The sequence below is a fragment of the Quercus lobata genome, chromosome 7 (genome assembly GCF_001633185.2).
Source record: "Quercus lobata isolate SW786 chromosome 7, ValleyOak3.0 Primary Assembly, whole genome shotgun sequence".
NCBI classification, from domain to species: Eukaryota; Viridiplantae; Streptophyta; class Magnoliopsida; order Fagales; family Fagaceae; genus Quercus; species Quercus lobata.
In genome coordinates, this window is record NC_044910.1 from 43625811 (window position 1) to 43697899 (window position 72089).

Here is a 72089-nt window from a genome sequence, read left to right on the forward strand (position 1 = left end):
TTTGTGATATCCTCCATAGTACTTGTGTTTCCCAGTAACCCCACGAAAAAATTATACCTCCATGTTGCAGGTATATGTAGTGAGACATTTAAGTCACTCAATGAATAAATCACATCGATCTATGAGACATTTGTTGCATACATATGAAACACAAAATACATTTTAATATCTTTTTTTGGGTTCAGGTGGGATAAACTGAAACAATGGTCCGGAACCGGATACAATTTTATGTTAGGTTTGGTAAAAAAAAAAAAAAAGTGCTACGTTGACAACGGCACACATTGTTTCGTTAATTTACAAACCGGTTCTTATTTAGCAAAACGCAACGTTTCGACATCTTCCAGTGAAACCCAAACGCTACGTCATCCCCTGCTCTTAAGAACAAGAAATTAGAAGATAAAAATGAAAGTTTTGGATACCCAGTTGCATTCTTTGAGATTCTTGCTATTCTTCTGTGGTATTTCTTATTTTATTTAATCAATGCCACTTACAGTTACAGTTTCATTTTAATGGGTCAGCTTCTTAATCTAGTACAACCAACTTTCTTCTTAAACAAATTCAGTTTCTACAAAGATAGACCCACAACGTTGTTTCAGCAAAAACAGTGTTCATATGTAGGAAACTGTGCTCTTCAGAAACACCATTACCATGGTCTTCAATTGTCTTTCCCAGGTTATACAACTTAAAAACAACTTCAACATTTGTGTTTTTGTCTTTTTTTTTTTCCTCATGTTAATTTGCTGAGACTGTGGAGCTTAATTTTGACAGGTGAGGTAGTTGGTTGTGTTGAAAGTCTTTTCAAATTTAAGGTACTATAATAATGTCCCACTTCTTTTTTGTGCTTATTCAAAGTTAGTCCTATTTGTGGTAACAATTGTAAACTGTTTAATTCTTATTCTCACTTTATATAGTTAGTTGCCTAGTGCCTATTTGTGAGAATAACTACTTCCATGCTATGTAACATTGGAATGGAAAAGAAGCTTATCTCTTATTTTCTGCTCAGTTTGTTCATCTGATTTTTGTTTGGCGGTTTATCCCAGTTTTCTTTTGTAAAATAATGACCTTTTTTGAAACTAGAGTACAACAGAAGCATACAAAAAGAACCCCCCCTAAGAGATTGCTGTTCAATAATTGATAGTGTGTGTTATACTCAAATATACAAAATTTCATATTGGGAATTTTTAGTGGAAGAAGATTAAGAAATGTGTCCTCCAGTTATTGTAATAGTATTGGCTTCACTGCATCATTTGAGGTCTCTGAAAATTAATGTTGTAGGTCAGCTGTGGCATTACTGTTAAAACTGGGTTTTTCCCTTCGGCTTATCTTTGTAATGGAGGAGAATTGGATGCTATCCCGCACATACAAACTCTTAGAAATTTGCCCAAGGAGAGGCTTGCTTCAAAAGTCGTCATGGTCAGATTTGATTCTACCATATTGCTTCGGGAAGAAATGGACCAGCAGACCCAACCAGTCTCCAATGCGCTTTTCACTATTAAGTATTTATATGAAGCTGGGGCCAAAGTAATTCTAGCGAGTGACTGGAGCGTAACAAGTAACCCAAAACTTGTTCTTGCAGAGTCTGTTGCAGGTAATATCTAAATCACTTCCTGCCTCTGATTTAGTTTTACATTTAGGACCCTTCAATTCTGGTTCATTAATAATAGATGTTTACTGCCTTAACTCAAAATTGAAATTTCTACATCCTTCATTAATTTAAGGAAGTTGCTTTGGAATTAATGCTTGAAGGTCTATATTTCAGATTTCTTGTCATCAATCCTTCAATGCAAAGTTGTTCCAGTAAGCTGCATTTCTTGTAACATACCACCAAAGATGGAAGGCCTTGAAAAAGCAGATATCTTTCTTCTTGAGAATCTTTCTGAATTTAAAGAGGAAGTTGCCAATTGTTCAAAGTTTGCTCAAATGTTATCATCAGGAGTTGATATTTTTGTTAATGACTCTTTTTCCCAGTCTCATAAAATCCTTGCATCAACCGTTGGTGTTACTCGCTTTTGTCATTCCTGTGTAGCTGGTTTTTACCTTGAGGAGAGCTTATGTCAGCTAAAGAAGGTTGCAGAAACCAGCAGAAATCCTTATGTTGCTGTTGTATGTCTCTACTGCTGCTGTTTACAAATTAAATTTTTTTTTTTGCTTAATAGCTAAAATTTTCTGTATATTCTAGAAGCCTTAGATGTTTTCTATATTAATTTCTGTATTAGACTTGGTATGTATGCAATGCAGATTGGAGGGGGTAATTTCTTTGACAAAGCAGCTGCCTTGCATTTTTTGGCTTCTAGATGTGATGGGTTGGTCTTTGTTGGATGGATGTCATTTCAAATAATGCATGCATTGGGAGTATCCGTTCCTTTAAATTTTGTGGAACATGGGGCACTCAGAGAAGCTTTAGATATAGTCTGGTTTGCACAGAATAGAGATATTCAAATCCTCTATCCAAAAGATTTTTGGTGCAAGAATGATTGTCTTCCAGGGAAATTGGAATTGTTTCCTGCTCATAGCATTTTGGATGGTAAGATTGCTTTTAATTCACCCAGGAACATTAACTTTGCATTTACTTTTTAATGATTGGACTTTTTATGAATTAGTAACCCTCATCACAAGTCAATTTGATCAAGCACTTTTGCATAAAAGTGCTGTAAAAAATGTGATGGTTAGGAAACAACAACGCACCCCCCTCCCCCCCCACCCACACACACACACACACACACGTGCGCGCCCGCGTGCTCTTTCAATTATTAAAAGGCTATCTATTTCAAAAAGATAGTCTTTTTAATAATAGAAAAGTTCTAGGGGGTGGGGATTGTCTAAGACCAAAACTTATCTATTTGGTTTAGAAGATAGGAGTTGATTGACATACCTGAACTATCTAGTTTCTTTATTGTCTTAACTCCCATTATTTTTCACTGGTTTTTAGGATTTTGGCTGTGAGGACATAGTACATGAGAAGAATTTTGTTGTTCACTATTTTTTTGCTGATGTGGCCATGTGGGTGTGTAGGGCTTTTAGAGCACTTGACTAATCCCTCAGGTGTTTGTGCAGTCCCTAGTCCCACACACTTGGGTGATTACCGGGAAGAATCCTTGGGTTTGCCTAAGGTGTTGGTTAGGAAACTTGAACCAGGACCTCATGGATCACATGAGGCCAAAGAACCACTAGACCAGCCCTTTGGGTTTCATTGTACACTTGCAAGTTCCTTGTGGTATTCTCCACAAAATCAACATATAGGAAAGATATATCATTTAATGTTGATTTTTCTTGGTTTTCTATATATTTATATAATCATAGTTGTAACAATTAGGAAAATTGTAGTTTAGATGTCCCTGTCTACTTCATCTGTTTGACTAGATTATGCAGATTTTACAATCTTCTTATCTATTAACCCAATGAGTATTAGAGGCCAGTTTAATATGAGCCCATTGATTATTGATAACAAACCATTTGCAGCTATATTTTTCCCAATAACCTCTAGCTCAAATGGCACCTTCTCCCCTTATAAGAGCAAGGTGAAGGGTGATGTTGTGTGTTCAAACCCCATTGTGTTCACGTGTACCTTACCAATCGAAAATAAAAACGGCTGCTATATTTGGTATTGCTATTTGATAGTTTTTTTAAAATGCAAAGGGTGGTTGATTTGAAGTTAGGGTGTGGGTTAAACAACAGTTTATATGTATATCTCTCACTTAATAAACATTTGGTGTGTTGGGTCATGTAATTCTCATGAATGCTGACTAATTAATTAGTGGATTCCCTCTTGCATATGTAGTTACTGAAGAAGTTAAAATTGGTTGTATAACTTGAGACCTGTTAACAATACATAGTTCTCCTTCCCAGTTCCCCTCTCATCTTTTTAGTGATTCATTTCATTATCCATCACCTTTCTCATTGGTGCAATCATTCAAGTTTCACGCATGTCATAACCTATCAGGGCTATCTTAAGTATTACCAAAAATGTGCTGATCTATTTCTTGACAAGTTTCTACCTGGTTTTGGTCAAAATACTTGTGGTCCCATAACCCTTCAAAAGGATAACTCCCTCTCCCGTTAATAATTAATAAGTCTAATTGCAAGTTGTGCACCACCAATCATATAAGAAGTGATCTGAAGGATGCAAGTGAGGATCTAGAATTCATTATATGCCGAGCTAAAAGTCCAATATTTTGTTACCACAGCCTGTGTGGCACTTGGTGCTATTTTGTATCAATGACTAATAGAATGCTAGATAACTACTATCTTTATTTCCTAGATTCACCAAGTACCATGTGTTTTCAATGTGTGAAATTGCAAACTGGCAAAAGAATGAAAGAATATCTCTAATTGGTAGATAGGGTGGGTTTTAACATCATAGTTTTTTGGTGGTTCCAATTTTGTAATTAACATTCCACAAAATGATAATAATTTTTTACTTTTTAATTATTTATCCAAAATTCCTTTTGTTTTAGGTTGGGTACCTGTGGATCTTGGGCCTATGTCATTGGGCGAGATAAACTCCTTGCTTACAGAATGCAAGGTAAAATACGAATAGAACCAAATGAGTCCAAATTTTCATTTGTGAGAATTACATCCACTGTCACCACAAATGGCTATTATGAATTTTTAAAATTTTAATGCATATAAGATACTGTTAAAACACATGGTTATACTTTAATCTCTGTCTATATATAGCATGCTGAACTTAGTCCTGGAGAGAGATATCAAAAATTTCACAAGCTTGATATGATTTAATAGGGGAAGGTCTTGGGTTCATCTGTGGTAGGGAAGGTATTTGGGAAGGAGAAGGCTACCTTCCATTGTGTAGCCTATTATTACTGTTTGATTTAAAAAACAAAAAAAAAGAAAAAAAAAGAAAGAACTCATAAATATTTAATCTTTTTTTTTAATGGATAATAAGCAGCAAATTTCATTCTTAAGTAGATTATTATTTTATTTGATGATGAATTTATGTTGGGAATAATTTGCTGTTGTTGCTGCTTTCATTATGTTCAGACCTACCTGACATCTTTACTCTTTATTGTGTTACAGAAAGTTATATGGATTGGTCCAGTGAAATTCAGCAACTCAAATCAACATACAAATGGAGCATCTAAATTGGCTCAAATGCTTGATCTTCTAAGTCAAAGCAACTGTGATTTAACCGTTGTCGGGAATATGGCATGCAAAGTGATAATGCAGGAATCAAGTTCCATTTCTGAATTTAATATGCTTGAGAATGCTTCAGTTGTATGGGAATTTCTCAAAGGAAGAAAGCTTCCAGGGGTGACGGCCTTAGATAGGGTATGCTCCATTAATTTTTTTTATCAGTTCTGCTGCTGCAAAAAAAAAAAAACTTAAAAGGGCATTTTGTTGAACCAGGATTATAGAATGAAAAAAAAAAAAAATCAATGATTGTCACTTCTGCATGTGTCACTTTTACCCCTCATGGTTGGATTTACCATTTAGTGGGACTTACAATCAAATTCTTAGAAAGGTCATTTCCACTACACAAGGTTCTCACTTCTACAGGGTATGAGAGAGGTGATTAGTAGGCAACCTTACCCTCAATTTTGGAGGTAATTGAATGATGTTTGCCATTTGATGCGGTGAAAAAAAATTTCATCAAACAACATTTATTGTTGGTTAATATTGTTAAGTCATGTCAATACTTGTATTGTAAAATCTGGAATGTTACCCCTTGCTGGTGGGAAGTTATTGAACGCATACCGAAGCTATGTAAAACAGTGGATTGATTAAATCATATTGCCTAGTATGTCTAAACAGTCCCAAAGGGATTTTACAACTCTTTATTGTTTTGTGCCCACACAAAATTGACCTTAGCAGATAAAGATCATGTTAACATTAAGTTTTAATATGTCCATGCCTAAAGGTTCAATCTCTTTGACCTATTCCATACTCCATGTGCCTTTCTGGAATCATATGAATCACAACTGCTTGGGATTCTTGCTTCATATCTGAGGATAAAGGCCGTTACTTTTCATGTCAAGGGCCAAACATGATTATGAATATGCAATATCCAGTTGAAAACAGGATAGCTAAGAGATCTGACTCATCTATTCTCACTTAAGGGGAGTGCAAGTTTGGTAATGCACTTTTACAAAGCACAACTATTTTAAACTTCACTTTTGCCTAGATACAGCTTTTCCAAACAACCTCATTTTCAAAAAGCTGGAAAATAAGTTGTACTGAACGAGCAAAGGGCTTACAAGTTCAGCACTCCATCATATAATAATAGATTACTGTTCAAATTTCTTATATGTAGTTGCTTTGTGCAGACATACCCATTTGAGATCAATTGGAACGCTACCTACTGTGATCCAATGCAACCTTTGGTAGTTGATATTGGAAGTGGTACTTCTTCAGAAGCTCCTAAACATTTATTTTTTATTTTTTTAAAAGCAACAGAGTCTGCAATTACTGGTTCTTTCCTGACGTTTGAATTATGAATGACAGGTAATGGACTTTTTATTCTGGGGATGGCTATAAAGAGGAAGGATTTGAATTTTCTTGGTTTAGAGATTAATGAAAAGGTTTTCGCTTTTTTTATTTTCCCCTTGTTGCTTAAATCATAGACTCATCATAGTTGATAATTATTTTTTACAATTTTTTTCAGCTCGTAAGGCGTTGTCTAGATTCTGTTCAACAATCTACCATTAAGAATGGGTAAGGGTTGTTGAGTTGTAGTGCTGCACTACATTTATGGTACCTGTGACAAAAATTAATTTTTCAGTCTAACTAAACCTCTGGGTTAAGTTTTGCATATTGATTCTACCAGCATTTTTTGTGTTTTGTGTGAAACTTGGGGCCTGTTTGGTAAGAGATTTCTAGTAACGTTGTTGTTGTTTTGTGGAAATACGTGTGGGTGAAAAAATGTGTAGAAATACGTGTAATGTTGTTTAAACAACAGTGCCAAACACCCCCTTAGACTTTCGTTATCTGTATCTTCCAAAGTCATAAGTTCTGGTTTCAAGTTCGATGGGGAGAATGACACCATTGGTGTCTTTTACATTTAGAAAAGTAGATCATGTAGTTGATTGATTATGAGTTGTTATAGGAAGATTTTTTTTCATTGAAAACTGTTCTTGTCTCAAATATTATAGGTTGAAGATGAAAATTTTGGCAGCAAGCATATTTTGGGGTTTTATTGATTTTAATTTTTCATAGCTGGTTTAAAATATTTATGATTGTCTGTGTCAAATCTATGGACTACAAGTTTTTATTCAATCATCTTAGCTGTCTTCTTGGTTTTTCTGTGTTAGGTACTTCATTGCGACAAATGCAACGTCAACATTTTGTTCCATAGTGTCTAGTTACCCTGGAAAGTTGGTTCTTGTTTCAATACAGGTTAGAATTACAAACTAAAGTGTAGGGAATGATTTTATGCATAATAGAACTGTTTAGATCATGTCCTTTTACGCGTTGACTATGATTTCTCAGAAAAATCAACCATCAGTTAGTCAAGCTGACTTCTTGAAGAATAATCTTTAACATTTTGTATTGGATTTGATATTACATGTTTTACATTATGACTTATGCAATTCATTAAAGTGAGAAATTTGGACCTAAAGAGTAGAGAATCCAATTCCACCTCCACTAATGCCCCTAACCTGCTCCCCACAGATCTTGCCGTAATGGCCGTTAGATGGCACCTCCCCCACTGGGTCACCACACCACCCTTGCCACTGAACACCACCACCACCACCCCCCACCCCCCCCCCCCCCCCCCCAAAAAAAAAAAACCAAGAAAAAAACCTGCTGCTGTCAATGCTGTACCGATATTTATGTAACCTGCTACCAGCACCATAGTTCCTCTCATCATCACTGCTACCTCCACTATAGTCACCTTGGCCCCTCCAAGGCATCATCAATCCACAACCAAACACCCTTTCCACCCCAATGCCATCTCACAACCACTGTTCTGGGAACTTTTTCCACCACCAGGATCATCAGGAGTATGCCACTGCTAACAGCATTCTTGCCTCTTCCAAACAACCACTTCTACGGCAAACACCACCAACACTGCCACCACCATCAAATCGTGAGCTATAATAATAATGCCCCCATGCTAACAAAAACTACACTTCACTGCTATCCTGCCACAACTGCTGCCTCTAATGTAGTTGCTACTGCCCTTGGCTGTCTCCAGGTCTATAAAACGGTGTTCACCGCCTGTTTTGTCATTCCTCACCATGACCACCATTTATTAGGTGTAGTAGTAGTAGCTTATCATGGGTTTTCACTTATCTTGACCGGACATGTTGACTTCTTTCTCCCTAATGTTACTTTGGCACGAGGATTTTGGAAGGGAAGGAAAGGTCTCTTCCTTTTCCTTTCTGAAGTTTGTAGAAACATGGGGTTAGAATTGTTCAGATGCCATTTTCCTTATTGTCCAGTTCAGATCACAGCTGGGTGGGACTGAGAACTGCACCTTTGACATTCCATCTCCCCCTAGATCCTTTCCCCAATTACTCTGCCTATGCCAGAAATTGAGAAGAATTTTTTAAAACCAATTCTTATTTTTTCGTGTCAGAATGAGCCAATGAGGTAGATATTCATTTTCAGATTTCTTATCATAAGCCAATTGGGTAGCTTCTCACTATTGGGAAAAAAAATGTATACCATTTTTTTTATATGACGTGGAACCTCACCATGGTATACCATTTTTTCTTATAAAAAAAGGTGCATGTGAGCTTTTTGTAAAGGAGAGGGGGTAGGGGAGGGTCTTTTATGAGGTTCTCAATTCACTTTAATCTTTCTCCTTGAAAATGAAACTGAAAGTAGGCCAGTACTGTACGATTGAGTTGCAAATTTGATGACAGTGGCTTGTTTTTTCTTGTAATTTCATTCCTTCTTTAACATCAACTGCTAAATTTAAATGCATGTGTAATTTAAGTAGGATTTTTTTTCTCCATATAGTGTCCCAATCCTGATTTTAACAAACCAGAATATAGATGGAGAATGCTGCAAAGGGCATTAGTTGAAGCAGTTGCAGATCTTCTTACATCTGATGGAAAGGTAACAGTGTTTCCATGTAGCCTAATGCTGTAATTTTTTTTTGGGGTACTCTAAGCAGCATTCCCTTGGGAAATCAGGGGTATATTATAATTTCATCTTTTTTTTTTTTTTTTCTGAAGTCACACATTGTCATACTGTGCTGTGGTTTGCTTAAGATCAGACAATCAGTAAAGGCCATGATCAGTTTGTAAGTCCAAAAGCTAGATAGATTATTTGACCATCTTTTTTCTTGTATTTACTAGGTCTTTCTGCAATCTGACATAGAAGCAGTAGCTGTGAGAATGAGAGAACAATTTTTAAAATATGGCAATGGTAAACTTTCTGTTGTACATGATCAAGATGCTGAAATTAATAGAGGGTGGCTTGAGGAGAACCCATTTGGAGTTAGGTCAGATTGGGAACAACATGTTATAGATCGTGGGGCCCCTATGTACAGATTAATGCTTTCAAAATCAACCGGTGTTGAATGAAGTTGCTGGAAAGATGGCTGTATTATATAACGGGAGAGTTAATTGGGATGTCTCATGCCTCTCAAAAGCATGTGAAAGTGAGCAAATGCCACTGCATTAAGGCTCTATCCTTTCCTAAAGGCAATTTTTCTCCGAGCAACATCATCTTGAAATTGTTATCTACTAGTAATTTGCTGCATCTGAGTACATTTATCAATTCATAATTGGGTAGAATTATGCCTGTTGTTCGACCAGCAACTTATTGCAATCCGCCCAGAATTTTGATTATTTCAACAAGGGACTGGGGCAGTTGAACTTCTAGCTGTGTGGATTGCACTCCACCGGGTGATTTAACATGGGATTTATATATGGTGGATAGCCTGAAGTAAACTGGTGGAGGAATCAGCGACTCTTTTTCAGTATAATTGTTACTTCATAGATTGGAGCAACTTAGAAAATGAACTTTGGAGGAAGATGTTGGGTAACTGTCCATACTTGCAGGGATGAAAAAGGACAGGTCCAGTTACCAATGGTTGTCAGCAGTTGTCAATGATGTCTACATGTAAAAGAAAGCAGTAGGGAAGGGCTTCATTCCTTCAACAAAAACTTGCTGTTTCCTTAAAATTTATTTTTTCTTCTTTAAATTTTGATCATGTTTTCCAAATGTATGTTTGTATCTACCTCCTGAGTTTGTTTGTAAGTTGTAGGATCAATCTTCATTCTGCTGATGTTTTACCTGAATTCGCAACTGCTTTAGACTTTCAGGATACTGCTGCATCCATTTCTCCTTTGTCATCCAAATGAAAATTAAAGATTTCTTTTTTGCATTGGTTTTTATGTATGATCCTTTCAATCAAAAGGAAAAATGGATGGGTTCCTGTCCTATGATAGTTTAGAGTATGATGCAGCACCCTTTGGTTCAACTCTCCTTTTGGGATTTATGCTATGAAGCTCTCAAATAATAAGGTGTTTAATCTTTCGAGATTATATGAACATTGATGGTTAAAAACTATTATCCAGAGACAATGTCATAGAGTCAAATCCTATCATATCTATATATAAAAAATAAAAAATTTATATTTTACTTTTAGCCTTTTATTTATATTCATAAAGGACTTGTGGAGATTAAACAACTGAAAATAAAATAATCGGTACTATACCCTTCAAAGACACCGAGGTATACTAAAATATTCCTATGCTATTTGCTCCATAACAATTGAAAAGGGCACTTCGACAGCTACCTTTAAAATATTTATTAGATTTTTATTGTTGAAGCTTTCTTGTGATGGCCATTATTTATTTCAATGCATTGATACCTATTTTTTTTTTTTTTTTGTATTCTCGAATTAATCCCGTGTACTCTTCCACTTAACAAAAAGTATAGTTCCATAATAACAAAAAAACACAGTTTTATGTTTCAAAAAAATAGCCATTAATGTTTTCAAAATTCAGGCTTCTCTTATTGAGGTTTTTCATTCTTAATTTTAATTTGTACATAGTTGAAATTGTTCTTCTGAGCTTGACTTTTCTGTATTTGTAACTTGCATGTAGGGATTCCATTGGTATTGCTTTATCCTTCTTTTTTATTCTACTTTTCTTTTTTCTTTCTGTTTTTCTCTCTCTCTTTTTTTTGAAAGAATAATGCCTTTGGAGTTAATTTCTAATATAAGAAGTGCTTTATCCTTCTCTGGCTCATGTATCTAATAAAAGAAGTGCTTAATTTCTACTAATATACTCCATAATGAAGTGCTTTGAAAAGGGAAAATGTGCTTCTATCTTTAAGCATGATGTGGTTTGTCCAATATGAGCATTTTTGTTCTTTGTTTAATCTTTTTTTTTTTTTGGGGGGTTTTCTTTAATCTAGTAGTAGGGATCACTTCCTTAATTATGCATTTGTGGAAACTATTCCTATTTGACAAGGTTAATTAATTAATAGATTAATAGATTAATAGATGTACCCGACTAGAGCAACCTATGGGATTCGGCTCCCACTTCTACTTAAAGTCCATACAAACCTAGATTAATGGGCTGCACAGGCTGTGCCCTCACAATGATTTGATAGTTCTTCATTTTAGCTTTTGCAAATTAGACAGAATTGTCAAAATTATTACATTGCTACCCCCTAATGTACAAACAATAATTTCAATCTCATGTTTAATAATTATATTATATGCATGTATATATATATATATATATATATATATAAATATAATATCCTATATGTTTAGTACGTGTTTGACATCAATTTTTTTGTTCAGCTTTTATGTATAACTTTTTAAAACCTCACTTTTTCTCACTTTTTTTTTTTTAATACAATTATACTTAGAACACTTTCAACAAAAAATAATTTAACAAAAAGTTAAATAAGTTATTATCAACTCACACTTAATTTTTCTTTTTTTGAGCATTTTTTATCCTCTGTTTCTTGAGCATTAAACCCACACTTAAATTGAGTCTTATACTCATAAGCTTATTTCCCAATACATTATTATATTTGAGCTCGACTTGTTTAATAACCGAGCATAAACTTTGCCTTAAACTTGGCTCCTTCGCTAAATAAAGTAACATATAAACAAGTTGTTTTCAAGAGAGGATAATAATTTGGTTAATTTACGGTAATACAAATAATTAATTATACTTTAATCCCATGAAAAATTTGTCCCCTTGGACTCTGTGTCCCTCTTCATTCCTAATTCCAAATTTTTATCTTAATACAAGTCATAAATTGCTTACCAATAGAGGATAGTAATTTGGTTAATTTACGGTCATACAAATAATTAATTATACTCTAATCCCAAGAAAAACTTGTCCCCTTGGACTCTGTGTCCCTCTTCATTCCTAATTCCAAAATTTTATCTTAATACAAGTCATAAATTGCTTACCAATCAAATCAAAGTCTTGATTCCTCTCCTTAGCTTGACCAACTATTAAATTTAATATCAATGAACTTCGACATCAATTCACATAGGAGATGTGTGTTTATTAGTAATTATCACGAACAATTTAGGAACAAATTTAATTTAGGTTAAATCATATGTGTTATTCTAAGGCTTGCAGAAGAGGGGGATACTTTTTTTCATCACAAAATATGAAAAAATTCTCATATAAATCTAAAATTCATACCACTTACAATGAGGAATAATATCTTAGAATAGCTTATCGATCCAATATAGTATGTTCTCATCTATATATATATTTCTTGAGAATCATATCATCTCTAAATAAAGTAGGAAGATCTTACTTATAAGATAAATGGTAGTAATGTTTTCTTGAGTTATTTAAGAATTTCTTATTAACATACCAACCGCTCAATTGATCAAATTGAATAATATGTCTTTTAGATGTAAATTAGGAATAAAGTACATAATGCCTTTTTTTTTTAATGGGAGTACATAATGCCTTTTAAGTAAGGTTATAGTGAGTAATGTAAGGAGTAATATTTATTACTTCCATGTTATTTTATAATAAAATATTTAGCTTTCTTTTTTTTCTTTTTTTTCATGTGATCACGATCATTGTTTGCAATTTTTATTTTATACTACCACAATTAAGATTTCATTAACAATTATTGTCATCTTCCTAATCATGTGATCACGATCAATGTTTGTAATTTTTATTTTATATCACCACAATCACGATTTCATTAATGATTATTGTCGTCTTCTCAATCATCACTTTTATCGTTAATTACCGTTGTTTCTACAACAAACTTCTAAGTTACTTTATTTACAAGTAAACTATGAATAATAAATGCACAAAAACCTTCAAAGATTACAAAATTTAATACCTAGGATTCATATACCACTTACCACTTTTAAAGCAATTAGGTCACAATATAAAAAGGGCAAAAAAGAATAGGTCATTGTGTGTTAGTATTACCCTCTTTCCCTTTGCCCTTCTTAGCCACCAAAAACGAAGTTTGAAAAATCAAAAACAAAAAAAACAAAAACAAAAACCCTTATGTAATATACTTTTTTCTTTTTTAATCCTTTGAATAAAATTAACTTAAAAAAAACACTAGCCCTTTTTTTTTTAAAGAAAAATAATTAATTGCTTTTCTTTTTTTTTTCTTTTTCTTTTCTCCAAAGTAAAATTCGTTCTTTTTCTCTTTCCCTCTCTCTAACTGTAGAGGTTTGTCGGAAGATTCTCTCCGGTTTCCATTGCTTTTGTTCGATACTCAAAGCTTCAGCGTACGGTTCTAGGGTTTTCTGTATTCTTCGAAATTTTCTCTCAGGTATTTTTTTTCAATTCGATTTTTTTCTCAGATTCAAATTTTATTTTCACGTAATTTGGAAGCTTGTATTTGAAGTCAAACTGTGTAATTTGAAACCCTAGCCTTTGTTTGGTTGCTGAGAAAATAGTGGTAGAAATAATGAAACTAGGTTATTTTTTTTGAATTTTTTTGTGTTGTGTTTGATTAAAACGATTAAACTCAACTTAATCAAGTTGTTGTACAATGCACAGTTCGAGTTGAAAATTTTGTTGTTTGGATCGGGTATTACGAATTGTTGAAGGTTCAGAATTCTAATGTGTTTTAAACTTCCTACATTTTCTCCGCTACCAAACGGAGTTTAATTCTAAGTTACTTGATTGAATTTCGTTTTTTGTTTTTTAGGTTTTCTAGGCTGAAAGCAATGCTATTGTGTTACGTTTCTTGGCTTTAAATTTGGGTTGTTTAGCAATTAGGTTTCTTTTGAAAGAATAATTACAAAACCCGAAATTGTTATTGTTGTGATTGTTTATGTGGTGAATTAAATTTATTGTTTTTGGAGATTGAATCAATGTACTTATAGCTGATTCATCTGAATGCTTGTAATGGCTGTTTTGATCACATTGGACGATACCCTAGGAATGGAATATCTGCATTAGACTTGGTAGAATGAGTTAATTGTTTACGCTGGTTCTTAGGAACGGAAATTTAAGATTAGAAAGTCGATCTATTACAATGCTTGCACCTTCCCGATGGCAATTTGGGGGCAATTTACGTTTACTATATTTATCTTGCAGAAAGTATTGTTACTCTCAGAGTGATTAATAGACGTTTTTGGTTGTTGATTTGTTATGCCATGGGTAATTGAGTTTTCACTGTGCACTTGAGTTTTTCTTCAATTTCTGTGTACTAGGAATATGAATTTGATTACAGGTAGCTGACCGGTCAGATTACAATTTTTCTTTTTCTTTTTTTGGGTAAAAGTCATATCACAAGCTTAATGGCTATAAGTTACATCTATGCATTTTAAAGGTTCATGAAATTTCTTGCACCCACTTAATAATGAGAGTGCTTATATTTCCCCCATAAATTTTATTGCGTGGGAGAGGAGGGGCACTTTTGGGTTTGATTACATGTCTCCATTGCATGTGAACATTTATATGTATGATTACAATGGATGCTCCTAATAATTCAAGATAGCTTGCTTTCTGCTTAAATTCAATATATTTTGGATGCTAAGCAATTGTTTTTTTGCTATTACTAGGTTGCTTCATTTGGACTTTGGACCACGTTGGAGATCAAAACGGATCACTGCTTGGAGTTGTTTGAATCCAAAGAACATGAGTATATAGTTTCTTGTAATGTCTATAACATGCAGACAGAGTTACAGGTCTCTTTGCCCTCTGAGTCACACCTTCATCCAGAGAATATATCAGTTCAGAATGGGGATCTTGATGTAACCTCGTCCACTGCAAATTATGTCCAGCCTAAGAAGCCTGGTATGTTATTATTTAAATAAATTCTATTTCTTATTATAGGTGAATTAGAGAATGTGCTACCTTGGGATGTAGAAAGCCCCACATTTGATTGTTATATTACTGCCTAATGCAGCAAAAAGACCCACGCGGCAATGGGCTGCTTGGACACGTCAAGAGGAGGAAAGTTTCTTCACTGCACTACGACAAGTCGGCAAGGCATGTTTTTGTCCATTTGTATTTTGGCATTTGAATTTTTCACTTTATGATATTCACTAAATACGATATGAATTCACTTCAGAATTTTGAGAAGATCACTCGCCGCGTCCAAAGTAAAAACAAAGATCAGGTATTTGCCCTCACATTTTTCTTCTGATTATTCTCATGTGTTGCTCTGTAAGTCTTGAATGTGTTCCCTTGTTGACATAATACATACGTAACTTTCAGGTTAGACATTATTACTACCGACTTGTAAGACGTATGAACAAGCTGCTCGGTCCAGCGTTGTGTCTGGATGCCAAGAACTCTAAAGATACTAATGCTGCAATGCTTCGATGGTAATGCTAAACCCTAAAGGGATTGTTTTTCTTTGGATACATCTATTATTTGCATTGGATAGCTTTTATTGCATTAAGTGAATGGGTTTCCTTTAACTATTCAGGGTATCCAATATATATGTTAGGGACACAATTATGTTAGGTCCTACAAATTCAATTTGTTGTTGAATATATCTGGTCTCTCTCTCTCTCTCTCTCTCTCTTAGAGCTTGATTACTCTTCTTAATGTTTTGTCTCGTAAAAATGCTATTTATTCAGTATTCTATTTAATAAACATATTATTTTCTATTTTCCTTGAAAATTTTGTCTGGCATGATCAAGATTTGTTTATTTTCTGAAACTGAGATTTGTGTAATAGGTGGTCCTTACTGGAGAAGTACAGCTGCAAAGCCTCAAAGCTTCACTTGAAGCCTCGAAGATTTAAGATATTTATAGAAGCCTTGGTTAGTCAAGACAGTCTATTTTCCATCCTGGATTGCTTTGCTATAAATAAAGTTTATAGTTTCTGAATTGCCTGATTGACTGATTATCTTTCCCATGAAGGAGCATCAACTCTTGAAAGATAGGAGGAAGAATGTAAAGAAGAGACCTTCCCAGGGGGAAAACTCTCCTCCTGCTGCTTCAAGCACTGTATCAAACCAGAGTAGAGGATCAGGACAGGATGCTCGCACAATTAAACTGGTTCTTGTTGATAGTCAAAACATTCAAAAATTAGGATCTGGAAAAACTTCATTTAAGCGCAATGTTAATGTAGGTGTTAACCGTAGTAACAACAAAGGAGACTCTACTAACATGAAACCTGCAAGGCAACGACGGAAACCAGGTAATCTCCTCCCCACCTGGGTGGGCACCAAATTTTTGAAATATAATTATTTGTTACTATGTTTTTGTAGAAAAAAAAATAATTAAAAGGTAGAATGCATAATCTCTTTATTTTACAATTTTGATAGTTATCTGCCTGATGATCTTTTCAATTAGAATATGACATCCTTCAGGCCATCTGATTGTATGCATTGGTAATTTGTTCAATGCAAGTTATTATCATGTTATTCTCTGATAATGGTACTGCGAATTTTCTGCCTAGAGGTGACGGCATGTCAATGTTGTTACTGTCATGTAAATAAGATGTGGATGGGGTTTGGTGAAGGAGCTGTTGCACTGATAAATTGTAAATTCCTGTATTAGTACAGATGCTCCACCCCCATAGTAAAGTTTGCTTTGTATTATTCTTACATATTCCAGTAAATAATAAAATGCAAATTCCCATATTTTGACATTCAAAAAGTGCTATAACAATAAATTTTCTCTTCGTCTTGTCACTACTGGATGATTAGCAGGTGTTGCCTCATCAGCTGCGTATAAGAAATGGGAAAAAGCCGCAATTGCTGGGGTTTCTTTGGTTGCAGATGCTGCTGAACATTTGGAGCGGGCAGCTACCGATAAAGAGGTTGAACATGACCCAGGTGCTCCAGGTGGGTGCCAAATTGTTCTTTCTTTATTCTAGAAAGGATTTAAATTCTAGGCATGTGAAGGTTTTGATGGCATGATTTGTTTCCAATCTAATTTCCAGGCCAAAAGGATTCTGATCATGTTGGCAATGTTCTGCCTCCTTTGCCTACCTTTTCGCAAAATTTTGTTGAGAACAATATACTTACTTCTATGAAGCTCAAGCTCCAATTGTTTCCAATTGATGATGGCACTCGGAGATCCTTGGAAATGGTGAGCATTCAAAAAAAAAATCTTATGAGTGTAGCATGAGGTTTTAGTGGCAGATTATGTTCAATACATAAAAGTAAATTTATTGCTTTTCATTTGTTCATCTTTTAGGATAAGCATAATCCTCACCTGGAGCTCACTCTTAGTACCCGGAAGAAGATATCATCAGTATTGGAACATCTAAATCGCAAATGGGGAAATTCAAGTATTGCAGCTGGAGAGCTAATGCTTTTCCCTTATGGTGTTCAAAGGGAAAACCTGGTGGGTTATCAGAGGTGGACACAGGACTCAGTTGTTAGTGCTGCAGATGTATATGCAGTTCTAGGAAGGCCTCCTGTTTTCCGTTTAAGGTTCCTGCTTATTTCTTGTCCAATTAAATGCGTTTCTTTCAGATTACATCATTGAACATTATAAATGACATAAATTCTCCTTGAAGGTATGGTTGGTTTTCCAATGCTGAGCTTGCATCAGCAGTGTTGCAATCACCTACAGCGTCCTGCAGCTTTCTGGGTGAACAAAATGTGAATAAGGACAATATAAAGGGGAACAACATAGGTTCAGCACCCATCTCTGCACCATTGGCTAATGATCGGTCTGTGGATCTCTATGAGGATCAACTAACATCAGTGAACGAGAACAATGATCTTCCTCCCTCGATCGATGTGCCCAGTGAGATGAATAATTACAATTGCATGGGTCCAAACAGTAAACTTGCAGAATCTGCTGATCCTGCAGGAAATATATCATGGAACAGAAAGGAGGCTGGTGATGGGACTGTCACGAGACAATTAGAAGATTTGGTGATTTTCCTTCCCCTTTCCCATGCTTATATTTCTTCCATTAATCACTGTCTTGTGTCAGCTCACTGGTGTGATTGCAGTTTTCCAACCTGTGCACCCTTGAGGGCCTTGCGACCCCATATAATATACTAAGTATCCTATTCATGTAGCCTTATCTTAAAAGTTAGAAATATGGTCCACCTTTCTTGTGCATGTTCATGATTTTAATCCTGCTTCACATTTTGAGAGTGTGAAAAACACTGGTTAGAAATTATCTATTTTTTATTTTATTTTTTTTTATAGGTTATAGTTATAGAAGTTTTATTGAATAAAAAAGTATGTCGTGTTCACGATGATGAACACACTATACTTGAAACAATTACAAACAAATCAATAAGAATTACTAATAGATTGTTGGAAAGTTGAAATGGAAATACATTGCATAAAACCTCAAATACGAAACCACTCAAACAAAGTCCCAACTAGCAGAGACTTCAAAAGATCTAAAGGTCTCTCAATATCTTCAAAAATATGGGTGTTCATGATCATGAACACACTGTACTTGAAACAATTACAAACAAATCAATAAGAAATACTAATAGATTGTAGGAAAGTTGAAATGGAAATTCATTGCATAAAACCCCAAATACAAGACCACTCAAACAAGGGCCCAACTAGCAGAGACTTCAAAAGATCTAAAGGTCTCTCAATATCTTCAAAAATATGGGTGATAATGATAAGCACAGAAATAAATCTTGTAGGGGCCACAATTACAGATTTTAAGAATTGGCCTCATGTGCATATACTAAAAAAGGACCAATGATAGAAGATAGTTCTTTTCTATATGTGATAATATATACTCTCAAGTCTCAACAATCATTGTTATTGTTTTGCTACTGCTTTGTGGAATTTAACCCCATGAAGTGGCATTCTTGTTCAACATTCTAATCCCCCTCCCCTCCCGTCCCCCATCAACAAAAACCAAGCCTAAGTCCCAAATTTTTTGGGGGTTAAGTATGAATCCTCAACAAATTAGTCAAGGTCAGCCACAAGTAATATTTTCTGTCATTCTATTCAATCCGAAGTCATACTCTCTGTTACTTCCTTAATTGACATGTTCTTTTTTACTACTATTAATGTTAATTTTTGTCTCCCTCTACCTTTTTTTCTTTCCCTCAACATGAATCAACTTACTCTTTCTCACTTGTGCATTAATTGTTCTCCTCTGAAAATGGCCAAACTATCTTAAGTGACTCTCCCTCTTCTATCTAGTTTACATAACATAGTGTCTCTATTAACTGGATTCAGACTGTAGTGTTTGAAATTTGACGTATTCAGACTTCAGAGAATGTTGACCACTGAAATGCTTATCCTCATGTAACTAGAAAGAGTATAAAAATTGCCATGGGTACCAGATGGTGCCTTACTTGTATAAAGATTTTCTGCCGTCATTCTAATAGTGTCTTGTTGAAAGTTGAATGGCAGCACCTATTTTTGAAGTCTAAAAGTGCTGTTATGACAAGTATCCATGTATATGGTGTCTTTTTTTTATTCTTCTAATTTGGTCTGTATTATGTTTAGGATGACCCCAATATTTTGGGACTAAAATTTGATGGTTGTTGTACTATGTTTAGGATGACCTGAGATTAGGTGCTAGTACTGCAATATCAGCTGGGGAGTGGGCTGATAGCCTTACAAACATTAGCATCGGAGATCTACTTTCAGGAGTTTCTCATGATATTGATGCTAATTGCATTGACCAACCTGTTGCCGAAAGCTCTCAATGCCTTCAGCAGATTCCATTCAGTTGTGATTCATTTGATGCTGCCATTGCTGCTCACATATCTAAACATCAGGACAAGATGGGATATCAACCAACTATGCCATCCCATGCATCTTCCATCTGGGATGCTGAAGAAACTTGTGATGCCTTCTCATTTAAAAGGAACCTTGTTCTTCGGCAGGTCGATCCAACTTTGTCCAGTGTTGCTCCTCCAGGCTCCTGCAAACAGACTTCCCCAACAAGCTTGGAGGTTACTGGCTGTTTGGTTGAGGTATTGTTTACATGGTCCTCCTCTCATCAAGCTAGCTTACTGCCTGGGAATAAGAAAATTCTCTTTTAGATTGAAACAGATGTAATATCTTCTGATTTTCCTGCAGGAATTACCTGAAGTTGAGAAGCCTGTTGAAAACCCTGTGCAAGGAGACCCTATGGATGAATCTCAGTGTGATCCACATATCCTGGACAATTCGGCAAAGGATTTCAACACACTAGCAGACATATATTGGGTATGATTCCTTTAGAGCATTTTTTTTTTTCTCTCCTGTTATTTTAAGCCCAAGAGCCCCCCTAGAGCTTGCTGGTTCATATTCTGAAAGCCACCGTAATTACACCTGAGAAGCAAGGCCATTTTGGCAAAACTAATGCATTTCTATGTACCCTGTTTCAAGATGATGTAATAAGAACTACTGACATAAATTTGTGTATCATAGAAATATGAACTGCTATTTACACATTCGGTAGGCTTTAATGGATAGTTGACTTGATTTCACGGTTTCCATATTGCAGCCGGAGTCTCTAGGACCGCTAGATTTGGATATACCGTCTTCAAAATACCATAGTGAAGATTTGATTCTAAGTGATAGCCTTAGTGGTTTGAACCGTCTAATAGCCAGCAGTCTGGATGCATTTCAAAATTGCTCCTTTTTTGGGTTAGACAAGAAAGAATCAGCATCAGCAGTTGAAGCTCGAGAAGCAACCTCCTTTCCAAATTTTAAAATTGGCAGTGGGGTTTGAGAAGATTTCAGGTTGATATTCATACAAAGCATGAGCTTTGTTGTTGGCATTTAGCAAGGATAATCATGTCCCATTTGCCTGACTTTAGAGTTCACGTGAAAGGGTTTGTGCAGGCCAGTACAGTTGTGGTTTTGTGCATGAAGTTTCTCAATCCAAAAGTCTCTCCCTGTTGTACACAAATAGATATGGAATAACTGCAAGCAGTCCTGTATTCCAACTTGTATCTTTTGTTATGTGGCTGTAAATTGTATTTCATGGATGATGTGAGAAACTGTACAATCCCAATAGACAAAAAGAACAAAATCATCTGATCTAACATCCTGATGTGCTTTCAAAGACTACTATACATGCTAATGATCTGTACGAATTTTCATAGAAAATGATGTGGCAGCACGCTCCCAAGAATGTTTTTTTTTTTTTTTTTTTTTTTTTTTTTTTTTATGTCATGATAATTTAGCTTTCACATCATCTAGTATGAAAATTTGGTGAGGTTTGTTTTTACATGAACCTTGTTCAAAATTTTATATATATTTTAGCATAAGAACCTGTCTCTCTTTTTTTTTTTCTTTTTTTTTTTTAATTTTATTTTATTTTTTACGTAATTACTTCTCAACACAACCACATTAGATTATCTATTATGGTACTTCATTTTATTGAAATATCAATTTTCTTAATTTTTTTTAGTTCTCTTTAGTCACAACCATCACAATTCATTTTTTTCCTTCACCCTTGGGAAATGCAAAATAATAATAAAAAATTGTTTTGCATAAGTTATAGTGGCTTGTAAAAATTTGCACAATCAGTGTGGCTAAATCCTATCTTGCTTCATGGATACATAAGTTGGTGAAGGTTTTTTTTCGGTTCATTGGGTAAATTTTGGACCTAGTCCTATTTTAGCACATCTGATATGAATGTTTATAGCATCCAGCGAGGTCAAAGATGGCCAAAGTCATGCCTATGCCCACAAAATTTGATGGGGAGAAATCCATAATAGCACTAATGGCAAACAAACTAATAAAATACATTATTGTTATTTTTGTAGATAAGAGTGGGATACGAACTTATAAAACACTTTTTTATAATAATAATAATAATTATTATTATTATTATTATTATTATTGTGGGGGTCAAAAGCACCCAAAAAGAGAACAATGATGAATGTACTTGAACTGCACAACTAATTTCTAAGAGACGAGAAAAAGATCCATGAAGGGAAGATCGGGCAGTAAATTAAAAGAGAGAAATAGACCTAAACAAGCTTTTATATATGGAGGAACAAGGTTCCCAAGGTATACAAGAAAGATTCAAAGAACAAAATTAGGAAGAAAAACTCTCTTAGCTCTCTCTAGTTCTAGCTTTAACTTTCTCTCTCATTTTTTCTAAACCCCCTCCCCTATTGCCCTCCTCCTCCTTTTATAGCCACTTTCTCTCATCCTCTAGTTGTCTGGCTCCTAGTTGGATTTTGGGATACTTGTCCCATCAAGATTCTGCTCTGCCATTTCTTGATCATGAAGGAAGACTTTTGTGGGGTGTTCCCACTGTTTAGGCCAGTCATTCAGCATTCAATGTGGCTAAAATTAGGTAAAGGGTCTCATTAATGCGGAGGTGACTATTTCATTGGGTTTTGCATTTTCTTCGTCGTGTCTTTTCTAGAAAAAGGTGGAAGGAGGATGTTCATATCTGAGGAAAAGAGCTGTTATCCAAGGTATCTTGATGACCTTGGGAAGAAGGTTTAAGGGGGTTATCTCGGTTATGATCCCTAGGAGGGTTACCATTCTTGATTTCTATGGTTGTGAATCTAATTGGTTTCTCTTGATTAGTCTGATGTTCCATCTGCAATCATACCTTGGGCCTGGCACGCTCCTTGGGTTTAGCTCTTAGGCTTTGCCCCTAGAGTTAAGTCAGAGTTCACCCCCCACCCCCTACAATTATTATTATAGATAAGAGTGGTTTTGCAACAATTTTAAAAAAAAAGTTAATGGGAATTGAATTTAAGGTGCTTACCATATGAAGATTTTTTTTTTTTTTTTATCATCAAACTATGACACCAATTTAATTATGTGCATAGTTTTAAAAACCAATACGGTTAAAGAACCAATAAAAAGACTGGTTACTGGTTTTATGGTTTGACCAAAGTAAAACCAATGGTCGAACCGATGATGTCATAAATAATTTAATTTAAAATATTTAAATAATTTTTTTGTGAATTTTTATTTTTCATAAATTATATATATATATATCTTTTTATACAAGATAGAAATTTTACTCTACTCTAATCTAAATGTATATGTGTGTGAAACTCCCTTTTAAAGACTTAAATGCCGACCCTTGCACCCACACTCCACAAGCACTTATACTTGTAATCCTGTGGAGTGACTATCACGTTAAATTATATTAAGAAAATATAAAAAAAAAAATTGAAAGATTTTCTCTCTTCTTCCTCTTCTCTTTTTTTTTTTTTTTTTTTTTCTTTTCTAATTAATAATTGTTGATAAAGTATAATTTGCTATTTAAGTTTATATATATATATATATATATATATGTATAAAATAGTTTAATATTTTAACTACTTATTATAATAATAAATAAATAAATAAAAACTAAAACCAAAGTCTTAAATGTCAAAATGACTAGACAATTCATTCATTTCCATTCATACTTTCATAGTCTGTAGTCACACTCACACACGTTTACTCTTGTTTTCTTTTTTCTTTTTTTCTTGATTGTCTTCCTCAACATTTTATTATAGTCAAATCTCAAAGTACAGATTTCTCATACATATCATCCAATAGAAGTATCTCCTGTATTTAATTTTCACCCACAAATCTGAGATTTTCCACTAGGGGTGTGCAGAAAACCCGCCAAACCCGACCCGACCACACCCAACCTGCCGGGTTGGGTAAGTTTTTAGGGCTTGGTGGGTTGGGTTGGGTTACAATTTTTTTTTTTTAATTTTTTTTTATAGCGGGTCGGGCTGGGTTTGGGTCATAAAATTACAAACCCGCCAAACTCGACTCGACCCACTCATATTTTAATATATGTTTAAAATATATTATATATTTAATAATTAAAAAAAAAAAACAACTGTAGAGCACTTCCTCGGTTCCTACTATCATATATAATATAAAATCCTATTAATTCTTTTAATATATATTTAAATATATTATATAATTAATAAAATTTTTTTGTTTATAACTGAGTTAGGAACTCATATATATTTTGTTTATAAGTGAATTAGGATACTAGTTCATTTATATTTTTTTTATCAACTTAGTTGAATACTTAAACATATTTTGTTTACAACTAAGTTGTAATATTAGTTTATATATTTACATATATTTTGTTTATCAACTCAGATGGCAAGTGTAATATATTTTTTTTTGCTTAATTTAATAATAATTAATAATAAAAAATTGTTCAACCCATGGGTTTAACCCGACCCGGCCCAACCCATGTGGGTTGGGTTGGGTTGGATTGGACTTATGTGATGGGTTGGGTTGAGTTGAATTTTTTTTTACCCAATATGGTGGGTTGGGTCAAAAAATCCCCTCAACCCAACCCATGCACACCCTATTTTCTACAATCTCATCTCAGTGCAAATTTAAGAAGTTTGTAGCATTTTATTCTAGTTTTTCTTCTTATTCTTCTTCAAATACAAGAACCATTTTAACCGTAACGATTCCCAGTTTTCTCAGTTGAACAAGTAATTTTTGGTTTTTCTTGCTTTTCTTTTTCAATTTTCGGTTTTTAATGATAATCGAATTGGATTGGTGTTCGGTTCTCAGTTGAACTGGCCGATCCAATCCTGTTTTTAAAACCATGATTATGTGTCTTAAGAGCATGTTAGTTAAAGCAAAATTATAATAAGGTAAATTAGTCAAACTATAAAGACCATTTGGTAATGAGGGTTTTATTTCTTTAGCAAAATAGATTAGATGGGACGACTAATCATGAGAATCTTATCTAAGCACGACCCTAATAACCTTCACCACTTAAAGTAATTGATAATATCAAAAGATTTTGGATAGATTGATACCAAGCCCAGAAGGACTAAAAAAAAATGTGATCCAACTGGAAGATCCCATATGGATGAGGTGTTTAAGAGCATGTGTAATTGTCCCTATTTTAACTTAAGGGATCAATATAAGTAAGTAGAACAACAAGTCACCCCAATAAAAAACCCACATCAGCCTCCCTACCCCTCCCCTATTATAGAATTTTGTTACTGTGCTTCCCTACCTATTCCTATTGCAAAATCCTAAAATAGGGAAGGGATAGGAAGCCTGATGTGGGTTTTTTTTTTTTTTTTTTTTTGCTTGGGTGATTTTTGGTTTTGCTTACCTATATTGACCCCTTATCCTAAAATATGGAAGCTGCTACCAATGCTTAGAGTTTTGGTACCCCTTAGAATTCAGGGTTTTTTGTTATTTGCAAAAACACCCTTGGAGTTTCAATTCTTTCCTTATGAACCCCTAAGGTTTAGGATAATTTTGATCTTTCCCCTTTCAATTTCAAAACTCTAATCCTTACCCTTAATGTTACATATTGTTTGCATTTAAGTCCTAGTGTTGATGCGTCGTGATGAGATATGCGTTAAGTGTCACTTCAACTCAAAATGACATAGTTTTATGAATCCAAAATTTGAAAATTTAGTAGGCAAAATCAAAATTACTCAAAACTTTCAAGGTGCAAATAGTAATTTAGTCAAAATAAATTATGACATGGCTATAATAGGGTCCAAAACAACATAGTTTTAAATGAAATAAAATTTTTAAAAAAAATCAGTGTGAGCTTAGTTTGTACTTAACGGATATCTCATCACAACAAAATGACTTAAATTCCAATGATATGTAACATTGGGGCACCATTCCAAATTGGAACATAATGGGACAAAATCAAAATTACCTCAAACTTCGAGGAAGTAAATTGCAACTTAGTTTAAATTTGATAAGGATCTAGTATTAACAACCTTTTTTACACCCTCCAATAGTTTTCAACTTTCATATATCAAAATAGTAGTGCTATAGGTACTACAAATTTTACTACATTGAGTTTACAAACTAATATGTTACCAATCACATTCTTTACCAAATCATTTTGTAAGTTTTATGTAATAAAAATTATAGTATCTTTAAAATTTTATATATCAAAATGCTCTCTCACTCATATGTAAACATCCCTTTAAAAATTTATATTACCTATCAAAAACAAAACAACTGGTTACCATAACTTTGTTTTTCCTCTAGTTTGTTTTGTAGCAATATATTGTTTTAATTTAACATAAAAATGAGTGAGAGTTTGATGCAAGGAAATATGTTAGGGTTGCAATATGGTTTAGACCACAATGGCATGTGAGTTGCTTTATACTAAGTGGTTAGGTATGGCGAAAATAGTCAAATAACACATTTTTGTAAACTATGTTACAATTTACTACTGTTTTGAAAATATGTAGGAATTTACCACTTTTTGGGTACTCTAGTGTAGCGAAATCGAGTTTTCCATGGTACTTGAGTTTATGGAACTCGAGTACCATAAAAAATTTTCAAAATTTTTCTAAGTACATTTTTTCAAAGAACTCGGGCTCCGTTTGGTATGGCAACTCAAACAAATGTTTTCAGTTTTTAAACAACATCACACGTATTTTCACCTAGAGGTATTTCCACACATATTTCCAAAACAATGATATATTGCTAATTTTTTCTAAAAACAATGGTAGTGGGCCATTTTTGCAGGTTAGGTATGGAATAGGTTGTTTCGTTCTCCTTTTGAGAGGTCATTTTGAATCCTATTATATTGTGTATATATATATTTGCTTAGAACAAATTGTTATATGATTAGGCATGGGTTCAAAACGACCTATCATGTAAGTCAGGGGTGGCGTTAAGTGTTGTTCAGGGGGTTCATTTGAACCCCCTGACTTGAAAATAAAAATATTATATATATATATATATATATTGTGGGGCCCAAATGATTTACGGGCCGAGCCCATCTACCTGGGGAAAATCCGAAGGCCCAAGCCGAGGAGGGCTATGGCCCAAGCTCGACAAAATAGCCTGTGGATATCGCCGAGGACGGCTCAGTCCTCGGCAGACCCAAAGTCCCCCCCCTGAAAGAAGGGTAAAAACGATATAGGACCGAAACCAGGACGAAAGATCTAAAATATCCAGGGAAAGCTGCCCTTACTGCCATTCAATGCTCTGAACCTGACAGAGCCGCATTCTTTGGCTTTTACAACCACCCCCAACGACTTTGAATATGGGTGGATGGGACAAGTATCAATCTTGGAAAGGTTGACCCTATACGTGGACGAAGGACAATGAACGCAAGCGAATATAAAAGGAAAAAACAAGTAACCTAAAAGGGGGGTTGGGAAAAATGGCCAAAAACCAGAGCCTCCCAGCCCACCTTCAGGAGAAAGACTCCAGGGGTGTAGGAAAACCGAAACTTGTATGAATACCGCGAAAAACCCATCGCCTGTCGACCAAGGCCTAGCCTTCCAAACCCACGCTCTACAAATGATATTGTTAGGGGCCTTTTCACGTGCGAACCCGTCACTGTTTAGGTTCGTCACCAAATCGCGTCCTTACAATTGGCACCGTCTGTGGGAAAGGCTTGTGTGTTGGTATAGGAAGTGGGTCGATAGAGTTTTTTCGATATATCTAACCGTTGGTTATAGAGTTCTAGTATAAAATTCTGTTAGGGGCTGCGTTTCTTGACTAGGGGCTTGGTTGAGGAGCTAGCTCCCTTAAAGCCAAGGTCCCCCGTAAAGAGCAAACTAGGCACTTGGTAACGTTAACCGTATGGATAAACTCTAGGGGCTTGGCTGAGGAGTTAACTCCCCTAAAGCCAAGATCCCACACAAAGAGAAAACTAGGTTTTGGACAGAACCAAGGCATTGCATAGTCCACGGACTCAAGCCTCTGGGGAAACCAACTACCTGGATGTGGAAAACTAGGTTTTGGACAGAACCAAGGCATTGCATAGGACTCAAGAAACTACCTGGAGGTTTTGGACAGAACCAAGGCATTGCATACGGACTCAAGCCTCTGGGGAAACCAACTACCTGGATGGAAAACTAGGTTTTGGACAGAACAAGGCATTGCATAGTCCTCGGACTCAAGCCTCTGGGGAAACCAACTACCTGGATGTGGAAACTAGGTTTTTGGACAGAACCAAGGCATTGCACTCGGACTCAAGCCTTGGGGCAACTACCTGGATTTTTGGACAGAACCAAGGCATTGCATAGTCCTCGGACTCAAGCCTCTGGGGAAACCAACTACCTGGATGTGGAAAACTAGGTTTTGGACAGAACCAAGGCATTGCATAGTCCTCGGACTCAAGCCTCTGGGGAAACCAACTACCTGGATGGGGAACCAACTATTTTAAAAAAAAAAACTATGGCACATAAACCTCAAAATCCATCCGAAGAGAGCTCCGCGTTAACAGATGGGTTAATACCTTGATTGCGTGGATTCCTCGGTCTACCCCCTGATCCCCCAATATCAAAGGGGTTGATGCGATACGGCGCAACATATTACCCAAAAGCACAACCAAAGCCCCTCGATACTCGGCTACCCTCTCGGACGAATGATTTAGAGTTTATCGTTCTCGGACATCGCTCTAGTATGCATCACGCAGCACTCAGCGGTTATCCCGGTTAGTTCCAAGAGTTTAATTTATTGATGATTAACCTTGTTATGCTTGATAATATTTGTAAGTTTAAACTAGTATGAATCTGTGTTAAGACATTTTTCTGCCTAGAATGTCATTAAGGGCAAGCTTATATTTAACATTCATGCACAAAGTAGTGGTTACGGAGAAGAAAGATATGTATAGAGAAATAGACACATATTTTATTAAGACAAAGGAACAGTACAGTGTACAATGGAAAGCCGAAACAAAGCCTATATTGAAGCTAACTACGTAAGTAACGAAAAATACAAGAGAGTGAAGATAAAGCCGTGGAGGTAGCACAGATGAGAGGTTGGCTGCTGCCTCGAGACCTTATTTCTCCTCAATGCTTCTGCGCGCCCATAACTCAGGCAGCAAAAGAACCCAACTTGAGGCCTGCACCGATGAAGAAAAGGTGCAGGGAACCTGACCTCAGGCTAACACCATTTACAGAAAAGGTGCAGGGATCCGGAAGCTGGGAAGCCCCCGCAGAAATTTGCCTGCTACAAGGCAGACAGCGCTGATGGCGGAAATTCCTTTTTCTGACATACCAAAAATCTGGCATGACCAGAACCTGCTTCGGATTTTGACTAAAAGAAGGAGGAATACCATCTTCCTCCTGTCAAGATGGAGGACTGGCTTGAATCTGTGCCATCCTTGTCCATACCATATCACCTTGAGGATTCGGTGCCTCTGAAGCGTGCGGAGACCTTTCATCCCCATCCAAGCCTCAAACATCTTGCTTTGAGGCAGTGGCACTAGAAAGAGAGATCACGGATATGGAAGAAATATGGTTCTGAAGGGAACAGGAGAGTTCATGTGCAAGTGAAGTGATCCCCTATCCCATTTATACCCAGAAGTAAACCGGTGGCATTTAATTCACGCAGCGTCCCAAGGAACGCTACAGACAAAACGTCTCTGGCTCGATTTCCAACGTCGTCTGCAACCCTGAGGCTAAAGGAGTCTTGAGAAGGCGCACCTCGAACACTGGGATGCCAAAAAGTACCGCGTGATCAAAGACTACGGAAATACCTCTTAATTTGTGAGCCTAGTAAATTCGCGGCCCAGACTCGTTCAGCATAGTAGCCCAGGGACAGAACCAAGGCCTTGCATGGTCCTCGGACTCAAGCCTATGGGGAAACCAAGTACATAAAAAATTACAAGTTTCAAGGCCTTGCATGGTCCTCAGACTCAAGCCTATGGGGAAACCAAGTACATAAAAAATTACAAGTTTTGGACAGAACCAAGGCCTTGCAAGGTCCTCGGACTCAAGCCTATGGAGAAACCAAGTACATAAAAAATTACAAGTTTTGGACAGAACCAAGGCCTTGCACGGTCCTCGGACCCAAGCCTATGGGAAAACCAAGTACAAAAAATTATAATTATTACAAGTTTTGGACAGAACCAAGGCCTTGTATAGTCCTCGGACCCAAGCCAATGGGGAAACCAAATACTTGGATAAGAAAAGGTTTGAATTTCGTAAGATGGGTTACTTGATAAAAATGTCAGGTCACTTCATCCACGGCTTAAACACCATAAAAGGTTAAGGCCAGTAAAGTTGTAAGGAAGGTGGTGGAACGCCCCAGCATTTAGTCGTATAAGAAGGCTGTTCATTTGGTGGGTGATATATCTTCAAATGGTTATTCCTCACACGGCATCAAACCTTCGTTTTTCTCCTCGGCTAGCATGGGGTAAGTATTACTTTTCACTGGTCGGCCTTATTGTGCCAAGCATTTCTATTAAAGTTATGGCGACATCTTTTTATTATCAAGTATTTTGGTCTTAGTCGTCATTGATTTAGATGCTATATTATGGTGCCGAGCAGCGTTTGTAAATTTAAAAAAAAGGCATAGAGACAAAACATGCGAAATAAAGTAACAACAATTTTTATTAATACGAAAAATTATTACAACGTACAAAGAGGGGCTCAAACGAGCCTATACAAAATGCGAACTGCCTAAGCAACAATTACATCCGTAGTACAGATAAGTAAACTGTCAGGCGTCTTTTAAACTCGTCTTCAAAGTCTCTCCAATCTCTGCCTCAATACTGCTCATATTACGATAAGAACCTTCTTTGGGAAAAAATGAAGGAGAAGGAAATAGTAAGGAAGAAATCAATGAAGAAGATGGAGGAGATGAATGAAGAAATGGAGGACATGAGTAAAGAAGGAGGAGAAGAAGAGAGAAGAGATGAAAAGAAAGAAAAAGGAGCAAAAGAGGGAGAAGTGAAAGCACCAGGATGGAACTGGTGCTGGGAAGACTAAGAGAGGGAGACGGAGGATAGCACCAGTGAAGGAAGAGAGGGAGAAGTAAGGGCACTTAGTCCCTGCCTCGATCCTGACTCCCAACACACTGGAGCCATACTAGGTATGCTCATAGGAGAGCGGTTGGTACTGATGGTAGGTGTTCTCGACTCAGTCACGCCGAAAGTTGGACGTGACAAGCCCCTGCTTCGGATTTTGACTGAAAGAAGGGTGAGGTTGATTTTGAGTCTTCGTCATCCCTGTCCCGATCGAGCTATAATGAGTTTTATTGGAACATGGCGTTTATGGGAGGGGTTTGACTCCTGCATCACTCGTTGTTATGATAAAGTATACCACGATTTAGTTTGTGAACCAGTGGGTAAAATGAACCCTAGGGGAGGCCAAGTATTTCAAATCTCAGAAAGATGAGAAGGAATTCTTTACGAAAACAATAACCTTCTCCCTTCCTTCTTATACAGAGGGTGGAGCGGGAGACATTTAATAGGTTCAGATCTCCAAAGGAATCTGCCAACACCAACATGCCGGTTCCGTTTCTCCACCCCATCAAAACAAACCGCCGAATTAAAGTAGTCTCGTAAATAGTGGTCATTAAAAGCACGTTTTGGGAAACCCAAACGATAAGAGCGCATCAAGCGCGAAATCAAAAACTGTCTCATAGATCGGCACATTTCTTGGATAGATGAAGAGCCGCCAGTATTATTAATGGGCCAAATTGATTAGGCCGTAGGAAGAGGTTCGGCATCACCAAAACCCCCCTTCCCAACCAAGAGGTTGGACAGCTGGGTTTTGAGGGGCTATTGTGGGGCCCAAATGATTTACGGGCCGGGCCCATCTACCTGGGGAAAATCCGAAGGCCCAAGCCGAGGAGGGTTATGGCCCAAGCTCGACAAAATAGCCTGTGGATATCGCCGAGGACGGCTCGGTCCTCGGCAGACCCAAAGTCCCCCCCCTGAAAGAAGGGTAAAAACGGTATAGGACCGAAACCAGGACGAAAGATCTAAAATATCCAGGGAAAGCTGCCCTTACTGCCATTCAATACTCTGAACCTGACAGAGCCGCATTCTTTGGCTTTTACAACCACCCCCAACGACTTTGAATATGGGTTGATGGGACAAGTATCAATCTTGGAAAGGTTGACCCTATACGTGGACGAAGGACAATGAACGCAGGCGAATATAAAAGGAAAAAACAAGTAACCTAAAAGGGGGGTTGGGAAAAATGGCCAAAAACCAGAGCCTCCCAGCCCACCTCCAAGAGAAAGACTCCAGGGGTGTAGGAAAACCGAAACTTGTATGAATACCGCGAAAAACCCACCGCCTGTCGACCAAGGCCTAGCCTTCCAAACCCACGCTCTACAAATGATATTGTTAGGGGCCTTTTCACGTGCGAACCCGACACTGTTTAGGTTCGTCACCAAATCGCGTCCTTACATATATATATATATATATATATATATTAGCTTACTTTAAAAAATATTTTTGAAAACCCTAACTTAAATTTTGCACACCCTAATCATAGATAAGTCCAACTCAAAACTAAACAATAACACAGGCCAACCCAGTCCAAAACTAAAACAACACAGATAAGCCCATCCTAAAACCAAACAACAGCACAGATCATATAAATCTCTTTTTTATGAATCTCATCTCATTTCAGTTAATTATTTGACTATTTTGGTATCTTCAAACTCTAAGAATAAAGAGTGAATATTTGTGAGTTGCGAGTGTCTATTTTATTATAAATATTTATTATATGTGTGAGTGTGTTTAATATTGATTATGAACATTTTTTTTTTTTGTGTGAATTGTGATGTGTGCAAATATGTGCATGTATAGTACAAACATGATATGACTTTATATAATTTAATTTTTAGGAAATACAGAGGGTTTGCAATGATTCAAAATATGAAAACTTGTAGAAAGAAATTATAAAATTTTATGCATTTGTGTGTTTTTTTGTTGGTAACTTGATATAGTCAAGTTTTATTTTAATTAGATTTTGTTTTAACTTATATTTCTTAATGAACCCTTGGAAAAAATTTCTAGAGCCGCCGCTGATATAAGTTACTTATTCTCCTTTCCTTCCCCTCTGTCCAAAGGACGCTCTAAAAGTTGGTATACATCTGAAAAGAAAATTGGTCTGCCAATGCAATGCATTAATGCCTCAAAAGTTGTCTTTTTAAGTTGATTGTTTTCCTTAAAATCCTGTGTTAGATAAAGCATTCCGTTAACTAGAGCCTTTTAAGGAAATTACTAATAAACTATTTTTAGAAAATTTTGACTGTTATCCAATTCCACCCAAACATTGTAATGTTAACGTAAAGCAACCGCAAACAAGAGAACTTGCTGGTAATAAGGTTATTTATTTATTTATTTATTTTTTATTATTATTATTTTTTTTTAAAATCGACCATATGGCCTTACCTTTTCTCACCTTGGGACCACTCGAACTTGGGTCTATGAACCTCTCAAGCCTTTAAAGCTTGGAGAAGTGCCAACTCGCCTAACGTGGGATTCGAAGTTGATTCTTTTTTTATTTCATTTCTGTATTATTTATAAATTCAAGTATAGGGCCGGCTCAAGGTATTGTGGGCCCTAAGATGATAACTTTAAGTGAAATATATTCTTATACTTTGAATATTAATAGAATATTTATTTAACTTTTGGTTTTTTTTTTTCATTTAAGATATTTTTTTAGAAAAAAATTACAAATCAAAACGAATCTATCGCATTACTCAATGACTATACAACTAAAATAAACACTATTTATTGAGTGAAATAACCAAATACTAAAAAATTATGATTGAAAAGTTTAATAAAGTTATATATTTGATATTTCTAAATAGAATTTGAGTATAAATTTATTTACTAGTGTAAGATTAATGAGTTCTTTTAACATATATGTTTGAAAGATTGAATGATTGACCCATCCAATGAAAATATTTTTCTTTAACTGGTTTTTCTTTGATAAAAAACAACTACTCAATGAAAATATTTTTCTTTAACTGGTTTTTCTTTGATAAAAAACAACTACTTTCTATTTATTGGTGAATATTTAGGCCTTAATTAATACTTATATTGGTACAAGAATATCTCTATTGATAAAAATTTAAAGGCCTTTTTTCATTAGGGCTTTAGGCAGTTGCCTATTTGGCTCACCCATTGAGCTGCCACTGTTCAAGTACTAACCACTAAATCATACACTAAAAACACAAGGAATAGATTAGTGGGTTCAATAACTTGTAATAGAACTGATCCTTGATAGGAATATTAGTTAGTATCATATTGCGTCAACAAATGGGGTGAGTTCATTAAAAATTCAAAGACGAAAAAAATGGCAAAAAAAAAAAAAGCATTCATTCCCTTTCTATATCTTGCATCTATAGTTTGTTTATGAAGAGCAGATCTAATTATTTTAGTGTCTATAATTAATTTTTTCTGTATAATACTAATTGAAGAGCCTCATTGGTAAGTACTTAGGTCTTAGTATATATGACTTTGAGTTATTGAAAATAAATAAGAAAGGAGCAATATCAACCCTCTTGATAAAATAAGAAGTTAATTATTGCTCCTTTTTTATTTATTAGCCCTTTAATTATTATATAATTATAATTACTATTTAGTTGTCTTTTCTTTTTCTTTTTTTTCTTTTTACTGTTCAGAGAGAAAGGGGTTGATATATCAAACAATCCCAAACGTATGGGAAGTTGTTTTCACTGTTGACTGTTTTCCTCCAAATCCCCCATAAAGTTATGGTACTTGACAAATGCTGTCTAGTTCAAAGTTGACCCCTGGAACTGGAAGCCACTAAAACACTAACTCGTCATTTTAAGATAGGTTAATCCCATGAAATTCCTACTTACTTTCTTTTAATTAATCAAGTTCAACTTATTATTTATTTATTTTACCATTAAATTGCACCGAAACAACTACAACCTGTGCTGTGTGGACTGATAGGAGCTTGATTATAACGGAAAAAAAGTATTATCTCAGGGGTCAATAACTATAGGACATATATAATTAAGAGTCTTGTTAACAGATTGTTGGGGATATTACACAAAGTAATAATGGAATAACAAGATTAACATAAAAGACAAACAGGAAATAGATAACTTGGAGACACTATATTGTTTTCTCTAGACAATATTTGCCCTCCACACTTTTGTTGCTAAAAAGTTATCGCAAATTTGTCTCTAGGATACAACCAAGATGTTGGGTTTTACGGATAGCAATTCTAGAAAATGACCGTAAGCCTCTATTTATACCACAGGGTTATGTTTCATGAAAAGACATGATGGAGAGTTAAAATGTTTCATAAAACGGTTAACAAAAATTGAAACCTCTTCAACCATTTTGAACAGTTACCAGAAAATTCAGATTTTCGAATTTTCACTTAGAAAATTCTGGAACTTAAATTTTCACTTTATGAAATCTTATTCTCCAAACTCAAATATCATTATTATAACCTATCTTTGTATATACCTATATATACAACATCAGTGTCTTTAAAGCAATTGTTAATAAACAATTTTAGAAAAGTTTTGACTTTATTTTCATGAAAAATTTAAAAAGCCGCCAAAATAATTAATTATATTTTTCTTTTCCTATAAAAATATTTTTCAAACCAATATATTTAACACATCTATTTTTTAAGCTTTAACAGGTGATTCATGTTTGTCTTATAGTGCCCGTTTGTTTAAGCTTTTAGAAGCTAAAATGCACATTTTGAAACCAAAAAAAAAAAATTTATTTGCGTTTGGTAAGTATTTCAAAGTTGCTTTTTGTTAAAAGCTGTGTTTTCATTTGTGAAGAAAAAGCACAAATTGGGAAAGCAGCAAATAGCACCATTGCACAAAAGCACTGAAGCGCTTTTCAGGTTACCGTTGGAGGTTGCACATATTTCCCAAATTGCCCACTAGTTATTCTTAAAAACCCAATTTTATCCCTTTGCTTATAACACAATTTTACACGGTGAAAGTGAGCAACACAAATCAAGGATTGCAGTAGCAGCCCTAGAGAACCACAGCAAATCACAAATTCACAAACAAGCTTGATCAACGGTGCAACCCCAGGTTCCTCTCCTCTGTGAAAATCGATAAACTGAGGAGGTGAATGAAACAAACGATGAAGAAAATCTAATGATGACAAGGGAGAAACAAGAACTTGAGGGCTCTAGCAACACGGCAAGGGAAAAGATTGGGAAAAGATTAAAAAAAAAAAAAGAGAAAGGAAGATGAAGATGAAGAGAAAAGACAACGATGAGATATATGTGGTGGGGTGTTAAAGAGTGAAAAAGGAAGCTTCCTTGCAAAATAATAATATTAAAATAATACTAATAATATTTTTTTTTTATTGTTATTATTATTAAGTTTTTTTTTTTTGAATAAATATTATGAAATAGTTGATTTAAATATGAAATAAACTATTTTATATATACATTATCCTTTTTAGTAATTTACCACTCAAACCGTCACTTTTATAAATACTAACCAAACACTCAATTTTTTCAAAAAGCACTTTTTAACAGTTTTTACCAAACACTTAGGGGGTGTTTGGTGAGTGTTTCTAAACAACAATTTTCAGTTTTTAAACAACATTTCACATATTTCTATACATTTTTTCACCCATACGTATTTTCACAAAAGTTTTTAAACAACAATTTTTAATTTTTAAACACATGTATAATTTTTATAAAAAACACTTTTTCATACTGCACTTTTTAAAAACTCTATTTTTTCAAAAAACCTAATTTTAAAAAGTTGAACCAAACTCACCTATAATTTTTTTTTAAGTTCAACAAGTGGCAGTGAATGCTTACACAGTTACCCGTGAAAGTAAGTGCCGACCGCTTGGTGAATGCAAACTATACGGCTCCCTTGCAAAGTTTTTGACTAGACTGGCTTTATACTGTAGCTAATAGCTACTGCTAGATCTTTTTTTTTTTTTTTTTTTTTTTTTTTTGGAGGAAAAGCTACTGCTGGATCAGACTCTTCAGTTGCAAACTGCAATATATAAATATATATATCAACAATCACGGGCCATAACAAGACATAATGCACACTATTTCTTCCTTGTCTTGTTGTCTTCTACATATATATGTGGACTATATATAAGATGATGATTACGGCCGCTTCTTACAATTATTGTCAAGTGGTGCAAATGCTTTCATGTGGTAGCAAATATCAAAACAATCACTCTGAAGTCACAATTTTTTTACACAATTTTACCTCCCAACAAAAAAATATACAAAATGTTTTACCTTATTAATCATACTACAAATGCGAGAATATTCCTATATATGACTTATAAATCAAATAGTAGTACCTAATATGTGATTTGATGGTAATAGTTGAAGGTGCAAATTGTAAGCTTTAAAAGTGATTTACAAGCAATCCAAACTTAAAAGAAACAAAGTGCATTTTAACCTAATTTTTTTTTCATTAATTTGTAAGAAAATTTCTCAAACATACTCACAATATTACCATTCAAATAATATCTATATTTGCTTTTAATCATATTATTTATTTTAACAATTATGTTCCTTAATTACTTAGTTGAAATATTCAATCATATATATATATATATATATATTCATGAGTATTAGGTCTTGCTATACTAGCCAACTTCATTTTAGCTTTTGTGAGTTCTCTCTCTCTCTCTCTCTCTCTCTCTCTCATGGAGAACAATCACCAAAAGCCCCATGCTATTTTGTTTCCCTACCCTCTTCAAGGCCATGTAATCCCTTTCGTCCATCTAGCCATAAAGCTTGCATCAAAGGGCTTCATCATCACCTTTGTGAACACTCAATCAGTCCACCACCATATAACCAAATCTCAACCCAACAGCACCAAAGAAGATGACATCTTCACCGGAGCTCGTAAATCAGGTCTAGACATACGCTACACAACTATCAGTGATGGTTTTCCACTAGGGTTCGATCGTTCCCTCAACCATGACCAGTTTTGGGAGGGTGTTTTACATGTCTTCCCTCCCCACGTCGATGAACTTCTAGCAAAAATGGTTCACTCCGACCCTCCCATCACTTGCTTGATTTCAGACACTTTTTTCGTGTGGTCATCAATGATTGCCAACAAGTATAACCTTGTTAATATTTCTTTCTGGACTGAACCAGTTTTAGTTCTTACTCTCTACTATCACTTGGATCTTCTCATAAAAAATTCTCATTTTGCTTCTCGTGGTATGTGAAATCTCTCTCTCTCCCTTGAGAAAATGCTCAAGTTATTATAAATTTTACTATATAAAATTTATAAATTGATGTAACAATAGATGTAGTTGATGGATTTCAACTACTTAATAAATGAAGAGAAATAATATGTCTACAACATTTTTACAACAAATCTGAAGTGGCAAGTTGTTACTGGTTATTATTGTTGGGGTAAAAAAGTAATTTTAGAGTTAGTTTGAAATTTCAACCAATAACAACTAACCACTTGTGATTTGTTGTAAAAATGTTGTAGACATAACATCTCTCATAAATGAATGTTTGTAATTAGTGACATGTCAGTTTCTAGGTTGTGTATAGAAAATTTTGTAATATTTCAAAGGTTAATTTTCTTTGCACGTCTTTTTTATTTTTATTTTTATGGAAAGAGTGTATATAGGGACGGAGCCAGGACTTGGAGTTAAGGGGGGCGGTTTTATTGTTAACTATATGCAATGGCTTTGGCTTTTGGTTCTATTGCTTAGTCAGGAAAGTTTTCTTTTATTATTATTATTATTTTTTTTTTTTATGTGTGTGTAGTGTCTTTTGTTGGTAAGGACAAAATTATTTTGTTTAAAGTTTTTTAAAGGGTTAAGTTGTTTGTTTTTGGTAAAATCGGTTGATTAGTCTCAAATTTTATTTTATTTTATTTATTTTTTAGCTTTGCTATTGTCTATTGGTAATTTTTGTTGTTAGGCTAATATTTGGGCTTGTATATTTTTTTTAAGACTTTAGATCTATAAATTTTTTCATGGACTTTAAAAGAAGGAAAATACTAGATCTACAAATTTTTTTACAAATTTTTGTTGTGATTAGTGGTTATTAATAAGTAAAAAAGTGATATAAGTAGTGGACCCAGATGCAAACCAGTAAAAATTTGCAACCTCAATAGTTTATAAAAATATTGTAAAAAAATTTGTAACTGTAGCATTTCTCTTATAATGATCAATTAGGGAGACAAAATATAATTTTATTGAACGAAGTTGCTAAAATTAGTACCTAAATATATAGTTATATAATTATATTATTTATAAATAATAATAAAAAATACTTCGTTGTTGCAAATTAATTCATGGCTAAAATGTAAAATTGACCCTCTAAGTTTCTTCATATTTCATTTCAGTCATCTAACTTTGCTTTCATTCATTTCAGTACTTTAACTTTCAAGTTTATTCAATTAAGACTTTTTCATCCATTTTTGTTATATGTTATGGTCCATTTTTCAATTTTTTAGATTTATCTTCAAATTTTTTTAATTAAAAAAATTTAACTAATGATTGAAAAATATTTTTTAATTTTTTTTTTCAAAAAATTTTAACAAAGGTTTGATGGAAGGCCTTAATTGAATAAATCTAAAACTTGGAAGACTGAAATGAACGAAAACAAGATTAAAAAACTGAAATGAAATCTTAAGAAATTCAGAAAGTCAGATTTGTATTTTAGCTTAAGTAGGAAATTTACGTATATAATTTTATTTTTATGGGATATTTTATGTATTTTTTTTTGTATTTTTTTGTATTACTAGATAACCGTGAGGACACAATCGATTACATACCGGGTGTGAGGGCCATTGAACCAAAGGATTTGATGTCTTATCTTCAAGCTACCGACAATTTATCAACGGTGGTGTACCGTATCATATCCAAGGCATTTGAGGATGTGAAAAGAGCGGACTTTATTGTCTGTAACACGGTCCAAGAGCTTGAATCCGAGACAATCTTAGCCTTACAAGAAAAGCAGCCAATATATGCAATTGGGCCTCTTTTCCCAGTTGGGTTCACCAACAACACTGTGCCTACTAGCATGTGGTCCGAGTCAGACTGCACCCAGTGGCTTAGCACCAAGCCACATGGTTCAGTTTTGTATGTCTCGTTTGGTAGCTATGCTCATGTTAGTAAGCAAGGCATTGCAGAAATAGCATATGGGCTTTTGGTTAGTGGGGTGAGTTTTATTTGGGCGGTTCGACCTGATATTGTGAGTTCTGATGAGACCGATTTCCTGCCCGTTGGATTTGAAGATGAGACCAAAGGTAGAGGCTTGATCGTGCCTTGGTGCCATCAGATGGATGTGATCTCACATCCGACGGTTGGAGGTTTCCTAACTCATTGTGGATGGAATTCAATATTGGAAAGTATTTGGTGTAGTGTACCAATGTTGTGTTTCCCTTTGCTCACTGATCAATTCACTAATAGAAAATTAGTGGTTGATGATTGGAGGATTGGACTTAATCTATGTGACATGAGGTCAATCACAAGAGAGGAAGTTGCAAGAAAGATTAACCGTCTGATTAGTGGAAAATTGGCTGATGAATTGAGGACAAATATTGGGGAGCTCAAAAAGGTATTAGTGAACTCATTGACCACTCATGGATCATCAGAAAATAATTTCAATCAATTCATCAATGACGTGAAAATCAAAATCAGAAAGAAACTTGGGACTGTCACATTGAAACACAATGGTCCATCATTCAATAATGCTTAGTTTCCATGCATGGCCTACCAGCATGATCATTCATTGTACAAATTCATAAATGACCTCATTGTTCTGTCAAATAAATAAAAAGAACAGTGCTTAAATATTGTTCCATTGAATAAATAGAATATAGGTCCCTTCTCAGGTCGCTTTGCATTGTATCATCTTTCAAAGTTTTACAAGGAATTGTGTTACTTTTAATTACCCTTATTCTTAACAAATGAAGCAATGTGTGTTAGTCAAAAACGTTATTGTCTTTTGTTTGGTTTGCTGAGAAGTGAGATAAAAAAGGAAAGGATAGAATTTAGAATTTGTTGCTTTCAAAATTCTATCATATCTAGCTGTATGATTAACTCAACCAAGGAAAATGGCGGCACTAAATGTCAGTAAAATGGATAGTTTGTTTTTAGCGGATACAAACTGTCAAAATTACATCATTAATCAGATGTATACTCTTCCACTGGACAAATAAAGTATGTCACATCACAGGTGCTCTTTCCATCATTCAATTTTTATCTAAAATCTTAGTCTTTGTTTCCTCTTTAAGTAATTATTAACCGTTAACCCATGAAATAACTACGTAATACGTTTTAGGAAGAAAAAAAAATTATTATTTTTGAGTTATAGTAACAAGTAAAAATGCGTTAAATTAAAAAAAAAATGATATTGAAATAAATAATACAAATTTTATTAGTTAAGCAAAAGAAAATAATGTTGTCTTATGTGTGAGTTTTTTGTAGAAAGGAATAAGAGACAAAGTGTTACGTATCTAGTTTAGTTTGTATTGTATATATAGGTATATATAAGATAGGTTGTAATATATATGCCAAAAAGTGTTTATTGGCTAAAAATGTATCTATTGAGTGAAAATGTGTTTGTTGACTAAAAATGTGTTTATTGGCTAAAAAGATGCCTATTGAATAAAAATGTGTCTATTGAATGCAAAAGTATCTACCAAAAGGTGTCTATTAAAATGTCATAATCATTCATATTAGATATACGAAAAAGTGCCTATTGAATGAAAACGTGTCTATCAAGAGATGTCTATTGAAAGGTCATAACTCTTCATATTGGATATACCAAAATATGCATATTGAATGAAAATGTGCTTATTGAAAAATGAAAAGTCACAATTGTTTGGTGGTTTTAAATGTATACGTGATATTAATTTATGTAACTATGTAGCACAATAAAGAGCGATCAACAAAAAGTCAAATGTTTTTGTTTTATATTATATATAGATTTATAGTGAATTTATTTATTATAAAATGACAATTTATGCCGCAATCCTTCTCCTTTGTTAAGTATGGTTTTATAAATCGAACTAGGGCAAAATTGTTTTTGCCTTCAGTTCCTGTTTAACCCAGTTTTTCACCTGTTTTGGCCGGTTTTGATCGGTTTTTGACTAGATTTCACCTGTTTTGGAGGTTTTTACCAAACTGGATTGTGCTCGATTATCGATTGAATCGGTCGAACTGGCAAGTTCGATCCAATTTTTAAAACCATGTTGTTGGGGCTTGAGATTGACTATGAACAAAATGCAACACTAAATTTATAAATTAAAAAAAAAAAAAAAAAAAAAAAAGGAAGAAAAGAAGTAGATGAAAATTTTTTGCATTACCAACCATCAAAATATCCACACATAAGAACCAAAAACAAACAAACAAACAAAGCTAAATTAGTTGGTAGAAAGGAGCATGCCGGGTTTTAACTTTTATAGACCTTTGAGAATAAAGAAATATATATAGTTATACTCTCTCTCTCTGTCTCTTTCAGTACTTCCTAACAGTAAATAGATTAAAATAAGCGGAAGTCAAAGCTTAATTTTGTTTCAATTTTCCAAAACATCAACAGAGGGAAAAAAAAAAGTTTTTCTTATACCAAGTAGACAATATTGATCTCCCTATATATGAGAGACCAAAAATATCACCAAATTATAAGACTCTTAATTTCTTTTTTATTAGTCCATTGTTGCGCCTAGCAATGCAAGCATAAAAAACACTTATAAGCATGAGAAGCTTAAATCAAGGAAAAGGAAGATACAGTGCAATCCCTTATGTGGTTTCAGGAGCTTAATCAGTCTTTTTATCAAGCATCATGTAGGTTATGGTGATTCAATATTCTTGTGGCATGATACTTGACACGAAGATGTACATAATTATATAATTTTTATCCTTTTAATGGCCTTGTAATTATTTATTGTGCAACAAATTCTATTCAAGCTAAAGTTCCTATTGTGTTTTCTTCTCCCAAAAAAAAAGGTTTCTATTGTGTTTTTTCAAGGAGCGTAGAGGTGTTGTCCAGATAAGCCAGATGCACTTGTTCAAATCTGAAGTAAGCTTCCTAATATTTATTAATTTTTGACACAAGAAGATTTTGTGACTTGGGGAAAACTACTGTATCAAGAAAATGTAATTTGTTTGTGTGCTAGTGGGAATGCCAGTTTTGTTGCAGGACTTGCAATTCATAAAGCATAACAGAGACTTTAGATGCACAAGTGAATTTTATATTGAGCCACGTATTTCAAATTATTAAAAGGATGAGTTTTTTTTTTTTTTTTAATTTTAAGTTTATCCATTATCAAATTCAGTTGGTCTAGAATTTCAAAACTAGCAATTAAATCTTGAAAGTGTGTTAAATGATCCAATTGGTCCTTAAAAATTGTCTTATTTTTCAATTTGGTCTTTAGAGTTTTGAAAGTCTGTAAAATTATTACTCAATTTTTTATCCTTGTGCTTTCACAACTTTTTCTCATCAACCAAATATGAAATGTAGATTTTTTTTAATATAAAAAATCAAGGTTAAATAGTAAAAACCTTATTGTATTCTATATATTTCATATCAATTCCACATGAAAATCCCATTAAAAAAAATTCCACATGAAAATAGTGAGACGTCGTGGTGGCTGGCTACATGAGAATTTTATTTCACCTAATAGCTTCTACTAGTAATTTCTAAACAACATAAACCTTTCTTTATAAATGTCCTCAACTACATGACTCTTTAATATCCAAATTAATGTGTAGACCAAATTAGATAATTTTAGTATTTTCTAAACTTTAAGGATTTACTTGCTACTTTTGAAAAAAAAAAATTGTTATCTTTTGTGTGGGGGCCAGTTAATCAGGATGTACTGTTAAGACTGTACTAACTGGGCCTATAGTCTAATCCGAGAACATTAGACCATTTGAGGATCTCCAAATAAGATTACAAGGAGAACGGAGTAAAGAGAAGAGTAGAGATAATATGAGATAAGTCTAACGAATGTCCGAAGAGAAAAGTCATCTCGGCAATAAGGGTCTGAGGTTAATAAGAGTGTCATATCGTTACAGACTTTCTTTGAAGTTACATCACAACTAAGAGTTGGACGTTAAACAAGGGGTAAGAAAAGAGAAGGGCAACAAATATCTTCAAAAAGTTACTTCCTCCGCATTAAATGTCTCCCAACCAACTCTCTGGCCGCATTAATGTGGAGGTGATGACTGAACAGTGGTTAAGTAGCCTTACAGCTACTAGTTGATGGTTCTGGGAGGTGTTGGATGGGACAGCAAAGAGTTCTCCGAATCTAACCTACACGTGTATGGTAGAGATGATACCAAGATTATAGTATATAGCATAAAAAGATGTACTAAAAAAGGGGATCGGAGAAGAAATCAAGCAATTTTACAATAAGATTGTGAACTCTTGTAAAACTTTGTTTATCAACAAGACAATATAATATAAGCTTCTTAAACTACTTCGAAGACAGATTTTCTCATCCTACTTGTGTCTAATAGTCTTAAATTAGCACATTTTATTGTTTTTCTTCTGGAATAGATCTAATTATTTCATCCACTCTCTACAAATTTATTGTTTGAGCCGTTTGGGCTAAAACTCAATCCTATATTGGGTCCAATCCAATTTCAATCCTTACATTTTGATTTTCAAAAAAGAAAAAGGAATTTAAGTAACAAAAATGGAATTTCTCCTCTCTCTCTCTCTCTCTCTTAAAAAAAAAAATAATAACTAGCCTATAACTCTATAACTCTGACTCTTATTACAATTGGGATATTAGAGTTACAATAGATTGTGACTATGAGTTTAAACTTTAAACTTTAAGCGGGGAAAGTATAAGTTTAGGGTCTGGAAATATTTTATTTAACTGAAATTGAAAATTTTTTGTTAAAAGTGTAAAAAAAAAAAAAAAAAGTTAAAAATTAATTGAATAATACAATGAGACTCATAAATAATATCAAAAAGTACAACAAAACCCATAATAATAGCCTCATCAAAACCCCAATTGTACATGTGTTATTATCTATTACCACATGGTATAAGGTCAATAGCTACACACTAAAACCCCATTTTTTATTCAAGAAAAAAAAAAAGTTGAATAAGATAGTTAGGCCCATCAAGCTAACTATTTTCCTCTGCCCAAAACGAATGTGGAAATCAGAATGGTCCCCATTGAGCCATCACTTTAGATTTTGTTGGAGATTAGCCCACCAACGTTGCTCAGAATTATACACACTGCTTATATATTAAATGGGCCCATGACATTTTTGGGTTCATACCGTTTCTTCCCTAAGCTGTTGTTGAAAAAAATTAGAGGGTTTTCACAGATACAAGCCGAATCCTCATCCATACCACAGGTGATGGGAGTATGGGATGATAAGGATTGTTAATATTCCTATTATTAGGAGTGTGCATGAGTGGAGATAGAGGGTTTTTTCAGCCTAACTCGATCTTGTTGTGTAAAGAAATTTTCAATTAAATCCAACCCATCACTTGTGTAGTTGTATAGAACCCAACTCAACCTACATTAGCCGGATTTGGCTTCGGGAAGATTAGTGGGTTGTTTTTACATGTTTCATACTTTATAAAATAAAAAAAATTGAGTTTTCATCAACTATTTAAGTTTTTTTAAAAATAAATAAATTATTACAATTCACATAATATGTTCGAATTATATTTCAATTTTCTAAATTTATCAAAATTAATTCTCAAAATACCAAAATAAATCAAACTAAAAAAAAAATTAAAATAAGGGCAGTAAAATATACTTATATATATGGTGGTTGAGTCAAATGGATTGAAAAAAACCATCATCCTAAATCCAACGCAACTTGAGGCTCAAAATAAAATCAACCCACCTACCCAAGACGTTGGGTTGGGTTGGTTTCGTCAAATTGGTGGATAAGATGCACACTCTTAATTAATTTCCACATGTTTGGCACTATGATCATGATGTGCAGTGATTCTATAACCTTAAGTCAAAAAAAAAAAAAAAAAAGTAAGATGTGCAATGACAGTAAATCTGATAGTTGAGATGAAATATTGTATGATGTAATGATTGATGTATAATAAAAACGACATGAGTGATAAATCCATGTGAAAATAATGTTATAGTAATCATAACTTGCTATCATAGTTGTAAGTTGTGAAATTTTTTGTTTTCAACAAAAGGCGCTGCTCTAAAGTTTATGATTATATTCAGTGCTGGGATCAGCATGTCCAACCTAATGAACGGTCAGGGTTCAAACCTTGGCTGCAGCACCCACAAAACCGAAGTGTGCATTCAGGATTGGGTATTTAATTTTAACCTTTTCTTTTCTAGGCATGCTTGGGAGTTGGGACTATGTGATTTCTAGTACCTACTTCCTCACATTAGGGTGAAGGGATAGAATTTTCATTTTTCTCCCTAATACAAAAAACTTAGTATTCTGATGCTGCATCATTATCAAGGAGAATATCTACCAATTTAATGTAAGCAAGCAACGCAAGGTAAGGGATTATCTTCACTTTTGCAGTCCTTGCGAGCAATGATTTATAGTTTTAAGAAGTTATACTTTGCATCAGAACAATGAAAAATATTGTGCATGGTTCAGTTTTTGATTATATAGTCTTTCAAATTGCAACTTTGCGTTGATTATTGAACTGAAAATCGATATATGTCGTGATTCAAGGGACGTTTTGCATGCTAGCACGTCTTAAGTTTGTTCTATCTTAATTTGGGCCTGTATATGGGCATGCATGAAGCAAGGTGTATATATGATTATTATGTGAACTTGACGAGCCTATCTAATCCATTAATGGAACCAAGAGAAAGGTCAATGAGTGTGGATCAAACTCGTACAACTTGCCAGAGGGAATTTATCAAAATAAATAAATAAATAAATATATAAAAGAGTGATGGGCCTGATTTATATATATATATATATATATATATATATACACACACACATATTAAAGAATCAAGATGGGCCTTGTAACAAAGGCATCCATACTTCAAGTCCCTCAACTATCAAATTATTTAAAAAAAAAAATTGATGTGTCAAAGATTAAGGTGGCATTTGGATCCGGATAAAATGGCATTTTGCGTCTACGTTTTTCTCTTCTTCTTTTTTTTTTTTTTTTTTTTTAAAGCCGTGATTTTTGACTTTTCTGCATGAACAGTGCATTAATGTACTGTTCATGAGACCCACAAACATTACTTTTCAGTAACTTTTTATTAAAAATGGGTCATACAGTACTATTCACATATTTAAAAATTATTTTACTACAACATTTTCAATTTTTAATTTTCAGTTGTATCCAAACAGACCCTAAGATAAAAGGAACTTTTCTATAGATTTTTTTTTTTTTTTTTAAGGGGGGATGTTCATGACACATCTTGTGCAAAATTATTTTTAAGTACAACTGTCATGCATCAGCAAAAAGTTAATGTGAAATTCCACAAAAGCAATATATTTACAAGGTTTGAATTGAGTCAATTAATCTAAGAAATAGTGAGAATTCTTAATATCTTTTAATATCTCTCTAAATTTAAAAATCTAGAATTCAAACAAACTAATAGTGTGTTCGTTTGGTATTGTCTTAGAAAGTAGACCTTTAATTGTACAATTTTATTTTTATAGTTTTTGTGATAAAAAATTTTAAATGAAAAAAAAGTAGAGGTGACTGTTCACAAGTTAATCATGAATAGGTCAACCCATCACTTTGTCAAGTGTAGTATTTTTATACCCTCTACCAATCGATTGATTGGACGAATTCAACAACCACACCCACTTTTTGGTAGTCAATTAGATCTTGGTCGAGTCTCATATTTGTAGTCTCAACAGAAAAGAAAAAGAAAAAAAAAAAACTATCGCATTCTGCTTCTTCTTTTTTTTCGCTTAGTAAATTAAAAAAATAAAAATAAAAAACCAACAACAACTACAACAACAAAATTCAAACTTCAAATATGGGATTACAAAATACAAAATCTCTCTTCATAAATGTGCCTTAAACTAAATGAAAATTCACCGAAAAAAAAAAATCATCATCAACAAACTACAATTCTGAGATTATAGAATAGAGAATTCCTCATGGATTTGCCTTGAATCATTCAATCCCAAAATAAAATCAATGGAAAGAGGATGAAAATTATCAAATGTACGTTCCCAAAAAAAAATTTATCAAATGTACATATACCATATCGCATATTCAAGGACGGCTCTACCCTTTGTTCAAGGGGTTCAAATGAACCCCTTGACTTCCACAAAATATATATATATATATAAATATATATATTTATATTTATATTTATAATATTTTTTTGTTAGTTTAATATTTTAATTTATTCTTAAAAATGTTTTTACACACCCTAACTTAAGTCTTATACACTCTTACTACAAGTATTTCCAACTCTAAGAGTATGAATAATTTTTTTTTTTTTTTTTTTTGAGAAAGAGTATGAATAATTGTTTGTGAACTGTAAGTGTCACTCTTTATCATAAATTTATATTGTATGTGTGTGAGTGTGTCTAATATTAATTGTGTGCATTACTTTTTGTTATAATGTTATTTGTGTGAATAATAATGTGTGTGGATATTTGTGTGTATAGTATAAATATAATATAACTTTATATAATTTAATAATTAGGAAATAGAAAGAGTTTATTACATGTGTGTATTGTTATCATGTTATAATAACTTTTTATTATAAAGTCAGAAAAATTCAAAAAGAAAAATTGTAAAGTTAGTGATTGTTCAAGCATTTAATTGATTAAGTAGACATCCATGTAGTGTATTATTTTATGTATGAATGAATGTGGTTGTATGCATCAATAATTAATACAGAGCCAGTGAGTTATGTTTATTCATTTAGTTTAAAATATTTTTATAAAAACAATGATAAATTAATAGATAATAACAACTGCATAAAAATAAAAATGTTAGACAAACTTAACAAAATAAAATGATCATAGCTACCGACATTGGCAATAAACACTCATAATGAACTATCATGTAACAATTCATAATTTGAAAACTTGTAGAAAGAAATTGTAAAACTTCATTTTTTTTGGTCGATAACTTGATATATTCAAGTTCTCTTTTTATTAAAAAATTTTTAATTTAAGTTTCTTAATGATCCCTTAAATAAAATTCCTAGAACCGCCACTGCGCATATTTGAGAAATAAAAATGATGTGTCGTGGAGGTTTTGCAATAAATAGTTTTAACTGAAAAGGTTTTTAGCATTTCTTGTTAAACAAACTATGGAGCTAAATTGCTTTAAAGTTATTTGGTAACCAATTGCTAAATAGTTGTTAAATGTGAGAAGACTACATTTTAAAAATATTTATTTGACCCCAATTAATTCAATTAATGGAAATTTTTATTACTATTATTATTAATTACTATTATCCTTGATGCTCTCTTTCTCTTTCTCTCACAATGAAAGGTCATTGCCAAGAATTTTGTAACTTAACTAACACTTCTAGTGTTCCAACGGAGATGTCCGTGACTTCAATGCCACCTCACCCAATTATTGAATTATCAAAAAAAAAAAAAAAATGACGACCATTAAGTGTCATTTTGAAAATTAAATATGGTCATATATATGACTATTTATTATTTATTATTTTGTTTTTATTTTATATATCGATAGTTGGGAGTGAAGGGATTGATCCTAAGATGTTTTAGTTAGAAACACCCAAAAATGTCAAAGCTCCTCGCTATTATTTTTATCACAAGTTGAAACAATGCACTAAAAGCTTTAATGCTAAACCTCAAAATTTTAGTTTTAGTCTTAAAATTGTTTTAAACTTTAAGGACTCCTTTAAAGCATTTTAGCAAAATTGCCAAACATGTAACAATTTCTGCTAACGCACTACTTGACAAGCCCTGTATGATCAAAAAAAAAAAAAAAACATGCATAATGTTGTTCGAAGAGGATTGAAGGTCCTTTTATTTTATTTTCCCGTTGGGCATGTTCAAATATAAAATTCTTATTTTTGTATAGATACAATTTTAGTTTTATACTTAATTTATTTGTATAATAAATCAAGAAAAATAAGTTATTTTTCCACGACAAATATAAATTCATTATCCCATGAACTTGCCTAATGAATGTTCTTCCTTATAATATGACTAGTACGTTACCTCGTGTATATGCATGGCTGCTATAAGTTCTATCCATATATGTTCTAATCAGAAATTCATACTAGATCTAGTTGCATTTTATTGAAGTTGAGAGAATAGCCCAAATTAATTTGACTTTTTGTGCGTTTTCGAAATAACTCTCATCAACTAGTATTATTTTGATGTGAACTTTTATTTTAGGAGCAATTTATCGAATTGGTTGGATACATTTAAAAACAATCACAATTACATATATATAATTTAAAATCTAGTTGGATCTAGACTCTTCGATTTTTGTACCCAATATTCACTTGCCATAAAAATTAAAAAATTAGATAAAACATATGACGCAAAATCGAACTTCAATTAAAATTCAATTTAGAATCTAATTGAATTTAGACTTTTTGATTTTTTTCACTTAATAATTCACTTGACACACAAATTTAAAAATAAGATAAAACACCTAGTACAAAATTAGACTTCAATTTAAAATTTAATTAAAATTTCTTTCAGTTTTGCCTATATATATATATTAGGCCTAGTCCCATTTCCTTTTGGTTTTTGAAAAAGACATATTTCCATTTCTGAGTTACCTAACATTGTGAATAGACTTTGCTAATGCTAAAAAAAACAAAAAAAACATGTGAATAGACTAAAAAGTAAAATCGGGAGATAGGTACTGTAGACGGCCTGCCGTTTTAAAGGACCTACTCACCAACCATATTCGTCCGTGAGGATAACTACAAATGACACTTTATTTCTTTAATGATTATTATTTTAATCTATCCATATAATTATTAATATAAAAAAAATTGAAGTGTATAATTTATTATTTTAAGTTTCTATTAAGCCACACTAGTATGTAATCATGTGCATATACATGAGTATATTTAAAAACAATCACAATTACACACACATATATACATACATACATATATATAAGGAAAATTTAGGTACAGTTTCTTAGGTGCAGTAATTTAAGTTCCCATTTTAAAACTCTGCCACGTGTCTCATTAACATTTTCATTAAATGGTGTTAAAGACCAACTATTTCCAGTTAAAAAATTCATCTAAAGCACAAACCAATTTGCATAAGACCCAACACAAACCCATTGAATTATTGAAACCCAAACATAGACGGTCGACCCATTGAATTATTGAAAGAAAATTTAGCATAGAAAAGATAGATCAAAGAGAGAGATTACAGGATCTAAGAGGATTAGAGAGAGAGAGAGAGAGAGAAGTGGAGATAGATGAAGATGAGAGAATGAAAGAGCAGCTAATTTGCCATGGCTAGCTCCCTCAAGCTTCTCTCTTAGCCCATACCCAAAATCGAGACCATCATTCACTGCCACAACTGCTCGCCGCCACCACCCCAGTGTTTCTCTTTCATTTTCTCTCATCTCAATCTGTCTCTGCTTCTCTCTCTCTAAAACCCCCTTGAGTTCTTTGATTCTTCTCTCTTTAATCTACCCAAGTCTCTCTTCGATCAAACTCATAAAATAAAATAAACAAACTCAAAATAAATCAACCTCAAAAGCCAAGAATTTCACACAAAACTTGAACCTTGGGCTTAAGATTGGACATGTCACCAAAGATAGTAAAGAAACAAAGGGGGAGTGCTACAAGGGTGAGAGGAAGGAGGTTCACTAGTGGTGGGACCCAGGTGGGGCTTAGTTGGTGGTGGGCCATTGGAGGACTAGAGTTAAGGCTGCCAAAGAGAGACGGAGGTCACCAGAAACCCTTTCTCTAACTCCAGTGCTGCCGTTGCTTAATCGTGGTGATTTGGTTTGTAGAGAGAAGAGCTTGAGAAGCTGTCCATGGTGGGCTGAAAGAGATTTGGCATTCTGTGTTTCTCTGATGTTAGGGGAATAGAGGTTTTTTTTTTTTTTTTTTTTTTTTGTTTCTCTGATGTTAGGGGAATAGAGGTTTTTTTTTTTTTTTTTTTTTGGTGATTAACACTATTTAGCCGTGATTATTAAATAGCTACGTGTCAGAATTTTAAGAGGGGAACTTAAGGTACTGCACTTAAAGTACTGTACCTAAATTTTGCCCCATACATACATATATATGATTTAGAATCTAATTAGATCTAGACTCTTTGGTTTTTTGCATCTAATAATTCACTTGCTACAAAAATTAAAAATTTAGATGGGACACATGGCACAAAATTGAACTTCAGTTAAAATTCAATTTAGAATTTAACTAAATTTAGATTCTTTGATTTTTGCACCTAATACTTTACTTGACGCACAAATTTAAAAATTAGATGAGATACGTAGCGTAAAATTAGACTCAAATTTAGAATTTAATTGGATTTTCTCTCAGTTTTGGCTATTAATATATATATATATATATATGGGAATATTAAGTATTTTTAACACACACACACACACGAGAAGAGGGAAGAAGGTTTTTTAAAGAAACTTACAGTGGTGTATATCCAAAAAGACCTAACTCTTGGATACACAGCACATGCTTTAAACCTCTTTTACTCACACTCATTTTTCAATGTGGGTTTAACCCACTATTTTTTCTTTTGAGAATAATTAATATATACATATATACACATATAGATTAATGTAGCATTGTGGTCCATTCAATGCGTTTTTATTAAAAAATATAGGTTTCAGTCTCGTTCCAAATTCTATTTTATTTTAGCAATTTATTCTCAAATTGTTTCCACATTATCCAAACTCATTTCACACTCATCTTTTTTTTTTTTTTTTTGCTTTAAAATAGACAATTTAATATTAATTTTTGTTAAATTCTAAAATACAATTAGATCACATTCAAACCTTAGAGCCACTATATTTAATCTTGAGGCCTAACATATATTAAGTAATATAATTTATTAATATTTGTTTAACATTCTGTGATTATGTCTACTAGTTACTGTAACCATTATTAATATTTAAACCATCTAATAATATTAATAATCGAAAAGAACATTTTTTTTTAGTAAACAGTAATACTTATTAGAACACATACAAAAATAGTAATATCAGTGTTTTAAACCGGGTTTATAATACATTATATAATTAGAGTCCAACTACATTTAGATTATAAAACTAAGAGAGATATAAGGAAATGGTAGATAAAGTTTCTCATAAATAAATGATGAAAAGACGAAATACCTAATAACATGATATAGTCAACCCTTAAATACCCGTACCCACCCAATAAAATAAAATTGCAATACTTATATGTATGTACTAAGTATTAGTCAAAACTAAGATGAATTTTTAAGCTTGATTCATGTGGAGTTTGAATATTTCACCATATTAATAGTTTGTCTTAGATTATCTATGTAAAATCAATGAAAAAGTAAAATGAAATAATTTTCTTTGCATAATGCACTTAAATTTAAGAATGAAAATATGAAATAGTTTAGACTTGTTAGATTGAGAAAAACAATTAAATATTTTTTAAACCTCCAATACTAACGGTTTAATTGAAAAGATAAGTAATTTCCAAATTATCATTGACCTACCAACTTCCAAAACGACGATTGAAAATATGAACAATTTTGACTTAGTAGGTACTTTAAATTGAGTTAATTGGAATTTATGTAATAATTCAAATTTAAGATGTTTAAGTAAGATTATTATTCCTTCTCAAAAAAATACATTTTTAAAAAAAAGATTATTATTATTTGTCCTCTCTTTTGTGCCAGTATAGACCAAATTTTTTGAGTAATTAAATAATTAGAGAGAGAAAATGAAGAGAATTTAAATTTTAAATGTCTTTATTAGAAATATTAAAACTTGATAACTAGTTTTTTATTAATCACTAATGACACTTTCAATGACGGAATGAAAGACTTTTGTTTGGTGAGAGTCGTGAGGCAAAAAATAAAGAAACTCTTTTACGAAATCCGACTACTTGTACGGTAAGCAGGCATGTCACATATGGAACATTCTAGATTTGCCGAAGCTATCAAATTGAAGTTTATTAGATATTCTTTTGCCATAATTTTTTATTTCTAAATAAAATTCTTTTCCAATAACCATGTGAAACTGATCAAGATGGCACCTGCTAACCATTAAATATTTAAACCATAAAAGACAGTATAAACTATAAAGCATTGACCTATTAGTGTACGCATTTTGCTAAAATGCTAAATTTATTATAAAAAAATTCAAAATTAAGCAGAAGTAGGCCGTATCAGTGGAGTAAAACCCTCTTTTTTTTCTTTTTTTGACGAGTCACAGACTTATAGTACACAACTAAAGATAGTTGTGCACACACACACACATATATATATATATATATACACATGTGTGTGTATAGATATATTATTAAAAGATATATTTATTATTTTATTGTGTTATTTATATTATTTTATTGTGTTGAATGCTAAAATAAAACTATTGATCTTGAATGTTTTATAAAATAAAATGGTAAAATAGATAAAGTAACTTTTTTGTGGTGTAAAATTGCTAAATTTTTAACACCACCAATACTTATACTCTTGTCAATCAAAAGTTTTGTCCTTAGTTAAATTTGATAATACTTTTTAATATTTCCAACACAAATATAAAGTTCAAAATTTTAAATACCATTTTCCCTCAAAATGTACGGCAATAATATTTAACTTGGTTAAAAAAAAAAAAAAAGGCATACCTTTTTTATTTGTTAACTTCTTCGTTAAGTAAGGAGAAAAAGATATCTGTTAACTTTTTATCCATTGTTATGAAGAATTTATATGTTTTTATTTTTTATTTTCTATTACCATGAGATTTGAACCTATTTATATTTTATAATAATTGTTCTATATTATTAAAGACACTTATTAGCTTTAGGTAGATGAGCCTTTTTCCTAAATGACCCTCAATTTGACCGTGCATTTATTATCTATCTTTTATTGTTAATCTCTTTGGCAACATGAAAAAACCACTTTTCAAGTACTCTCTCAAGTGGGGTCCAATTATAACTTATTTTCATCATGTAAATTTTATAATTAAGTGCATTGGTCAATACTTGTTTCTCTACACTTAATTTTTCAGCTTATTTGGTTATGCAACACCCTTTTATAATCATATTTTTCTTTAAGCATAGCTCTTTTTTTTTAATAAATTTTTTTTAAGCCTGATAAACCAAATAATTGAAGAAATCTCAAACAAATACTAAGATTATTGAGCTAATTTGCTATAGGTAAAAATCATATATTAAGCTTATTTTGTTTGTTTGATTTCGACGATAATAGTGAAACGTTTTTCATGAAAAAAAAAATCATTATACCATTTACAAATAAATTTTAAGTAACTCATTAACTATAAGTTTATGAGTTACTTACATGGGAACCAAATACCCTCAACCTAGATCTCTTACTTGCTTTACGAACTTCCTCCACACAACCTCATGAGCTTTGGAATGCCTTCTAATTGTTGTAGAGGCAACTAGAGTCTCTATGAAATTTCCACACTCCAAGTAATTGGGCTTGTTGATGGTGACCCTAATAGAGAACAGCACTTGCAAAAAATTTGTTTATAATTTCTATCAATTATTTCTCCGTAGGAAGTTCTACATGATGAAGAGTCTAATTAACTCTCCTTGTCCACTTATATTGATAAATCCTTGTCAAGATAATCTTCAGTTTGGCCTTAAATTCAAACTCCAATCTATTTGATAATTCATCGCGTTTGGCTTGGGTGTTGGGTCCCGTGGCTAAGTGCATTGGATTTGTCACGATGGCGATACGTGACCAAAAATAGACGTGTTATTATCTCAACAGGTCTAATGCACTAAAGCACTAGACCTAATCTTTTACCCTGGTCCATGTGGATGTCCCATGGATCATTTTGAGTCCAATTGACCCAACCCAATCAGTAACAATATTAAAAAAAAAAAAAAAAATTAAACACTGTGTAACTCAAAATAATATTAACATGAGTTGTTGTGAATTTTTTGGATAAAATCACTGATTTCGAAAAAATAATCAAAGTTAAAATAAATTATAAGTAATTTTGTAATTTAATTTATGACACTTTATTTATATATAATTTAATTGTTATAACAAGTGAGGGAGGTGAATTTTAGTCTGGTTCTTATATATCAAGAAATATCAATAAGTTACAAAACTCTTGACATAGTACACTTCATATCAACAAAAACATAAATTTTGTTCCTTTTTTAAAAAAAAAAATCAAAATTAAAATCAAAACTCAAAACAACAACGAAGAGAGCCTATCATATGAAGGGTTTCAAACTTTCAATTCCTCCCACTTACCCATAATAATAATGTAATGTCTTGCGAAATTATTCCTAAAAAACATTTTTTGAGAAGATCCCTAGTAACATTTTTTTTTTTTTTTGGAGAATAAGATCCCTAGTAACATGAATGAATGATGGTGGTGAAGATAATATGACAATATGCTCCTGGTACCTTTTATGCATTTTTTTTTTCCCGAATAACTCCACTAGATTTTTTTTTTTTTGGGGCTCTCCAAAATAAAATGAATGAGTGAACGTGATAATAATAAAATATGAGAATATTCTCATTGTCTATTTCATGCAATTTTCCAAATAACTCACAAGATTTCGAATAATATCGCAAATAACTAACTAGATGCTTAAGTAAAAGTAACTGATAAAGATGCATAATCTATGGTTTCCTTTATAAAATTTAAAATCATAATATTATTTATTATTATTCACAATTTTTTAAAAAGAGATTAAAGATTGAAATTAGAATTAAAAAAAAAATCAAATAGCGGACAATATCATAACTATAAAATTAACCCTAACTTCACTATTAGCATAATTTTTCTTTTTTGAAAAAAAGAAAAAAAGTCTTGTGTTACACAATGTATTAAAAAAAGGAGTAGGATACGTCCAATGTCACCAATAACACTGGATTGTTGCAATTGTGAAGTGTGTTCATTTTTGGACATGTGTCACTATGTCTACGGTCCAATGCATTGGATGCACCGATGTAATCGGCTCCTACTAAAAAAAAAAAAAAAAAAGTAACATTCCTAATCTATCTAATTTCTTATTCTTCTTTTAAAAAAATAAAAAAAATCACAGTCATCCCAACTCATTATGGAAAAGGAGAAAAAGAGAATACAAATACAAGTAATATTCGAGAACTGAAAAAGAAGTAAACAAAACCTTTTCTTTCCTAACAAGAAACGGAGCTGTACTCGCTGTCTATCTATAAATATCCCACCACCCACATTCAGATCCTCACATACCTCTTTTAACTCTTTACAATTCTGGGTCTTCTTTTTGTTCTTCAACAATCTCATTCTTTTGTCTTTCTGATTCTAAATAATCATGGCGAGCCAACCCGAATCCTCGGACTCGTAAGCCCTCCAATACCCAATTCCCAGATCTCCATTATTCTTATTAGTCTTTGATTTGTGTTCAAAATTCAATCTTTTTTGGTGGGTATTAATCTGATTGTGGTTTTTTTTTATGTTGTTGTTGAATTTCAGTAAGGGAACGAAGAGGGACTTTAGCACAGCGATTCTTGAGCGCAAGAAGGCCCCGAATCGGCTTGTTGTGGATGAGGCAATCAACGATGACAACTCTGTCGTTGCGCTTCATCCCGATACCATGGAGAAGCTCCAACTCTTCCGGGGAGACACGATCTTGATCAAGGTGAGCTTTTTAGGATCTTGTTGAGTTGTTTCGATTATTACTTTTAAGGGTTTTTCTTGTGTTGTGTGTATTGTTGTTGTTGTTGTCATTGATGATGATGATGATGATTATGTTGTATGGCTGTGTTGGGTTTATGGGTAATCAGGGTTTTGGTTGGTGAATTAGTGTTCTGCTTTTATCTGGGTTTTGGGTTTTTTAGGATCTGTGAAATTGGTTTTTTTTTTTTTTTTTGGGTTCACAAAGTTGGGTTTTTTGAAGCAGTTGTTGGGTTTAGTTTGTTAATGTAGCGGTTGTTATACATTGTGGAATTGGTTTATTAAATTGGGTGCCTTATAGACTTGTTTAAGCTAAAGGTAGTGTAAATAGAGATTATCGGTTGTATGTTTAGAAAGGGAATTGGCTGTTTAGGAGGCAAATTATGCTAATGTTGTTTAAAAGTTGGCATGTATTTGTATTGAAATTTTGATTGCTTTCTCAAACTCGTGCATACATGCTTGTTTTTACTTCTTAGTGGTACTCTTAGCGAGAAGTGTGTTCTGTTTTGATGAATTCCTTCCTGCAAAGTGGTAACAATAATGAAATCTCTATCTATGAGCTTGAGATAATTAAGGGAGACTCTTATTAATCTGATTTATGTATATTTCTTTGTTGCTTTTGGTGTTTAGGGGAAGAAAAGGAAAGATACTATCTGCATTGCCCTTGCTGATGACACTTGTGATGAGCCAAAGATAAGGATGAACAAGGTTGTAAGAAGCAACCTCCGGGTGAGGCTTGGAGATGTTGTTTCTGTGCACCAGTGTGCAGATGTCAAATATGGAAAGCGTGTCCATATTCTTCCTGTGGATGATACTATTGAAGGGGTCACTGGCAATCTCTTTGATGCATACTTGAAACGTGAGTGTCTATTTGGAACCTCTTCTTATTTCCCCTCACTTAAAAACTGAAGTAACTTTTTTTGTGTATGGTCACCTTTGTTTGTGGGGGGGTTGGGACCACAAATGTATTGCATGCGATTTAAAAGAGATACTGTTACAGAAGTTGGATAGTTTTAATGCATAAATAGTTAAACTATATCTAAGCTGGAGAAGCTAATTGTAATTTGCCAGCCATTGCAACATAATTAGATTTTTGTTCTTAAGAGCTGAATTAACAACCAAAATATTTGGTTCAGGATGTGCGGAAATTGTAGTGACCTAGTGACTTATTATAGTCTAGCCATAAATAACAATAGATTGAGTTAGATGCTGAGATAATTTATGGACACTGTTTTATAGAAATTAGTGCTTAATTTTGGTGCAACATAGTTTGATGATCTATTTATGATAAATTAATGATGCTGCTTTTCTATACTGACATAAGTTTCTTTTTTACAAAATTTGGAGTTATTATGGGGCAATATGGGAATGGTTTTATTTATTTATTTTGAAATTGAATTCATCTAGTTATTTTGTTGTCCCATCTGTCTCTCTGTCTCTCTCTCTTTCTAACCTGTCTGTTTTGTTCTGTTATTGGTTGATGTTGGTACAATGCCAACATTGATTGGTTGCCGAATTATTTTTTGGGGTATGTGTTGTTAATCATTTTCTAAACTTATTGGCAGCTTATTTCCTGGAGGCATACCGCCCAGTGAGGAAGGGTGATTTTTTCCTTGTGAGAGGGGGGATGAGAAGTGTAGAGTTTAAGGTTATTGAGACTGACCCTCCAGAGTACTGTGTGGTTGCTCCAGACACTGAGATCTTCTGTGAGGGAGAACCTGTGAGAAGGGAGGACGAGGATAGATTAGATGAAGTTGGTTATGATGATGTTGGTGGTGTTAGAAAGCAGATGGCTCAGATTCGTGAATTAGTGGAGCTGCCCCTGAGGCATCCACAGCTATTTAAATCGATTGGTGTGAAGCCACCAAAAGGAATTCTATTGTATGGACCCCCTGGATCTGGGAAAACTCTAATTGCCCGGGCTGTTGCCAATGAAACTGGTGCCTTCTTTTTCTGTATCAATGGACCCGAAATCATGTCAAAATTGGCTGGGGAAAGTGAGAGCAACCTCAGGAAAGCATTTGAGGAAGCAGAGAAGAATGCACCATCCATCATCTTTATTGATGAGATCGATTCAATTGCTCCCAAGAGAGAGAAGACACATGGAGAAGTTGAGAGGAGAATTGTTTCCCAGCTCTTGACACTTATGGATGGACTGAAATCTCGTGCTCATGTTATTGTCATGGGGGCTACAAATCGTCCCAACAGCATTGACCCTGCCTTGAGAAGGTTTGGAAGATTTGACAGGGAAATAGATATTGGAGTTCCAGATGAAATTGGGCGTCTTGAAGTTCTCCGTATTCACACAAAGAATATGAAGCTTTCTGAAGATGTAATGTTGAATCCTATTCCTGTTTCTCCAAGTTTATGCATCTTTTTCTTTTTACTTTATCTGTAGAGGAATTGTTGAATCTAATAAGAATATTCTGGTTTTGAATGGAATAGGTTGACCTAGAAAGAATTGCTAAGGACACACATGGTTATGTTGGTGCTGATCTAGCAGCTCTGTGTACTGAGGCTGCTCTTCAATGCATCAGAGAGAAGATGGATGTGATCGATTTGGAAGATGAGACAATAGATGCGGAGATACTAAATTCAATGGCAGTTTCAAATGAGCACTTCCAGACTGCTCTTGGAACAAGCAACCCATCTGCTCTCCGTGAAACTGTAAGTATTTAGCAATATATTTAAATGACTCAGAGTTTCATTGTTGATTAACTTCTTTGCTAACTGGGATCCCTTATTCTGAATTTTCTGCTGAGCCAGGTTGTTGAAGTGCCCAATTGCAGTTGGGAAGATATTGGAGGTCTTGAGAATGTTAAGAGGGAACTTCAAGAGGTAATCAAAGTTTACTATGTTTGTTATGTGTACACATTCTTTCATTCTTTTGCAACTTACAATCTTGATTTCTGTATTATATTGTCATGCAGACTGTTCAATACCCGGTGGAGCATCCTGAGAAATTTGAGAAGTTTGGAATGTCACCATCAAAGGGTGTTCTTTTCTATGGCCCTCCTGGATGTGGGAAAACCCTCCTGGCCAAAGCTATTGCTAATGAATGTCAGGCAAACTTTATCAGTGTCAAGGGTCCTGAGTTGCTTACGATGTGGTTTGGAGAGAGTGAAGCCAATGTAAGGGAAATATTCGACAAGGCACGCCAGTCTGCTCCTTGTGTCCTATTCTTTGATGAACTTGACTCAATTGCTACTCAGGTAAGATTGATTTTTTATATGATTAACTATTTTATGATCATAATGATTGATTTGAGTTTTGGCAATCAGTGGCAGGAGAATTGTTGCATTTTTGTTTAACTTGTTGCCCATCTTGAACTATCATTTGCTGTATTGTGCAGAGAGGTAGCAGTGTAGGAGATGCTGGAGGTGCTGCTGATAGGGTTTTGAACCAACTCTTGACTGAAATGGATGGCATGTCTGCAAAGAAAACTGTTTTCATCATTGGGGCCACCAACAGACCAGATATCATAGACCCTGCACTTCTGCGTCCAGGTCGTCTTGATCAATTGATCTACATCCCTCTCCCTGACGAGGACTCCCGCCATCAGATATTTAAGGCATGCTTGAGGAAATCTCCTATCTCCAAAGACGTTGATCTCAGAGCCCTTGCCAAGTATACTCAAGGCTTTAGCGGTGCTGACATTACTGAGATATGCCAGCGTGCATGCAAATATGCCATAAGAGAGAACATTGAGAAAGTATGATTTTACCCTTTTTACTGTTTTCTAATTACATGCTTCAAAACCCAATTTTATAAATACTCGTGTTTCCTATAAATTCAATCTAAAGGTGCTAAGTACTTTTTATTTTTGGTACATTCTGCAGGATATTGAGAGGGAAAGAAGGAGAAGGGATAATCCTGAGGCAATGGAGGAGGATGTTGAGGATGAAGTAGCAGAGATCAAGGCAGCCCATTTTGAGGAATCAATGAAGTATGCTCGGAGGAGTGTTAGCGATGCTGACATCCGCAAATACCAGGCATTTGCTCAAACATTGCAGCAGTCAAGAGGGTTTGGATCCGAATTTAGGTTTGCTGATAATACTACTTCTGGAGCCACTGCATCTGACCCTTTCGCGACGGCTGCTGCCGGGGCTGATGAAGATGACCTATACAATTAGGTTCTTAAAATGGGTGTTTGTCTTATTTATGTTAGACATTCCTTTCTTACATATGTCATTATAATGATATGTTTAAGGCTCTTATTGAATTGCCCTTGTGTCCAAGGAGGCCTTGGGTTTTGCCAGCGGATGATCCCCTGGCTACACTGAAGTTTAAAGAACAGTCTTTATTTTGATAGTTATAATGGATAATTTTAAACTCTACAAGTTTTAAGTTGAAATTATTGTTTGCTTTAATATCTTGTTGACTTGTGGTGAGGCTTTTGTTATCCACTTGTGAGTAATGTTAGGAACATAAATTTTTTCATAATGCTTATCAAAAGCCTTGAAGCTCAATTGACACACTACTCTGCACATTTAACCAAGTAAACTTAATTAACATTACTTGGGAGATGATCAAGTTTCAAATCTGCCCTTTGAGTTATTGAATTATATATAATAAAAAAAAAATCATGATTGTCGACAGGCATTTTCATGAGTTCACTAGTCTTTCATGATATTAAGTAAAATCACATATTTACTATAGTCAAAATATAAAATCATAAGATGACATAACAATTAGATTTATTTTATTTTATTTTAAAGGAACAATAAGAACTATAAATCTATAATTCTTTTAAAATTTGTTAGTGGAAGAGGAAAGTAATGAAGTATATTAAGTGGTTAGTATTTAGTAATTAAAGAGTACTCTTATAGCGTGCAGCGATAGAGTATGAAACAAGTAAGGAACTCGAACTAAATGGAACTCTAAAAAGTCTTGTAGTTCAATTGATACTTCATGTTTTTAAATTATCATTCTCCCAACTATCAATTAAAAAAAGAAAAAGAAGAAAAGAAACCCTCTTAATCCATAGTCAATAGGGTTTTCCAATCCAAATTAGCTTCTTAGGACAATCTCAATGAAATTAAACATAATCTAGAATCCTAGCTTCCTTCATCCCTAAATTGGTTCAAGATCAAAATTGATACTATCATTAAAAGTGACAACTACTCAATTGCTGCTTGTGTAGGGATTCAAAAGGGAAAATTAAGCTATAACAATCGATGAGAGTACTGTTAATCTAACCATTTCTTTGAAGCTTAACTGTATTAGCAAATATCCTTGGCCTCCAAATTGAAGATTATCTCCTTGAAGGTGATAACAAAACCATTATTGAAGCCAGATAAACCAGATTGTTCTCCATTTGTTTTGTACTTCAATTCTTTTGGAAATTCACAGGGGCTTTTTTGTGTGTGGATAATTTAATAGTTATGTTAGGGTCAAATGTTGTAATGTGTTGGCAAATGTAATAAAAACATATCTAAGTGTAATTGACCTTGTAAGTCTTTAGTGTCTAGAGATGTATTTAAAGATCTTGATAGAATACATAAAAGATTGTCCATGAATCTACTAAAGAACTGTTGAATTTGTAGGCTTGACAGTTGCTCGACCAATCGAGTTTCATTGAAGCTTGATACCTATCTTAACACTACTCAATCAATTAAGACACATGATTCTAGTTTTTAAGATTCAAGTCCATGATGTCCAAAGCTTTGGGATTTGTGCCCTAAGTAAGTCAGAACATAAATGAGGGTTTCAAAAGTAATCATATAAATAGTGAAGGGAAGAGTTTGTTGTGGTGTTAATCATGAATAATGTATTTGTGTGTTGAACAAATCCACAATAGAAGAGTTCAACCGAAGTTGAATTGAATGTGGTCATGTCAGTAAGCCTTATTGTAGGTAGCAATACTAGGAGATTAATATTATGTATTGTGTAATTCCATTCTATTTAGTAGATTCTTCCGTTATAGACCCTTAGAGGGTTTCTGTTCGCAATCATATTGCGTGTCTCCTTTACCTTTTTATACTTTTATTCTCAATATTGGTTATAAATTTGTTACCAATCAAATTGCCTATCTAATAATCAAGCGGATTTAATTTGATTAAAAACAATCAACATGGGTCTTAAACTTCTTAAGATACAATAGGGAAGGGTGGATTTGAGCTATAAGACTTTAGACTATGGGTTTTTGATTTATATGTGTTTTTTGGGGGGGGGGGGGGGGGGGGTGATTGTTTTGTTTCTATACAGGCCAATGTGTTAGCCCACAATTTAGCTGCTTGGACTTCTCTCTTTGCTTTTTGGGGGCCCAATCCTATCTTTCCCTTCCCAGATGAGTCATATTGAATGCTTGAGATGGCCCAGATGGGTAGGTCCCTTTATCAAGTTTGTGCACTCCATTTTTGTTGCTCTTCAATGGATTACAATCATCCGCTCAAAAAGGGGGAAAAAAAAGTGAAAGGGAGATGGGTAGGTCCCTTATGCAAGCTTTTGTACTTTATATTTATTTTTGCTCTTCAATGGTTTACCATTATTTAGCCTTTATTCTGTTTTAAGTATATTATTAAGGCTTTTCATTTGTTATAATAGGAAATTATCCCTTTTCTTTTTCTGGTATAATTTAGTCAACAACCTCAATAATTGAACTTGAAAACTATACTTCCTTCCAATGTGCTACACTAGCATCGACAAACTAGGTTGTAAAACCAAAACATAATTGTCTTTTCATACCTACTTTAGCCTATGTTCACAATACATTTGACCCAATCAGATTAGGGGTGGGAGGAGAGGTAGCCCAAGCAAGGTTTTGAAATGCAGGATAAAGAGAGTCATGTCCCTAGCAATGGAGGCATAGGTTGAATTGGAGGGTGAATGCGATAAGAAATAATTTGGCTAAGATGCTAGGGGAGGTTCTGATTAGACTAAAGCCAAGTTAATGGGTCCTCATTGCTATTATGTTCAATTGTCTAGAGCCTAGAGTCCCAAGGATTCTGATCATCAGTTGTCCTAGCAACCTCACATTCATTGTTGATTCCAGCTAGGGAGGTCCAAACCTCCCTTGAAAATTATCATTGAGATTGTTTGAATGATTTCGAACCTTTTTTTCTTTTCTTTTCAAGCTTGCTCTAATGGCTGCCCTACTATGTCATGTCTGTATTCCTGTTTGTTTGTTGCTTAATATACCAATTTATTGTTTATATTTTTCCAATATATCATTGTTTTCCAACATAAGTCCTTTTGTTGGTCGATTGGCATCGGACCCTTTTGTGTGGTCTTGTATTGGAGTTTTATCCCCCACCCTTATTTAGAAAAAAGAAAAGAAAAGAAGGGAAGATGATATTTGAACTAATGAGTATTGGCCTTTGCATCATGAGGCAAAACATACATGAGGAAATTGGGCCATTGTGGCGTGGTAAATAAATGCTATTTATCTTTTTGATTATAAAAAAAAAAAAAAAAAAAAACAAACATAAATGGTATTTTACTTTTTGGAATAAAAGCATAGTTACTAATTAATGGGACAATACCTTTTTTTATTTTTTTATTTGAGAAACAATGGGACAATACCTTTGGTACAGAATCTACACATGTTTATTTGTTTATTTTTTTATGGGACCATACATGTTTATTTGGTTCAAGGTTTTAAAATTTTGGTAATAAAAATAGAATAAAAAACGTAAATAAAAATATGTATGGGTGTATTATAGATTTAAATAAATAATTTAGTACTAAAATGAAATGAATATATATGCTAGATTGTCTCTTTTACTTTATTTCAATTTTATAACATAGTCATTTTATTTTTAATATAACATCATGAGATTATAAAAAAACCAACGTATTTATAACACTAACAAAGTAATTCAATATACGAAGGATATGTTTTTCATATATTAATTGTGCTTTCAAGCAAATTAAAATAACAAATACAATTTTTTTTTCTCATATCATTATAGTCTAAAATAGTTTGATATATTTAGAAGATATAATACATGCATGTGTGCACACACATTTGTATATGATATAAATACGTATGAAAACTTGTGATGTTTGATATAAATAGTGAAACATATAATTAAACAAATATTGATTTTGATAATTTTATTATTATACACAATGATATAACTTGTCATTATTTTAAAAAAATATTTGTTTATAGTAAATTAAATTTTCTTTTAAAGGTACATGTATACTTACGTGTACAATGTAATACATATATTTTTCTGGCTATGGAGGAAAGTGTATATGAATATGATTGGGCTCACGTATGACTTTCTTCAATGTGTTGGGCTTGCAAGAAATGTACTTGCTAGTGTCCCTTGTATTATGGCCTTTCCTTCCAGTATATGCTTCGGAGTTCTGATGTGCGGGCACATGGTTAGTTGGCAATCATCTTATGCATTTAGAGGTCCCATGATGGTAACAAATCCATCAAATCATATCATGCATTATAATAATGATGGCGTGAAGAACATCATATCAGCCACCTATATATCAATCATGTCTGCGGACTGCGGAGCATAAGGTGTGAACTCCCACCACCTCTCATCGTCTCTCTTTTTTCTACTTTTTAATTTTTAAGTAACTTGAAAATTATGATAAATTAAGCACTATTAGATACAGTTATTTGTCTATTCTTCTCATCCCTCTATCTGCTTAAGAAGAAGAAGAAGAAAAAAAAAAACCTTAATCCATGGCAAATTTAGAGGGTGTTTGGATTGGGTGAAAATTGAGTTATATAACTAATTAGTTTTCATTATTCATAATCCAAAACATGCGAGATTTACGGAAGAATTATTATTTAGCAAGATTTTTTATTCTTGTTCTCCTGCTCCCACAGGCCTAGGCCTAATGGGTAGAGTGTCACTATAGTCACATTCAGGTAGAAGACATCAACTCTCGCATAAACTTACCCTAACATTTTTATTTATTTATTTATTTGTTACAATATCCCTTCAAACTTTACCCAATAAACCCCATGTATAAGAGAATCGTTACAATGTCTATCCTACAGCTCAAGTTGGGGTTACCTTGTATAGAATAGTTAGACACAAGTAAACCATTGTTGAAAAACATCCCCGAATCCTTTCTAGTGTGACCGCAATCACTATAACCACCCAAATTTTAACTACAACACTAAGAAAGTTACGACCCCACTCCTTCATTATCATTGATTGAAACTTATCTAAGGCTCCATGGAAACTTGTCTCACTAACTCATGTTTGAAACTAAGCCTTACCACCACCACCACTATAATGACAAAGAAGGTATGACACTTCCTTTCCTTCCTCCTATCACTGGGTTACCTAGCTCAACCGCCTGAGCTCACTTGATGTACCTTTTTCTGTGCTTCAACCGACCTCGTTGAGTCCTTCTACTCTATCCCAACCCACAACTTTTATTATCCATCAAGTTCCATGTCAAATTGTCTCTGGTGGTCTTAACTTCTCCCATGCAGTTTGTAGGGAATTCCAATTTGATTAACCTCTTCTCGCCACGAATCCGCATTAGAGTGTGGGATGAAATCTATTTTTAGACAACAAGCTCTCTAAATCTTAAGCTGATTGTGTCTTCGGATTGTGAACTTTTCATCAATGCCGAAAAGGAGGTCAATATTGAATTACAAAGTTGGTAAGGATGAAGTTTTAAAATGGTTATTTGGGAGTCAATTTGTTTGATTTCATTGGCAATTTTGGTGATTATTGATTAATTATAGTAGAATATAAGGTAAAAATGTCATTGTGTGTACAAAAAAACATCATATTTCTGCACCTAGTTGAGGCAATTTAGTCATTTTCATGTTTTTCTTTTTAAAAAGTGAACTTTGACTATGTGTAGGCCCACAAATCATGTGATTTGCACATGTCTAACTTTTCAATCCAAAATAACAAAATGGACATTGTAACAAACTAACAATGGTCTCAAATTATGGGATTAATTAAGCAATTTATTTAAAAAATAGGGATAAAAAGTATAATATAATCTAATTTAATTCAACCAACATGATAGGTGATAGGGTGCTTCTTCTTCAACAACCCCCCCCCCCCCCAAAAGTAATTATTTTCATATCTTTCTATCCGTTTATTTAGAAGGTAGATTGTTATATGTTTGTTTTATTAATAATTAAAACTCAAGAGTTTTGTAGGTCAACTCGCATCTTTTGGTGTATTTGATATTTCTTGATCATCAAATATCAAATACACTTTTGATATTTGATAGTTGGAGATGGATTTTGATAATTGAGAGGTATATATTTGAAGCTTGAATATTTTCATTTAAAAATTAATAATAATGTCATTAAATTACTTAGATTTTGGCCCTTTTTTTTTAATTTGGCTTTTTGCTCAAAAAAAAAAAAGCATCTTATTATAAATTCCATTCTCAAAATCATTTGATTTAGTGAACAATATTAATAAGCTTTATATTCCAAAATAATCTAATCATAGCAGGTTGTACCAATAAATTTGAATGGAGTAAAAGGTGCAGTTCATCCATCAAAAAAAGATGTGGATTGTGACACATGATCCTCCATGGATAGTAATAGCAATAGCAATAGCATTTTTTGTCAATGAAACCTGAATTATGGGACATCTGACAAGTAGTTGTAGAAGATAACCTATAAAGTATACTATAAAAAGAGGGCAGAAAGTAAAAAGTCCCTCCAAGTCTACACACTCTGCAGTACTTTTGTGTGTATCCACACGTGCGTCTCCACGTGGAAGGTCTTGAATGGTTACTACATGAAAACATTGTGGCGTCCCTACGATTGTAAAAGCAGTAACACCTATATTCAACTCTGTCAGAAATGCACGTGTTAATTCTGCAACTGGGTCCCACATTTGCCATTCTATCCTTGACCTTTAAAAAAAAAAATTTATGATTGAGAGGTTTTGGAGCATTAAAACATTTCTAAAAAATTAGGTAACAACATTGGCTACAATTTTGTGCTATTCATGGTTAGAAAAAGTTATAAGTTTATTTAAAAGTGATGAACAGTTATTTATAGTTCGTTACATTAAAATTATGACATAAAAATTGTGATTCTAGAAGAATTATTTTTAAAAATATAAAAAAGTATCAATTAAACTATAAAATTTTGATTGATAAATTTTAATTTGATTAAACTTAATATTTTCAACTTTTCTTTTGTGATCAGTTTAGAAGGGAAAAGGTAATATAATGAAATTTTTTTTCACAAAAATATTATATTCATTCCTCAGTTTGATTAATTTAATTCTTTCATAAACATTCTTCCTAAAAGTGGAATGAATACTTATTACTTAATGAAATAAACGTAAAATAACAGTGTTTTCTTCTTCTTCTTCTTTTTTTTAAAAAAATTTTAAAGAAAAAACAAATAAATGGTAAATGATAAAAATATAATAGTAAAATTATATAGTTTAGTCATTTTTTATTTATCTTCTTATAACTCTCAAACACACTAGAGATTCCATTCCATTTAACTTTTTAATATAAATTATTTATTCTATTTTACTCTATTATTTTAAAAACTTCTAATCAGAATTTTAATTGTTTGCTAAAAGTTGAATGAGATTTATAATTGATACGTGTGTTTGTGTTTGTGTGAGATGAGAAAGTATTTGGTATCAAATGATACCATGTCAGTGGTATCAAAATCCAATAAATGTGAGACATATCACTAAAAAATAACTATTTCACTAACAAATAAAAGACATGTATTAGTGGGGAGTTATTTTTATACACATATCTCACACTTATTAAGTTTTGATAGCATGGTATCATTTGATACAAAATACTTTTTCATGTATGACACAGTCACCGCAACTAGCATAAAAAGCCTAGTGAGTTATATTAAAATTTTATCTAGTATTGAGTTGATGGTGGTACATTGTTAGAGGGCAAGGATACAGAGGTACGATCCTATAGAACAGATCATGTTCAAGTAAGGTTGTAGTTGATGGTGGTACATAATGACAAGATAACAAAATCATCAAGAAGGAGAATGGTCGATACGTGCACTTAGCACAAGCGGCGATAGGGGGGCCGTGGCCCCCCTGTCTTTTGAGAGTACCCCTCTCCTTCCTATATTTTTTGTAAAAAATAAAAATATTATAAATAAAATTTAACTAATGGCCCCCCATATATATATATATATATATCATTAAACTAGCTAACGTGTACTTAGGTATATGTTCCTAAAAATATATGTAAATAATTCTCTTTAATAGAAGTCTTCCCCTTCCCCCACCCCCCTCAAAAAAAAAAAAAAAAAAAAAAAAAACCCATATTTTATTTTGCATTTGGAGAACTAGAGATAAAGCCATTGTATTTTTATTTTTTATTTTGAAAAGATTTTTTTTATTTTTTATTTTTATTGTTAAGAGTTAGTGATTTATTGCATTTTTCATTTATGAAAAATAAGATTTCCCTTTAGTTTTTATTATTTTCATGTTTTTTAATTATGTTAACGTGTTAAGACATGTAAAATATTGTTTAATATTTAAGTTACTTTAAATAGTTTTTTTTTTTTTTTTTTGAGGGGAAGTTACTTTAAATAGTTAAAAGTTTATACATTTCATTTTTTTTTTTTTTAACTGTTAGTATACTTCTTTTGTCATTCAAAATAATAGTATACTACTCTAACCGTATAATCTCTAAATTATTTAATAAAAATGATTATCTAACGTGTTAGAGGAATATAATTTGAGATAATTTACAGTTTATTGAGGAAAAAATTACTTCGAATTATATAAAGACTAACTTGATGTTATAGACATAATTTCAATATCAAATAACACATGTTAAATCATGTTACAAACATACTTTGTATATGAGCAATACTAATATATATATATATATATATAATTAACAAGTTTTTTTTTTCAATTTAAAATTTTGACATATTTTTATTTGATCTCTCTAAAAATAAATAAATAAATCCTGGTTCCATCACTCCTTCAAAATATGAGACACGGTACATTGCCTTGCCATATAGGGCCAACAACATGCCTTTAAAATTGATCATCAAGATATTTTCGTAAAGAACCTCTCATAGGGCCATGTCAAAACATACTGTTTAGGCTCTCTTTAATTCAATAATAATAATTGTAAGGACATGATTTGGTGACGAACCTAAACAGTATTGGGTTCGTACGTAAAAGGCCCAGACAATATGATTTGTAGAGCGTGGGTGTAAAGAGTTAGGTTAACTGTGGTATCTACCTCCAAGATTTTCTCTCAAGCCCATACAAGGTTTTCCTTCTTTTTGGTTGGTATAATCAACGTTTTTTCTTAAGTCCCTAGTGTTACTCTCTCTCTCCTCCTTCTTACTTCTTTCTCTTCAGTTTTATGTGTGTTCTTCTTTTTTCTTGATCCCCTTCTTCATGTTCTTCGTTTAGTTTATATACTCCCCTTCGCGATCCATCCTCGCCGAACACGTGTAGATTGTGTCCGGGGGATTTCTTTCTGTCCCATCTGGCACCTCCTGGAACTTCCTATGGGCAGCTGTAAGGCTGCTTCCCTACTGCTCAGGTATCACCTCCACATTAATGCGGCCAGAGAGTTGGTTGAGAGGTCATTAATGCGGAGGCAGCTATAGTTTCAAATATTTGTTTGCCTTATCTCTTTCATCTTTAGTCGGCTACTCTACCTTTTGAGATGACCTAATTCTGAGATCTGATCGCGGTGAGACCACGTCCTGATCGTCCTCGGACGCGATCGTCCTTGGACGCATACTGCCGAGGAGCATGACGTCCTCGGACGGGTATACGGCCCCGGATGGGCCACTGGCCCAACAATCCTCAACCAATTCTGAATCCTATGGGCCTATCAACCGAATGATCCCCACAATAATAATAATAAATCCCTCTTTAAATAATTTTTTTTTGATAAAGACCCTAATAAAGCCGTTACCAAAACATCGTGTTTAGATGCTCTTTATTATTATTTAAATAGTAATATCTACCAAAAACATTTTTGGTAGATATGATAGAATTTTAGCTTATAATGTTCGCTTCACAATAATTGTTCTTTATCATTAGGTTTATTATTAGGTCAAGACATGAATCTTAAATCTTTTATTTGATGATAACACATTTTACCAATTGAGATAATTAGAACTCACGTTAAGGCACTCTTTAATTCACAAATATTGGAATTGTAGAGTGGATTAGAAACAACTTTTACATTGACCGTAATGCTTTGTCTTTAAAGCTTATCATCAATACATTTTGATAAATATCTTTACGAGAGGCATTGCCAAAACATCTTGTTTAAGGGTAAAGATTGGGTCAAGTGTTCAATTGCATTGGACCCATCAGGATGATAATACGTGCTCACTTTTGAACATATGTCACCATCTTGATAGGTCTTATATAACTGAACACTAACCTTAAAATTACTAAAGGCTATCCCAAGTCCCAGCAGATTCATAATTACACTTACAAAGTGATACAAGTTTTCGGTAAGGAGAATCAAGTGATATCTTATTCT

At 33.4% G+C, this 72089-nt stretch overlaps 4 protein-coding genes across 9 annotated transcripts; all 4 read left to right on the top strand.

Annotated features, from left to right (window-relative positions):
• Positions 1-369: 369 nt before the first annotated feature.
• Positions 370-10305, top strand: LOC115953360 (phosphoglycerate kinase-like). Of its 4 annotated transcripts, XM_031070987.1 has the most exons (14): positions 373-672; positions 769-809; positions 1276-1588; positions 1760-1797; positions 1969-2103; positions 2239-2524; positions 4455-4522; positions 5035-5286; positions 6282-6357; positions 6460-6536; positions 6620-6669; positions 7266-7350; positions 8923-9021; positions 9264-10305. In XM_031070987.1, the coding sequence occupies exons 1-14, from the start codon at positions 510-512 to the stop codon at positions 9489-9491; spliced, it is 1911 nt and encodes a 636-aa protein (XP_030926847.1). In that variant the 5' UTR covers positions 373-509; the 3' UTR covers positions 9492-10305. The 4 variants fall into 4 exon arrangements, 3 of the variants coding, with proteins under 3 accessions (XP_030926846.1, XP_030926847.1, XP_030926845.1); XM_031070986.1 differs by having other exon boundaries at positions 370-672; positions 1760-2103; positions 9141-9357; XM_031070985.1 differs by having other exon boundaries at positions 374-672; positions 1760-2103.
• Positions 10306-13518: 3213 nt separating this feature from the next.
• On the top strand, positions 13519-21422 carry LOC115952911 (TSL-kinase interacting protein 1). 3 transcript variants are annotated; one of them, XM_031070261.1, is made up of 15 exons: positions 13519-13704; positions 14945-15179; positions 15292-15374; positions 15457-15504; positions 15603-15712; positions 16071-16155; positions 16256-16535; positions 17047-17184; positions 17283-17431; positions 17540-17778; positions 17865-18228; positions 19842-20261; positions 20368-20496; positions 20777-20842; positions 20925-21422. In XM_031070261.1, the coding sequence occupies exons 2-15, from the start codon at positions 15053-15055 to the stop codon at positions 21018-21020; spliced, it is 2334 nt and encodes a 777-aa protein (XP_030926121.1). In that variant the 5' UTR covers positions 13519-13704; positions 14945-15052; the 3' UTR covers positions 21021-21422. The 3 variants fall into 3 exon arrangements, with proteins under 3 accessions (XP_030926121.1, XP_030926119.1, XP_030926120.1); XM_031070259.1 differs by having other exon boundaries at positions 20777-21419; XM_031070260.1 differs by having other exon boundaries at positions 17050-17184; positions 20777-21419.
• A 16138-nt stretch (positions 21423-37560) lies between these two features.
• Positions 37561-40835, top strand: LOC115952193 (UDP-glycosyltransferase 86A1). The gene is made up of 2 exons (XM_031069270.1): positions 37561-38138; positions 39688-40835. The coding sequence occupies exons 1-2, from the start codon at positions 37616-37618 to the stop codon at positions 40641-40643; spliced, it is 1479 nt and encodes a 492-aa protein (XP_030925130.1). The 5' UTR covers positions 37561-37615; the 3' UTR covers positions 40644-40835.
• Positions 40836-57119: 16284 nt separating this feature from the next.
• On the top strand, positions 57120-62029 carry LOC115952848 (cell division cycle protein 48 homolog). Its single transcript, XM_031070178.1, has 9 exons — positions 57120-57326; positions 57459-57624; positions 58290-58518; positions 59225-59991; positions 60105-60326; positions 60426-60497; positions 60590-60871; positions 61012-61371; positions 61499-62029. Exons 1-9 carry the CDS (start codon positions 57298-57300, stop codon positions 61790-61792), a joined length of 2421 nt encoding a protein of 806 aa, XP_030926038.1. The 5' UTR covers positions 57120-57297; the 3' UTR covers positions 61793-62029.
• Positions 62030-72089: the final 10060 nt, after the last annotated feature.

Bases quoted from the DNA above. Each gene is read 5' to 3' on its own strand.
- LOC115953360 (XM_031070985.1), top strand. From the start codon at position 510: ATGGGTCAGCTTCTTAATCTAGTACAACCAACTTTCTTCTTAAACAAA. The intron at 6,358-6,459 runs GTACTTCTTCAG...TATGAATGACAG, and splicing joins GGTAGTTGATATTGGAAGTG to GTAATGGACTTTTTATTCTG. The intron at 6,670-7,265 runs GTAAGGGTTGTT...TTTCTGTGTTAG, and splicing joins CAATCTACCATTAAGAATGG to GTACTTCATTGCGACAAATG.
- LOC115952911 (XM_031070259.1), top strand. From the start codon at position 15,053: ATGCAGACAGAGTTACAGGTCTCTTTGCCCTCTGAGTCACACCTTCAT. The intron at 18,229-19,841 runs GTGATTTTCCTT...TACTATGTTTAG, and splicing joins CGAGACAATTAGAAGATTTG to GATGACCTGAGATTAGGTGC. The intron at 20,497-20,776 runs GTATGATTCCTT...TCCATATTGCAG, and splicing joins CACTAGCAGACATATATTGG to CCGGAGTCTCTAGGACCGCT.
- LOC115952193 (XM_031069270.1), top strand. From the start codon at position 37,616: ATGGAGAACAATCACCAAAAGCCCCATGCTATTTTGTTTCCCTACCCT. The intron at 38,139-39,687 runs GTATGTGAAATC...TTGTATTACTAG, and splicing joins TTCTCATTTTGCTTCTCGTG to ATAACCGTGAGGACACAATC.
- LOC115952848 (XM_031070178.1), top strand. From the start codon at position 57,298: ATGGCGAGCCAACCCGAATCCTCGGACTC. The intron at 58,519-59,224 runs GTGAGTGTCTAT...ACTTATTGGCAG, and splicing joins CTTTGATGCATACTTGAAAC to CTTATTTCCTGGAGGCATAC. The intron at 60,327-60,425 runs GTAAGTATTTAG...CTGCTGAGCCAG, and splicing joins CATCTGCTCTCCGTGAAACT to GTTGTTGAAGTGCCCAATTG.